General features: G+C 37.8%; 9 protein-coding genes across 20 annotated transcripts; 4 read left to right on the top strand and 5 right to left on the bottom strand.

Moving 5' to 3' along the window:
• Positions 1-496: 496 nt before the first annotated feature.
• On the top strand, positions 497-2,247 carry LOC104600753 (1-aminocyclopropane-1-carboxylate oxidase 1-like). Its single transcript, XM_010263876.2, has 3 exons — positions 497-793; positions 888-1,111; positions 1,646-2,247. Exons 1-3 carry the CDS (start codon positions 692-694, stop codon positions 2,226-2,228), a joined length of 909 nt encoding a protein of 302 aa, XP_010262178.1. The 5' UTR covers positions 497-691; the 3' UTR covers positions 2,229-2,247.
• Positions 2,248-2,269: 22 nt separating this feature from the next.
• On the bottom strand, positions 2,270-4,523 carry LOC104600751 (fanconi anemia group E protein FANCE protein). Of its 3 annotated transcripts, XM_088893455.1 has the most exons (3): positions 4,158-4,523; positions 3,058-4,063; positions 2,270-2,460 (listed from the first exon to the last, which is right to left on the bottom strand). In XM_088893455.1, exons 1-3 carry the CDS (start codon positions 4,355-4,357, stop codon positions 2,416-2,418), a joined length of 1,251 nt encoding a protein of 416 aa, XP_088749581.1. In that variant the 5' UTR covers positions 4,358-4,523; the 3' UTR covers positions 2,270-2,415. The 3 variants fall into 3 exon arrangements, with proteins under 3 accessions (XP_088749581.1, XP_010262174.1, XP_010262175.1); XM_010263872.3 differs by lacking the exon at positions 2,270-2,460 and having other exon boundaries at positions 2,580-4,063; XM_010263873.3 differs by lacking the exon at positions 2,270-2,460 and having other exon boundaries at positions 2,580-4,037; positions 4,158-4,344.
• A 197-nt stretch (positions 4,524-4,720) lies between these two features.
• LOC104600752 (tetraspanin-2-like) lies at positions 4,721-6,634 on the top strand. The gene is made up of 2 exons (XM_010263874.3): positions 4,721-5,577; positions 6,042-6,634. The coding sequence occupies exons 1-2, from the start codon at positions 5,080-5,082 to the stop codon at positions 6,351-6,353; spliced, it is 810 nt and encodes a 269-aa protein (XP_010262176.1). The 5' UTR covers positions 4,721-5,079; the 3' UTR covers positions 6,354-6,634.
• On the bottom strand, positions 4,737-12,714 carry LOC104600813 (S-adenosyl-L-methionine-dependent methyltransferases superfamily protein). 2 transcript variants are annotated; one of them, XR_016079588.1, is made up of 6 exons: positions 11,781-12,714; positions 11,616-11,696; positions 10,635-10,721; positions 9,220-9,305; positions 8,551-8,672; positions 4,737-7,419 (listed from the first exon to the last, which is right to left on the bottom strand). XR_016079588.1 is itself a non-coding variant. In XM_088893456.1 (5 exons), exons 1-5 carry the CDS (start codon positions 11,886-11,888, stop codon positions 8,615-8,617), a joined length of 420 nt encoding a protein of 139 aa, XP_088749582.1. In that variant the 5' UTR covers positions 11,889-12,714; the 3' UTR covers positions 8,347-8,614. The 2 variants fall into 2 exon arrangements, 1 of the variants encoding a protein (XP_088749582.1); XM_088893456.1 differs by lacking the exon at positions 4,737-7,419 and having other exon boundaries at positions 8,347-8,672.
• A 1,924-nt stretch (positions 12,715-14,638) lies between these two features.
• Positions 14,639-17,003, top strand: LOC104600750 (cytidine deaminase 1-like). Its single transcript, XM_010263871.3, has 2 exons — positions 14,639-16,086; positions 16,736-17,003. The coding sequence occupies exons 1-2, from the start codon at positions 15,156-15,158 to the stop codon at positions 16,762-16,764; spliced, it is 960 nt and encodes a 319-aa protein (XP_010262173.2). The 5' UTR covers positions 14,639-15,155; the 3' UTR covers positions 16,765-17,003.
• A 4,877-nt stretch (positions 17,004-21,880) lies between these two features.
• Positions 21,881-39,346, bottom strand: HDA2 (histone deacetylase 2). 9 transcript variants are annotated; one of them, XR_016079808.1, is made up of 17 exons: positions 38,844-39,344; positions 38,695-38,750; positions 37,346-37,463; positions 35,389-35,443; positions 35,242-35,291; positions 35,057-35,119; positions 34,733-34,801; positions 33,800-33,966; positions 33,590-33,654; positions 33,269-33,315; positions 33,006-33,050; positions 32,852-32,902; positions 30,799-30,885; positions 23,881-23,968; positions 22,912-23,015; positions 22,729-22,832; positions 21,881-22,345 (listed from the first exon to the last, which is right to left on the bottom strand). XR_016079808.1 is itself a non-coding variant. In XM_088893932.1 (16 exons), exons 1-15 carry the CDS (start codon positions 38,964-38,966, stop codon positions 22,915-22,917), a joined length of 1,185 nt encoding a protein of 394 aa, XP_088750058.1. In that variant the 5' UTR covers positions 38,967-39,344; the 3' UTR covers positions 21,881-22,832; positions 22,912-22,914. The 9 variants fall into 9 exon arrangements, 7 of the variants coding, with proteins under 7 accessions (XP_088750058.1, XP_088750060.1, XP_088750057.1 ...); XR_016079807.1 differs by having other exon boundaries at positions 22,729-23,015; positions 38,844-39,343; XM_088893932.1 differs by having other exon boundaries at positions 21,881-22,832.
• Positions 39,347-43,812: 4,466 nt separating this feature from the next.
• On the top strand, positions 43,813-46,868 carry PLDEPSILON (phospholipase D alpha 4). The gene is made up of 4 exons (XM_010263866.3): positions 43,813-44,032; positions 44,153-44,713; positions 44,798-46,049; positions 46,165-46,868. The coding sequence occupies exons 1-4, from the start codon at positions 43,943-43,945 to the stop codon at positions 46,593-46,595; spliced, it is 2,334 nt and encodes a 777-aa protein (XP_010262168.1). The 5' UTR covers positions 43,813-43,942; the 3' UTR covers positions 46,596-46,868.
• Positions 46,869-47,361: 493 nt separating this feature from the next.
• On the bottom strand, positions 47,362-50,627 carry EMB2752 (embryo defective 2752). Its single transcript, XM_088892551.1, has 3 exons — positions 50,490-50,627; positions 50,254-50,450; positions 47,362-47,680 (listed from the first exon to the last, which is right to left on the bottom strand). Exons 2-3 carry the CDS (start codon positions 50,434-50,436, stop codon positions 47,570-47,572), a joined length of 294 nt encoding a protein of 97 aa, XP_088748677.1. The 5' UTR covers positions 50,437-50,450; positions 50,490-50,627; the 3' UTR covers positions 47,362-47,569.
• Positions 50,628-60,204: 9,577 nt separating this feature from the next.
• On the bottom strand, positions 60,205-65,821 carry LOC104600745 (thioredoxin-like 2, chloroplastic). Its single transcript, XM_010263864.3, has 4 exons — positions 65,427-65,821; positions 64,285-64,467; positions 63,258-63,422; positions 60,205-60,563 (listed from the first exon to the last, which is right to left on the bottom strand). The coding sequence occupies exons 1-4, from the start codon at positions 65,643-65,645 to the stop codon at positions 60,441-60,443; spliced, it is 690 nt and encodes a 229-aa protein (XP_010262166.1). The 5' UTR covers positions 65,646-65,821; the 3' UTR covers positions 60,205-60,440.
• Between the last annotated feature and the right edge of the window lie 3,108 nt (positions 65,822-68,929).

The raw sequence follows: 68,929 nt of genomic DNA, 5'->3' as shown, positions 1-68,929 counted from the left end.
AAGGATTCACTCAAATTAAGGCAGTTTCATCATAAACAATAGCAAGGTCTGTTTGGATTTAGCACTCCAGCACGGTGTAATGTACATTCACATTCAGTGCAATATATTTTGTGTCGAATTACAACCCAAAGCGCCCATTGGTTGTATGGAGAAGTCCATTACCCTTTACTTTTGCTGGGTTGTCTGGGAACAACACATTAAATGCAGAATAAAGCTAGTTGATTTAAAAGATGACACAAGACAAGAATCAACCAATTAGGGAAATGCACCAAAAATATATAATTAAAAAATGGAGTTTTTACTTGAATCAATGTGGAGAGAGAGAGAGAGAGAGAGATTAACATGATGAGAATTGCAAGGCAAGATTCAAGCGATCAAGAGAAATTTTCTACAATATAACAAATAAAAGAAATCCTAGTTGACATCTGAAAGAAGAGAACATGGTGCAATGGTGAAGCGAACGTGGACAGTGGACCCATTTGATTATGCTCACTATTCTCAAGGGGCACAACAGTCCTCCTTCCGAGGAAGGTCTATCCTTCCTTCCATTGTTCGCTACCCTATTATTATTATAACTCAAAATCCATTCCCAGCTTTGCTCAAATGCTTATATATATACTTCGATAAGTTACTATTTTTTTTCAGTCCGTAAGTTACTGTTTTTTCTTAGTCTCTGAGCAAGAGGAGAGAGATGGATATCCCTGTGGTAGACTTTAATGGTCTCAATGGTGAGAAAAGGAGTGAGACAATGGCGTTACTGCACCAGGCTTGTGAGAAGTGGGGTTTCTTTCAGGTTGCGAGAATTGACAGCTGATTACTTGTTTCTTATTTGATTGCTTTACTTTGACCTGATTTGATTCAGTGTGATCATGCATGGATATGTGCAGGTTGTGAACCATGGAGTTGATGGAGAGCTGATGGAGAAAGTGAAGCAATTAGTGAACAAGCATTATGACAAGTGCACGAAGGAGAGCTTCTACGAATCTGAGATAGCTAAAGGATTAGAGAGCAGAGGTGTTACCTCAGATGTTGACTGGGAAACCACTTTCTTCATTTGGCATAGGCCAACCTCAAACATTGATGAGTTCAAGGACCTCTCAAAGGAGTTTCGGTGAGCCTTAACTCATATATCTTATTTCCTCTGTCTTGGTTCTAAAGTCACAGAGGATAATGCTATAGCTATACGTTCTGCTCTTTTTTGTGCAGAAAATGGAATTTGCAGAGCCATCGACACATTTTCAGAATAGTTGGCTGATTTATAAATTAAATACTAGAATTCCATCTGTAACTATCCTCTAATACCTACCAATGGGTGCATATGTTGTCCATTGATTGATTCTAAGTGATCACTGTGTCATCTCTGATGCACCATGGCACAAAATAAACATGCTTCGTAAGCTTTGAATGCTTTAATAATACAAGGTAGAGCATATGGCTGATACATACTGTGGGGTTGAACTTGACCAAGTGGCCAATCTAGTGGATCCCCCATCTGATGTAGGATGTAGAATGTCCAAAAGATCCCAACACAAGGGATAAATTGGTGGGTTCATATAGATATAGGGAAGCTCTCCAATTAACCTTACTGTACCTTTCTCATATATGTATTTATGTATACTGATCGATGACAAATGCACATTTTCAGAGAAGCAATGGATGAATATATTAAACAGGTGATTAAGCTTGCAGAGAAGCTTTCAGAGCTCATGTGTGAGAATTTGGGCTTGGAGAAAAGTTACTTGATGAATGCATTCTCAGGAACTGCAGGTCCCTCCGTGGGAACGAAGCTGGCAAAGTATCCTCAGTGTCCTCGACCTGAACTTATAAGGGGGCTACGAGAGCACACAGATGCAGGTGGGATCATTCTCTTGCTCCAGGATGATCAAGTCCCAGGTCTTGAGTTCTTCAAGGATGGAAAATGGGTGCAGATACCACCTTCTAAGGACAATACTATATTTGTAAACACTGGTGATCAGGTGGAGGTCTTGAGTAATGGCATGTATAAGAGCGCATTACACCGTGTCATGGCTGACAAAGATGGAAGCAGACTCTCCATTGCTACCTTTTACAATCCTACTGGTGATGCCATCATTTCTCCGGCTCCAAAGCTCCTATATCCAAGTCACTACTGCTACCAAGACTACCTCAAACTTTATTCAGCAACCAAGTTTACAGATAAAGGATCCAGATTTGAGTCCATGAAGAAAATGGCAAATGGAGTTGCTTAAAAGGACCAGTTTCTTGCTATTACTGTGTGTTATTTGTCAGATTTCTTCTAGGTCCTGTTGGTGCTGTAGATCTTAATTACATAAGAGGAGCATTGCATGTTCCTGTGTTTTTAGGTCTTTTGTTTGTTCTGCTGTACGAGTCTGTTAAAGTATATTTGTAATTGATGCTGTTTGGTTCGAGCAGTTTTTAGTCATCCAATCTGTTGAGACATTCCAGAGTAACAAACACTAGCTGCAGTTTAAAAAGAAAAAACAGTTAAGCCATATGGATATCTGCCCAAATGTAAAAGTAAAACCCAATGTTGTCAGACTCTGACCTATCTGGATAGTCAAAACATGCAGGGGAAACGGTTTTTGGCAATGTCCTCTTCTTACAAAAGTTGACTTGGCCAAAATTACATCAAATACATGAATATTTATTGATTTAAAATGGGTAATTGATTTAAAAGATAAGAACCCAACATTTTTTGAACTACATATCAACTGATTCACCAAATCACAAAACAAAGTTCTTCAGAAAATAATATTAAATGAAGATTGAACAAATTTCACAGTGAAATTACAGGGAGGACAATTTTGCAAGTATGGACTTGGTCATGAAGGTGTTAGTCTGCCCAACCGCTTCAGACAAGGAAACCCTGTGGGACTTGAGTAATGGGGCACATTTGGTGATCAAACATAACAAAAAGTTTGCGAACTTCAGAGACTTTGAAAACCTCTTAGCCAATTCACCAATACCAGAAACAAGATAATCAACCGAGTCCTGAGTTAGATAAACATTCTGATTCAAGATGTTCTGAAACAGGGTAAACAATGGTTCTGTCCATACCAACTCATTGGATACTAGACACTGGTGGCAAGGGAGGCACATAAATTTCTTTGGCTCTTCTTCTCCACAGAGCAGCTTCTGACAGAATGCAGATACATGAGCAGGATGCAAACATTCCTTGATGATCCTCGTGAGCACCTCGCAGATATGGATGCTGATCCCTTCTTTGCAGAGGATCAGTGGAAACAATAGACCATCCACAGCAGCCTTCTGGTGGAGCTTACAGTACTCAACAGTGGCAGTCACTAGCACCCGAGAAGCCGGTTCCCTTAGAACCAACAACTTGGGAAGGATGACAGAACACAAGACATGGCTTGGCCAAGTAATTTTTTCCTCACTCCCACAAGAAAGATGAGTGATCAGAATAGAAGCTATCTCGTCATCTGTTTGCCAGGGTTCAATCAAACCCAAAAGTGGAAGATAATCTCCTCCTCCGCTTTCAAAGCAGAGTTGGCGAATTTCATTTGCCAAGCCTACAATTTTGGAAGTGGATTCAAAGGTTAATAGCTGAGTTTTGATGCAAGTTGCTTTGTTTTGAATTTCAGGGTGAAGAGGCATATCCACGAGATCAACAGTCTTGATTTCTGCAGCAACTTGGTTCAATTCTTCCATTTCCACTTCGTTGGTGTCAATAATTGAATCCTCATCTGCCTTGCGATCCGCAAAACTACAGACAGGAGATTTTGAGTTCAACATGTCCGGAGAGAGCGGGAACCAAGGAAGAATTGAATTGGTTTTACTGGTCATATTCTGGAGCCAATGGGGCAAAGCCTCAAACTCATCTTCCACTTCGTCTGTTACTTTAATGGAAGAAGTCGAGCTAGAGACTGCATCAAGCAGGTTGTGAGCGGCTTTCTTGACCCAAAAGTCAAGCCGTTGATTCGATTTCAAGATGTTGGTGGCGAGAGTAGCCAGGTCTCGTTTACAGAATCTTGAGCTCTCGACAGTGAGAAAAGAGAGAATCCGGGATTGAACCACATCTGGAAGTGTTTGAATCCACATAATTCTGTTGAGCGACAACGGAAACCGGCAGAATAAACCCAATAACATTTGAAAAGAGAAAAAGAAAAAGGTGTATGAGTTAGCCAATGGTTATTTACCTGTTTTGGGGAGAGGGAGTAGAAGAGGAATCGGGTACAACAACATCGGAAGGCTTTAAGAGCAAGGAGAGGAAAGAATTGGTGGTGATGGTGGTGGCGGGTCCAGAGGCGTCGAACGCCTGTTGCATCCAAAGAGATGCTTCCCCTTCGGAGGATGGGGAGTTCAGGAAGATATCAAACAGCGGCACCCATGCCTCCATTTTCCCAATTTCACTCCTACAGCTTTCCCCTTCATTTCATCATCTCAATCTCATCTGCCTTCCAAACTTGAAAGTAGGAGAAAGCGGGAGTTATGGCACCTTGTTACCTGTTGGATAGTAGTACTAGTTGGACTGCACTGCACCACCCTTTGCACACGTGTCTACGTGATGAACATTTCAGCACCACGTGGCAAATTAATGTCGAAGCCAAGTATCCTGTCACGTACTTAAAGTGAGAAATACGATGTTCTTGTAAGGAGTACAGTAGTATACTACAGAGATGGTGATATGGTCATTGATTTCCACGTGGCTACACTTGAGATCGCTGGTTTGCTTTTATATATTAGCGAAGAAGCGAATGGATCAGACTAGACATTAGAATTCAGAGGGCTGAACAATTATCAGGGGTTTTCTTCATCCATCGACCATCGTTGAAAGTCCAACGAAGGAGACTTCTGCTTCCTTTTTTACTTTTTCTGATTTTCAATTTCACACGGACCTCTCAAATTTTCTTACTTGTGTAAACTGTAAAGTAGGAAATAGAAAGCAAAAGCACCCTCCCAAATCCCACCCACCACCAAACAAATCCATCAACAATCAAAACCACTCTCGCTCTCCCTCTCCGGCTCCCCCCAATTCTCCTCCCTCCCCCCTCAATTACAGTCTTACAATATTACAGATAGCGTTAAACCGAAGTAAAAGAAAGAAAGATCATCATCACCATGGGGGTCAGCAACAACATCACAGCCCTCCTAAACTTTCTGGCACTCCTTTGTTCAATCCCCATCATCGGCGCCGGAATCTGGCTGGCATCGAAAGCGGACAATGAGTGCGTACACTACTTCCGATGGCCGGTGGTCGTAATCGGCGTGCTCATCCTTCTGGTATCCCTTGCCGGCTTCGTGGGCGCCTACTGGAACCGGCAGGGCCTCCTGGCCTTTTACCTCTTTTGCATGGCCGTGCTCATCGTCATCCTGCTGGTCCTCCTGGTGTTTGCTTTCGTCGTGACAAGGCCGGACGGCAGTTACGACGTAGCTGGGCGGGGCTACAAGGAGTACAGGCTGGACGGATTCTCGTCGTGGCTCCGAAATCAAGTCACCAATTCCGCCAATTGGAATAAGATCCGAACTTGCCTTGCCAACTCCAATGTCTGCTCCAAGCTCACCCAAGACTACAGCACCGCTGATCAGTTCTTTGCGGCTCACATCTCTCCCCTACAGGTACAGCCAATTTCCTCTTCTCCCATTCCTCATCCTTTTTCACTTTTACTCCGTTGACTGAATCCTTTTTCACTTTTACTCCGTTGACTGACTCTACTGTGTGTAGTTATTAGTATATACACCATTTACTCTTCTCAATTGTTAGTTTGTTACTGTTATTCCTGTATCATTAGAGACCGGATTCAGTAGGCACACCCTTGTGAGCACTCTCATTGTGCTCTCCGTGACCGTGTGTGCCCAGCCGATCCTGAGACCTATCAACCTATGTTATGTGGCTTCTTTTGATGGTTGATTGATTGAATATTGTGGTTTGTATAATTGGTTCTGTTTTTTGTTATGGGTGGTGGGTGTGAAATGGATTGTGGGTGCCAGCTGGTTAGGGAATTCGGATGTCGGCTTTGATGTTGAGGTGAGGTGGTTGAAACGTTCCTTTTTTTTCCTGTGGTTGTGTTGACATTTGACAGTCAGGATGCTGTAAGCCTCCGACGCTATGCCAGTACGGGTACGTGAGCCCAACGATGTGGATAAACCCGGTGACACCAGCAACTGACCCGGATTGCTATATGTGGAGCAACGACCAGTCCCAGCTGTGCTACGGATGCAACTCCTGCAAGGCCGGACTCCTGGGGAATCTGAGACAGGAATGGAGGAAGGCTAACGTCATTCTGATCGTCGCCGTGGTGGCTCTCGTCTGGGTCTATCTTATTGCCTGCAGTGCCTTCAAGAATGCACAGACCGAAGACCTTTTCCAACGTTATAAGCAGGGCTGGGCTTAAAATTTAGAAGTTACACACAGAGTCACCATCCATGATCCACCACGGCCATGATCACCCTTTCGTTTTCTTTTAGAAATAGAATCTACAAGGCCCACTGGTATATATCAGTGTATGCATTCTTCTCTTGTTTCATATTTCCATTGTGCAGAAAAGTTTGTCTAGTTGAGAGAATGATGTTTCCAAATTCCTTGAGAGAATGAGATCAGAATCCCAAATACCCAATTTACCAGATACCCTTGTACACGGTCGGCAATAATGGAATTAGTTTTAGATTCTGTGGCTGTTCTTTCTTATTGGGGCTGCATCCACCATGCTATATTACTGGTACCGAGACGTCTCCACTCTCTTGGAGGTGTCAAAAGTGCATTGGGTGTACTAAGTACTATTATCTTAAAATATACATAGAACCTGATGCACCGACACCACCGGTTGTCGGAAATAAGGCTTCGTCGCTCGTCGGTCATCACCCACCGACTATCAGAAATGAGCGTGGTTCAAGGTCACACGGTCTTCCGTAGATTAATAAATTTAGATTCTTAGTGGTTAAGTTTATCATTACTTTACAATTAATCATTTCGAAAAGAAGACAAGCTGATGCTCTGTGTTTAGTTGGGCATCTGCTCTGCTGTCTGGAACCAATTCTCGAAATCCTTCATCGACGCCCCATGTCCCTTATTATGTAATTTGTATTGCAATAAAATGGATCGATGGAGTTAACCATCCATTAACGTAATAACAATGTCCAGTCGATAGCAAATTTTTTACCAGACTTGGTATTTACACAACATAATCACTCCTAAATGATGGCTGATGCATTGAATTGAACGGAATATACAATTGGTAGTGTTCGAATGATGAAGATTGATAGATTGCAAAATTCAGAGATTGGTTGCATTATTTTACTTTCTGCAAAATCGTCTGAGTATTTTTGCTAAACACTTCTAGTCTGAACACACGGAAATCAACCTAAAAATCTAAGCTTAGGTGATTAAGCAGTAGGCACCTTTCTAGAGTATACAATGTACATTGGATCTGAACGACCTGGACTGGGGGATATATCCACAGCCTGAGACAGAGCATGAAAACATGTTGATCAAATGCAACCCAATTAAATTGATAAAGAAAATACTAACCAGGTCCCCAATTGCATCATTCTAATTACTTATTCACTGAGCTATGGTGAACCATAATTGCCATTCGAAGTTAGAAGGGAAGTCACAAGATGGATATACAGATACTGTCAGTTGCACAATGATACAAAGTTTCCAATCCTCATCTCATTCTGAATGATCAGGCTAAGTGGATCATCCTCAAGATCCGCAATGGCAACTCTTATTTATTAAAATTTAAGTTTGTTCCTGAGTAGACAAGTTCAAGTTACAAGCTACAAAGAATTAACTGGCTTGGGAACATGAGAAACAAATCTCACTGTACAGACTACAGACTAAAGGGGTCGGTTTCAGCCTTCAAGGTTTCTTCAAACATATACAAGATTAAGAAAAAACTACTAGGATGCTTTCAAACAAGTAATCTGTAACTAACAAAAGACATTTGTCACAATTATTACCATGAATACCCAAATTCTAGCAAAAAGTTTGACCATGTTATAGCAGGCGGGGCACCAAGCACAGCCAAAAATAATGAGAAACATCTCCACAGAATAAAGACTAGAAGAGTTCTGTCAATTTGTGAAGGTGGACTTTTAAAATAAAGAATTGTTGATGTTTTTCCATTGTTTTTTATTTTTATTTTTTATTTGGTAAAAATGTTTTGCCATTGTTCTACCATATAAAGTGGCTGGTACTGCAACTAATTTTCTAAATGGTTCAACAAAAGCTAATCTTCTTATAGATAGCGGTGACAATGAAAGATACTAAAACAATGCAATAGTAAATGGAGAGGGCCACATATGATTCCTCTCCTCTGAAGGTGAATGAAAAACAAAACATCTCAAAATCAGGTTATCAGTCTACATTGATATGTAAGCTATATAATCACAAGGCATCAGAAAGATGTAGAATGAATATCTGAAGGGGCCATAAATCTTCTCCATGCAGATAAACCAAACACAATACACAACACTAGGTTAACTTTTAGGAAGTTTTATGCCTATGGTTACTCAAAACCTGAATTAGATTTTCAGAATGAATGCAAATAAAAATTTAATTTACCAAAAGAAAAATTATAATTAAAATACCTGAGGAGGTTCAAAGCCTCCAGCATAATGGAAATACGACCCAACAATCAAAGCATGATCATCATCACCTGTTGAAGTCCATATGGAGATTGCTTTCGTCCAAAAACAACGGTTTGAAAAAGCTGATTTAATAAACAAAGCTGAGGAATTAGTAATTGTCTTCCCACAAAGGAGGACAAGCACAACCACTAGCAGTCTTTAACAGTTTGCCATAATCTTAAGTCACCATTCTATAATGTTGAAAAATCATTTTCTCTAATTATATCATGGCTGAAATTAAATTAAATACTTCAAAAAAAGTAATCCCACATAAGTGTGAACATGTTTTGCATCACAGATCATATTGGTCTTCTTGAGTAAAATGATATGTTATACGTCACATAAATTTAAACTTGGAGTCAACAAAATTATCTTTCATCCACATAACAAAATTTTCTAATTACATACTAGTTCATGGCTGAGAGAATAATTACTAACAAGGCAGAATTCTTTAGGGTTATGGATGCACTTAAAATGATTTTAGATTGCATAAAAGGAAGCACAAGAAGTTTATCTTGCATATTAGGGAGTACATGAAGTTCTCACCACTTTTTTTTCAAAGAAGTATCAGTTGTCTTACTTTGAAAATGTTCTGTTGGCAAGATGTACAAAGACAAGTTCTGTTCTCACCTCATTATTGCTAGACCTCCTGGCTTAAGAATCCGACACATCTCTTTGAAAACATCAATAGGCCTTGTCAAATAATCAACACTAACCTGAAAGGTTGACAAATTTATATGGGAAAGGATCAGAAAGTATATCTTTTAAAGCACTGTTTTCACAAAGTAAGCAATAATATTTGTCCACTGCATAGGTGCCACACACACACACACACTCATATATAACAGGCCAAAAAGTTGGAGCAATGCTAGTATCGTGCAACATCTAAATCACAAAATGAAAAAGTTAAGTTTCTAGATGTGTTATGGGGTACTACATCTTGTCCTTTGTGATTTAAAGGCTCCAATGATAGCCACTCTCTATGTAAGGGTCAAAAGTTATCATAAAGATATAATGAATGATTCCCAGCAATAACTTAACTATAAATGAACCCAACAATTTAACCAACCTGCTAATAGAAATTAAAGATAAGATCTTGAAAAATGCCCAACTGCTTGTCTATTATAGTCCTTTAAGTGCACTAAGAAAATGGGTAGATGGTTCGTAATGGCTACTACAAAGTCTTGGGAGGGGCAGCAGATACTGTTTATGTTAATTACTTCATCTAATATGATTCATCCTAGTGATCTTAGGACTTGTATATCTTCATAGTTGGGATGAGGTGTGGTTGATCTGATTTGAGTATCCTTGATTAGTCACCATTATACAAGTTAACAGTGAAATTGCAGCTATACTAGGGCCAAATGCCACCATGAACATTACCATAGAAAGCTCCACATGATCTGTTAGAACAACCTTACTGCCATGAAGGGACTGAGCTGGGCTGGGGGGATGCACCCCCCACCCCCAGAAAAAAACACTAAAATAAAATAAAATACAGGAGCTCATTTGTAGGTCCTAAGAATCCCCAACCAATAGCTAAGCAACTTCTTTTCACCTTTCTTAGTTGCACAGTAACTTGGCCAGTAAAGACAACTACTATACCGTCAGAATTAATATTGGCCTTCTAACCTTTCCTTTTGCACTGTATAACCTGACTTCAACATATCTTCATAATTTTTAGTAATAAAATATCAGTTGTCTTACCAATATGCAATGTTTGATCACCCACAATCATTTCTTGTTCTTTCTCCAGTCTCTACATATCAAAGGGCTGAATCTCATGCCCATCTATACCAACAAGAAGAACAAGAAAAAAGGGCCCTCTCTTTATTTGTCTCTTATCAACCCCATTTCTATTAATCAAAAGGTAAGAATCAGTTAATACATTCTCAATTCTTAGTTATTTTATGGATCGTTTGATAACAGTTGAAGTGGCTGAACTGAATGACTTTGTGATTTGTTCAGTTATATGTGAAATGTGATTCAAAACCACCTTTCTTACATCAAAGGAACCAGAGAATACTAGGGAGAGAGACACGTACCACATTAGTAATAACATCAAAAGATTTATCTTCAAATGGAAGTTTGGGATTCACATTTAAATCTTGTACAAAATACTCAGTTAGAACCTGCAAATGAAGATACATATTAGAACTTCTTTGGTTATTTTCCTGACTTGTGAGTGAAAAGATCATGATTGAATGTACTTTACAACAAGACTGAATTGGGTTTAAGTGAATGACATAGAAAGTGCTTTAAAATGAGAAGCGCAACTAAAGCACAAGGGATTCATAGAGCTTGAGGAATGAGGTACAAGACAAGGTTCATGTCTATACAAAGTGAGGTGCCACTTTTGGAAAAGAAAACCCAAAAAAAATCATAATAAGCATATGCAAATTTAATTTTTAAAAGAGATAAAATATTCCAAAAAGCCTATCAGCTTAGTTGGCAAGGGTATTCTGTTGTTAAAACAAAAGTTATAGCCTTATACCTTCTAGAAGCATAATAATAAGCCAGGTCAAGTGCACTTGAGGTTAGGCAAAGTGTACCACACAAAATGAGAATTGCCTATAAGTGTGCCTTGAAATCTCCTTTTAACATATGCATTCAAGGAATTTTAGCAGGCAATATGCTAAAAGACATGTTCAGAAGAGTCCCTTTTTTTTGCCTAATAAGCTTCACTTGAAATAATGAAACCATTTAAATATAAATAACTAGGGAAAAATAAAACAATTAGAATTCTAACAAGAGGAAGCAAACTTAATTGTGAACATATATGTGATGAGTTGAATGTCTGCAACTTTCACAAATCAACTATTTCATTTAGATATGTGCAAGACAAATTTTAACCTTTTAAGAACATAAAACAACAATGATCAGAATATGAATAATATATTACTTATGGAAACTCCAAGTCAAATGTGCATTGACAGTTAATAGATCTTATGGATTTATTTACCAAGTTATTGAAACTTTACCCAGAATAGAAAGAAAAAAGATTGTGAGCATCAAGATTAACATACAGGGTTGCGATTAAGCTCTTCTTCATTCATACCTAAACCTACTACCCTTTCTTGCTTGTATCCTGCTGGAAAATGACTCACCTAGAACATAAAAACAACAATGATCAGAATATGAATAATATAAGCATAAAGCTTTCAAAGAAAATAAAGTCAGAACTGTCTTACCCAACTGCTACATAAATCCAGTAGACTCACACCTGGTGTGCTACTAGGTGGGAAAACTTTTGAATAGTACTTTGTAAGTGCACAAATTGCTGGATCATCAATGTGCATCACAAAGCGTGGAATTTTATAGAATAAAGAATCTGGTGACTTACCAAAATGAACTATTGTGCTTTAAAAGATATACACGTTAAACTCAAACTTAGGTTAAAGCTAATGCCTTAATTAATCGCATACAAAATGTCCTGTCTAAAGTTCATGCTTGCTGGAAAGGATAGGAAAGAAAACTCTCAGAAATCAAACTATCCGTTCACTTGACAAATCACTCACAAAGTATAGCTTTATTCTCTTGCTATTAGCATCTGATGTTACTCGAACCTCAAAGTTATGTCATTATATAATTGATAGAGTATAAAATTAGTAATAACTAAGATGTTTCATACATACCAAGAGAAGAGATAAAAATAAAATACACAAAGGAGGAGTTTCCATTAGTTTGGAACCACAAGTTACTGAGGCTAAAAATAAACAGATATCTAGAGAAATAGCTCAAGTATCTAATTCAAGAACTTCATGTATGCATGTAATATTTTAATTTAACATTGAACACTAACAAACTATTCAGTCTCAGACTTGGGTGGGTTGGAAACTAGTCACTCCTTTAGATCTACCTAGCAAGAAGCAGCTTCTTGCTCTGGTATGTTTTTGTATAAGCAGAGACAGCTTGTCCATCTGTACATCCTCTGATGTGCTCATGTCCAAAACCTTCCCCTTTTGATTTTTAATACTTCATACACTTGCCTCCTTTTCTAAAGGGGAAAAACAATAATGTGGTGACTGTAAGCATATTCTAGAAATAAAGTTATTAGATTAGCTTGCACTCAAGAAATCATGCACAAAATGAATGCAAAATTAGACAATAAGATTATATAACAGAACCATATATCTCATTGTTTGGTTCAGCCGATTATTAACTGGGCATGCCTTGAAAAAACCGCCCATATCTCATTGTTTGGCGTGTTTCATGCATCGGTGACCCATTTTCCCCAACGGTTGGCTGATGTATATCCTATGTGGTGCTTACCTGTCAGCACATACATGAAAAATGGTGATGAAAATCACCTTACCAAACAGCATAGTGTTGCTCACTACCTACGTGTCAAAAGCGGTTTTTTTTTTTTTTTTTTTTTTTGTAAAAAATGGGTCTTGGAAGCATAAATGTTTTTTCTTAAAAATCGGTCTCAAAAAGCAATCACACTTCCAAACACCATATTAGTCATCTTTAGGTCGCCCCATTATGTCTATAACAGATTAGTGTAAAAAATCATTGTAGTATAGCACTTATTTGTAGAAATTCATTTCCAACTACCACTTTAGAAAAAGGATTTCTTCAAATAACAATCTTATCCTTTGTTTTATTCGACAATATGAAAGCAACAAAAGAGAACAAAAAAGTAGAAAAAAGCTAGAGATTTTTTTCCTTTTACTTTTTTTCTCCCATTCGTCATATTTCAATTGAAGTGCTTCAGTGTGAAGGAAGGTTTCCTTACAAGGGCAAATCAAATTAAATTATTCCCTTAGAAGCATTCTTATAGTTGTTTGGATAACATAAGATGCTATTTTTCTTTGTTTTTTTAGCATTCAAACAACAAACTAACAAATATAAAAATTTCATGTCTTTTCATTATTGTTTATTCTTTTAATTAAATATCTGTGAATCCTGTGCTATTTAACCATTTTAGTAATAAGACAAACACAAAAGCTAAGTCTATGAGCTTATAAAACAGGCAAAGCACGCATATTAATATTAGGCAATAAGGTAAGGTCAGATTCATTTGATTTGAATATGGGATATAGATTCGAGTTCAATTAATTCAAATTTATATATAATATAATCAAGGGTGTTTTCACTTTTCATCAACACATTTGATTTTGATTTTAATTTATTTTTAAAAACAATTGCCATATCAGCAAAATCAAACGAAACAGAGTAAGATGGGTAACAATAATAAAAAAAAAAGCAGATTATGAGATGGTTGGTCAGATCCGATGCAAGTGTGCATCCTCAAATTTATTAGTTTGAAGAAAACAATATATATTTTGACAGTTTAACAACACGTAATAACCATATCCAATTGCTAGGAACGTTCACTACATTAATGGGCTTATTATAGATAGAGATCATCACAAATCTGCATAAAACACTTAAAATAATTAAGAATTAATACATTAATTAAGAAACAGTTGTGTCGACCATTCTAATTAATTACAGGGGTAGGTGGGTAGAGGTTGGACGACACTATTTAGGTGAGTTTCTAGGATGGAGGGAGGGAAGCTGAGTTCCGAATTTGGTAATTAGGTAGAGAAGAAAGGAAGTCATCCCTTCCAAACAATTACAGTAGTAGGAAGAAAGAAGAAAGAAAAAAAAAAAAAAAAAACTAAAAAAGCAATAAGGGGTTGCAAGCTTAGCTTGCACCAACTATATAAAAAAAAGTGGGAATCCCATGTCATCAAGTGATGTGTTTGGACCAGCCAAAGCACTTATACTTGTGTTTTATGTATTTATTCGATTCCATTCCATGTGGGAAAGTCTCACCTTTTCTATCCAAATAGTCAATTATCATCTTCTTCATATAAAAGTAATACTATTCAAAGAGGAATCCAAGATGTCCTACGCAACAGAAGCCCACTAGCTAGCAAGCAACGAATGGCACATCATTTCATTTGCTTGCTAATGATAAACCACTTGTTGGGTCTGACCTGATACTGCCGATAAACCCCACAGCGCACATCCTGCTAATTTGACAATGGATCTCTCTCTCTCGTCTTCTCAAATTGTAGAGACAAATGTCTGAGTGGGTGTTCTTCATTCTGCACTGGAGAGAGAGAGAGAGAGAGAGAGAGGAAAAAGCCTAATTTTGCATGAGTTACTTATTCAATTTAGATTGGTGTTACTTATTTGAGATAATGATGCTGACAAATCTATTAATTGAATGTAGGCATATATAACAAGGAGAAAAGATCAAACTGACAAACGAGAGGAGTTTGGTAAAGCAAAAGATCGATAATCCCAAAGCAAAAAAGCAAAAAGACTTGAGTCGCTTCGTTGCATCTTGCATTGCATCTCCACATGCAACAACAAGACCTGTCTGTCCCACTCCTCCTTATAGTTTAACTTAATTCATTAATCTATAGTTGAATCCATCCATGATCCAACCAAACATGTTTTTGTTTTTCAATTTTAGCGAGGAGTTCTCATGCAAACCCATATAAAATGCAGCCCAATTGCCCTCCTCTTCCCATCCTCAATTGAGGGAACACACGCTCTCTCTCTGATTCGACATTTAATCTCTGATCGACGATACAACAAATAAAAAAATGAAGCAAAACCGATTCGTGATAGAATCCGTCGACGTCGAATCCATGGCAAAAGAATCGGGCCTCTCTGTCCTGCAACTCCTGGCTTCACTAGCCGATTCCGCTAAAATACTAGCCAGACCTCCCATTTCGAATTACTCTGTTGGAGTCGCCGGATTAGGATCCGATGGCCGTATCTTCCTCGGCGTCAACCTCGAGTTCCCTGGCCTCCCCCTCCACCACTCCGTCCATGCTGAGCAATTCATGATCATCAACGCCGCCATCAACGGTGAGACTCAACTCCTTTACATGGCCGGATCCTCCGCGCCCTGCGGCCATTGCCGCCAATTCATGCAAGAGATGCGCAACGCCCCCGATATTAAGATTTTGATCACATCCACCACCGATAACCCAAGTGACAGCCGAGAGTCAGAAGCTGCGTTTCGGCCATTATCTGAATTCCTGCCCCAGCGTTTCGGTCCGGAGGACCTCCTCCACAAGGACCTGCCGTTGCTTTTAGAGCCTCATCATAATGGTTTGACTTTCAACGAAGACGCCCACCACGGCGCCGTCAAGGCCAACGGTGACGGCAACCAATCCTTTAACCGCGACGTTGTATACTCCGACGACGACAAGCTAAAGTGGGCAGCACTTGAAGCGGCCAACGAGTCGCACGCGCCTTACAGCGGATGCCCATCGGGTGTTGCACTCATGGACACAGAAGGGAAGGTTTATAAGGGGTCGTACACAGAGTCTGCCGCGTATAATCCGAGCTTGGGGCCGGTTCAGGCGGCATTGGTGGCGTACGTGGCGACCGGCGGTGGAGGCGGGTACGATAAGATCGTGGCGGGGGCGTTGGTGGAGAAAGAAGAAGCGGTGGTGAGCCAAGAAGGCACGGCTCGGCTATTGTTGCAGTTGGTGTCACCGCGATGTCCATTGAAAGTGTTTCATTGTAAGTAGTAGTAGTTAGGCTGCTTCTGCTTCTTGGGATTTTAATTTCCTAATGAATTTCTCTGTTTCTTGAGATTGTAATTGTATAAATGAAAACCACAGTCTGATGGATGAATGGTTTGTTTATGAACAAAATGGAATTCTAATCTTCTTACAAAAAAATTAAGTTTCAAGCGGCTAGTAGTTCTTCATCCATGGCTGCCACTAGATTTACAGGGAACCGTAAATTAATCAATTCTTCTGTTTATCAAGACAAAGCATATAAAATATTGCTGAATCGTATAGGATTTACAGCAAACATGTTCAATGGACATAGCAGCATTGCTCCAGCTCTAGGATTTAATGAATTGAACAACAACAACAAAGAGTTTGTCTCTGGTCACAGCAGAGTCTGCATGAAAGCTGTGGCTGGTTTGTCCTGTCCATGATTTCCAGCACAGCCACCCCAATAAATTATAGGAGATATGGATATATTAGGCGTACTTAGTTCATCTTTCTAATTAATTTAATTTTGTGGGTATATGCTCCTACATCTTAATTTCTTTTGTGTGAACTCCCTAAAAAATTCTACATATATAATTGCAAGAACTGTTTTTCGTTTTCATTGGGTACAGATTTTCTATTTTCTTATTTATTTATTTATTTGTTAGGTAAATCGTTTATAAAAGGAGGAGGATGATGAAAGACTAATTTGTGGGTTCCCATTTGCACTAGGGTCCACCCAGATAAAACTACATATGGATATGGATGATAACAGATGGGTGACCATTTCCGAATACCCATTGTTTTGTGTATGTCCAGCCCAGCCCACTTCAGGGAAGGAAGAAGGAACTTACACAAAATTTTCCGCTAAAAATAAAAAAGAAATCCTTGTCTTCGAAATAAATAGACATGATGACAAAAACCACCATCATTAACACAAAAGTTTAGTATAACTCGCAACCTTGCTTATTTGGGGTGGTGTCTACTTGTTATTGACCAATAAGGGTTAAAGACAAAATTCTCTTAGTTTATATTTTGGATATTTGAAAATTGAGAAAATCTATAATGTCGGAAATACATTATACCGGAAAAACTTTGACTAATTAAAATCCCATGAATTATTATTAAAACCGAGTTAATTGATTATCACTTTTATCATACCAGTTGATTGATTACAAGTCTTTCCGGCATCATTAACATCACCGATAAAATTCAGTCTCAGTAGTCTCAGTAGTCAGTTCTAAGCTAATATACTGGGAACTCTGCTCTGCATTTATGCCCGGGGTTTTCTGGTTCTGCATGATATATATATATAGAGAGAGAGAGAGGTCTCGACGGCTCCTCTTCTTGCTGATATTTCTTCCATGACTATTCCCTTAATTAAATTTAATAATAAAAACCAATTCTTTTCAACCCATCGTTAACCCCGCTGATTGGGATGGTGAATCGGTCACCAATCACCATCCCATTTTGGGTTAACCTCTAACTCGCTATATTAGAATAAACTGTTGATTTGGTCCACAGCTCATCTATCCGGATGGGGGTGGTTGAACCATTGATCCATCTGACATGTCCTATTAACCCAGGAAAAAAAAGCGGTTCAACCAGAGTCCCTATTTGCTATTCACTCCTCATAGCATTTACAGCTGCACATTGAGAATATATCCGGTAATTGTATATTATCATTCATGAGATATGAACAAATTCGAATTGGTTCAGCCTCTGGGTCATGCATGTTTTGCAACACTGACAAAAACCTATTAAGAGGGATGAAATGACAAAGTCTGGAATAGACAATCTATCAACTAGAGTACTAAACGACTTTGTATTCACTTTTCTGCTCTAAATCATCTTCACATATAACCCCACCACCACCGGATATTGGATCATCTTTCCCAGGTGATGAAGTTTAATGCAATACATGCTTTCCCAAAATAGGTTGACAAGATTGATTGATTGGTTTGTTTAAGCTCCAAGGCTGAAGAGCAAGAATAGCCCAAGATATGTTTGCTGAAGTGGTAAGCTAGTAACTAGTAAAATGAGTCTTGACAACCATCTCATACGGGTGCTCACAGTTATTGAATCCGAATTGGTTTGATCGGTTTTTGGAAAACCAGTAATTGAAATCAAACCAAAGCCAATCGGTTAATTGATTGATTGGTTCGGTTTGTCAGTTTTTTAGTTTGTTTAAATTTATAATATATATTTATATATAATGTATATTTATTAATTTATAATATATATAAAATATAAAATATAATATATATACATAAAATATATAAAAATATATATAGACCGATTGGTTTGATTAACCGCAAATTTTATATATTTATTAACTGAAATCGAATCGATACCTTTGATTTTTAAAAATACTAAACTAAAACTGAACCAACCAATTTGGTTAATTAGATTTTCGGTTTGGTTCGGTTTTTTGATTTTGCTTGCTCACCAAATACTATCTCAAGCCAATTGATCTCAAATTGGACCCATCGTGTTCAATCTTTAGGTGGGCTTGGGCTTAGATCTGTAGGATATGAATTTGGGCTTGGGGTAAGATATCCCATACTAAGTTTTAAGCAACCTCAATGTAAACCACCACTCACTTCAATGTTTCTTCGTTAGAAACTACAAACCCTTATATTTTCTCGTAAATACTTGTACTTTCCCTTGTCCCAATCCTTATATTGTCTATTTTGAGAGGTTTGAAATGTACAGATTGGAATCTTAACATTGAGTTTCGGAGAAAAGAGCAAAGATGTATGGCTATAGAGAGATATAGAATTAGTTGTGGACCTTGTGGTAGACTAGAACTAGGGGTAGGCCAAAAAGGACATAGGTCTAATGAGTAAAAAATGATTTAAACACTAATAATTTAACAGTCTATATGACTTTAAATAGAACCGGTTAGTCGACCACATATTAGGTATGATAAGCCATGGATGATGATAATGATGACCTTGTAGGCTAGGGCTAGTAGGTGGAGGGATGGATAGAACCAGCAAAAACATTTTTACAGTGTTAACAAAATATATGCCTCTCTTCTTCTATTACTAATTCTTCTGTTAAAATTAGAATCAAAATCCTTCGGAATCAAAATTCGAATGGTCTATTCCTATAGCCTGTTTTGTTCAGATAAGAATGAAGATGAAACTTGAAATCAACAGGAATGATATTTTATTCCGAAGGAAAGGAGAGGAAATGGCCATTTTGCCCTCAAATAGAAAATGCCATTCCACAAGGAATGGAAATAGGATTCTGATCAATCCCAACCAAACAGTTGGAATCCAAATAGTCCATTTGTTTAGAATCCCATTGATTCAGTAAATTGAATAATGGGTAACTACTAGTGTAAATTCAGAATCCAAACAGTTGGGTTGTTTCATGGGTTCTGAATTGTCTGTCGCCCCCCCCCCCCCCCCAAAAAAAAAAAGACTATCATGTAAATGCCTACTTTTTGTCTGTCGCCTAAAATATTTCTTTCCTAACCTCAGCTCTCGTTGCTTGTTCGAAATGCAATATGTTAACAAAAGACTAAAACCTTCAACTAAATTATACAAACAAATAAAGAATCAATCATTGAAAATTTACAATCAATGGTAAAAATAACTGCTAAATCTATGAGAAGAAATGGAAAATAAGAAACATCCTTCCTTTCTTATCCAAAAATAGAAAATGCCTCAAATCACAATCCTTATTATTAAGAAAAAGAAGAGGAAGACTCACGGAATTGTAGTCTGGTTTCATTTACAGTGGCTAAAAAAACCCAGGCGACCCCCCTAACTCTTCATCCTCGAACAAATCATCTGTATTCTTCAACACCGCATGAACCAAGACCACCACCACCCCAATCAAAAGCGACACTAGGATGTTAAGTGTTGCATGAGTCAACGATAACAGCCCGATCATCACAATTGATGACACGATCAACACACGATAGAGAATAGCACATATTATCATTTTCCGCCAAGTAGATTGATGGATTGATTGGGGTTGAAATCCGACAACAATAACTATTCTTCTTCATTTTCCAGTTAGTCCGGTCTCCAAAGATGAAATATTCGTGGGGACAGTGATGTTAATCTATATATACTAAAACACAAAATTTTCTCCTTTTTTTATTTTTATTTTTATTTTTATTCCATGTCATTTTTTAAACAACCAATGAGATGTTCTTTTTCCCCATAAACTACCTCCACCACTTTCTCCTAAATTATCTCTAATTCCTATTTATCCTCTCCCCCACTTTTTATCTATATCTATATAAAGGAAGTTTGAATTAAAAAAAATAAAAAAATATATATATTTAAATATTCTAAAAAACTATATAATAACTTTAAAATATTTATAAAAATAAAAAATAATTATAATAGATTTAATAATATTCATATTATTAATAATTTTATATTTTTACAAAATTCATCACAAAATTATATGCTAAAAATATAAATTATGGTTTTCTAGATTATTCAATTAAAATGTTATTCAAATAATAAAAAAATAACACTAAAAATAAAATATTATTTAAATATTTCAATAACTAAATATCTTAAATAAAATATTAAAAATAGCTAAATACTTAATTTTTAATATTATGTAATAACTTTAAAATAAATAAAATTCAAATAAAAAAATTAAATATTTAAGTAACTAAATATTTTAACTAACAAAATATTTAACATAACTAAATTTTAAAGAGTCAAAATAATGAAATTATATATTAAATTTAAAAAATTCTTAGAACTATAAAAATAATTATAATATAATATTCAATAAATAATTAATATTTTAAAATTTAAATATTGATATTATTTAAATAACTAACTAATGTTGTAAATAACTAATTTCACTTATATCAATTAATAATTCTAGAAAATAAATTTTAAAAAAATAATATTTATTAATAATGATTTTAAAATCTTAATCTACATTTATTATATATTTATATATATACTAAAACTAATATTTATTGTATTTTAAATAATTACTTATTGTTTTTTGTGATAAATATATTTTCAATAATGTGTATAAAATCTATTTTTGTTTTGTTATTTAACAAAAAAATTTCAATAATTATTGAAAATTAAACTACTGCTATTTAACTTTTTAAGTTTAATTTATTGTACTTATTGTATTTATTGTACTTTTGTTATAATTTATTGGTTAATATTAATTAGAGATTAAACTATTATTTGAGATTACATTTGGCAACCATTAGTGAAAACCAGCCAACTCAGGTTGTATCAGTTTGTATCGATTTTTAGTTTAGTCGATCGGTTCAAAAGATTTAAATTAAAAAAAAATTAAATTTAAATTTTAAGAATTACAATGACATTATTAAAAATTAAATTTATGATATAAAATATTTTAGATTAAGAAATATGGAAATTTTATCACTTTCCCATATTTAAAAATTATATTAAAAATATAAAATATTAATACAAATGACCAAAGTGAAACTAATCCAACCTGGTCAAGTTAAAAAATTGTTGAACCAAAACTGACTGAAAATACTAAAAAACCAACCAACTTGGTTGGGTTGGTCAATCTCATCAGTTCAATGAACAACCCTAGTTGAAATTAATTATTGTTAGTATATAAAATATAAAGGAAGATCTATGATGTGGGAAATATATGTTACCGGAAGAGTTTTGACCAATCAAAATCAACCCATGAATTTTGATAAATAACACCTGATTGACTACCACATTTATGATACCATGAATTTTGGTAAATACCACCTGATTGACTACCACGTTTATGATACCAATTGGTTGGTCAAAAAATTTTCAAATATCATAGTTGAACCCTAAATATAAATAATTATTAATTATTTAAAAAGTTAAGAATATAAAACAATTCTATACTCTTTTGTGTTTCTATTATTTAGCTTTCGCTTGACAAATAAAAATATAAATACATCACATGGATCCCACTAATAAAAACTAAAAGCATAAAGAAGACACCACACCCACACTGGCCACCAAGAAAGACGGTTGGCATGGTCATGGCCCATGTGGAGAGCTCTGATAGCGAACCCTCCCCCCTCTTCCAACGGCACCATTTAAGGCCGAATTGGTAGGAGGTAGTCTTTGGCATCGGCAATCAACATGGCCACGGGTCGACCGTAATTGGCAAAGCATCAGCCCAACTGAATGAAAAAGAATGGTCCAGGTGGATCGTGGATGAGTTGCGGGGTGTAGAATCACACTGCACCTTCTCTACCTCCTTTTCCCCGCCTCAAACCATGTTGATGCAGTCCCAGAGATCCAACCAAGAAGCTGTCGATGACATTTTTTTTTTTAGCATCATCATTAGACCCAGTTAGTAAATTGTAATGCTCTGGTCATATCATGTCATCTTGGTGTGTGGAGTGTGGACGGTCTCCCAATTCTTTTTTTTTTTTTTTTACACTACAAACTGAAGCACTAGCTAGAATATCATGTATATACAGCCTTATGGTTATAGTATTGCTAGTCTGCTATAATTTGACACTTCCTTGCTACATTGTTCAACTCGTGTTTGCCAATGCCAACTCACTAGCAAATACAAACACTCTTGTTTAATAGTACTAGCAGCAGTAGCAGAGTTCATAACCCCAGCCTTTAACCTATATGCACTTAAAACAACACCACAAAAGCCATGGGCAAGGCCCTTGTAGCACCTTTTATATTTTCACTGGAGCCTTTTCCAAATCTATCAAGGATTTCTTGGAGAGGTTCACTATCGAATCTGCTATCACCCTCGCACTAGATTTCATATATCCACCTGGAACATTACATGTTGATGTTTCATTTAAGCCAAGAAAAGAAAAAACTCAGAGCAGTGGGCAAGGCCCTTGTAGCACCTTTTATATTTTCACTGGAGCCTTTTCCAAATCTATCAAGGATTTCTTGGAGAGGTTCACTATCGAATCTGCTATCACCCTCGCACTAGATTTCATATATCCACCTGGAACATTACATGTTGATGTTTCATTTAAGCCAAGAAAAGAAAAAACTCAGAGCAGTGCCAAATTAAAATAAATACCAACATGTTTTAAGAGTAAAGACCCTTTACCCACACCCACTTTCACTTTATTTGCTCATTGATTTGGAGTAAACCATTTGTTTCAACTTTCAACAATGCATATGTGTGACAGCAAAGTTGCCATCAATAAGTACTTGATCCAAGTCAACCAAACCTGGTTTACCCCATTAACAGGGTATGTGAAAGATGTTGCAGGCTAAGAGGTAAGTCCAGGTGGAGCAAGGCAGGGAAGGGATAGGTTTATAACACACACACACACACACTTTAAAAGAAGATGAAATACGTGGAGATAATTTTCAAAAAAAAAAGTACGTGGAGATAGATAGGATATACACTGTAGACTGTACCCAATAGGGGTGCATACTAAATAAACTGAACCCAATAGAACCTGTCCTAGTAGGGCCTAGGAAGTGTAGTTCACTCATCTAACCTGGTTCCTTGCCATTCCTTTTAATACTTATCTTAACGTGCTGCGCAGGGGCTGGGAATGTTGGATTACCCATATCCATTGCTATTCCTCTCCATTGGGTCCATCATCCTGCCCAAGTAGAGGTCAGGAAGAGCATATTTCACCCATTTAACCTGGTCAATTGCCACTCCTCTCAGTTGCTGTCATATCAAAGATGCCCCACCGGGGGATGAGGCAGAGCAAGTCCATTGCCATACCTCCAAATTGCACTATTTGAATCCAATCTTTTCAAACATGCCCACCAGGGCTGGGCTACATTTTGAATGATTGTTCGCCAAAATACATTGATTTCCCAACTAGATGTTGAATTCACCATACCTGATGTAAGCATAACAATGGGGATGCTCTTTTCCTTTGCAAACCTGAATACCTTCTCATCTCGACTGGTTATACCATCAGGACTGACCTGCAGTAGTGAATAAAGGCAGGAATGATATTTTCATAAAGCATCTTATGCATTACAGATAATTTTTCCCATAAGATATGGTTAATCATATAGTTGTATTGAATAGATGATATTGCACAAAGTCCACTTTATGTGCTTAACTTTAATTTAGCAATTAATCAGAAAAATGCTGTATGTTCTACATATTGAAGAAGGAAGAGTCTAATCTCAAGCAATAACAGTAACATGAAGTCAGGAGAACATTTTGGCAATTCTCACTGCAAATTATGACAGAAATAAAAGATTGGATTACCTAATTTTGATGATTGCAACTATATGTAAAATGGTTCAACAAAGTTGCCTTTTTTCTGCATCATCTGCAGTTCTGAGAAATATAGGTAATATTGTAAGATTATGTTATCTAGTTTATGGTCTGACCATAGGGTTTTGAGTCTACTTTTTTTGTTAAGATAGGGTTTTGATTCTTTAGTACTCTCTTATCAGCCTTATGGTTGTTTCAAGTCAATGCTCCAGCTTGAAAGGTATTTAAGTGATAATAACACATAAAAGTTTCAACTTTCTAATATGAAAATGGTTACTTTGACCATGTGGTAAGGTCCTTTCTGGCCAAAAGTGCCCATAAATTGAGGTGGATACAGTAAAAGTACTTGACCCAGGATATGCTTCCACCTATGATTCATGCATTGTAGATTTAGAGACATCCATGTTCCATGTCCATCCCATTAAAGTGGTGCCAATATATCCAGCCCAAATTACCACATATCAATACCTAATTAAGAAGGTAGGGAGTCCAATTTGGTTCCAAGGATTAAAAGATAATTAGGAGTGTGTAAAGAGACTGGGCCGAATGGACCCTAACAGCCTCTCATGTGATATCCTTTATTTTATCTTTTATTTTATGTTGATGGGCCTCACTTAATGGGCCTGTTATTTGTTCTTATTTTACTTTCTTTATGTAACTGCCATGCTGGCCGCCCACTTAAGGGTATACTTGTCATCATCAATTTTTTTAGAGATTAATAAAAAATAGGGTTAGAGGAGAAGGGTGATTAATTCGACTTCCTCTTCTCTTACCTCTTCCCTTCGCCATCTTCCTCTCTTATACAATTATTCAGATCTGTTCTATTCTGCTAATCACTAAATTTAATCTTGATATTAGAGGACTGATTTACATCTTGGTATCAGAGCGGGTTCAGTTCCTCTTTCTTCTTTTTCCTCTGTTCCTATACACTATAAAATCAAGAGAGTGTATGGAGAGATAGGTTCTCTATAGTATTGAGAATCACTTGCCTAGTTGGTAGAAGGGTTTGGAGAGTTTAGTTCTGGCCAGATTTTGCCAATAAGTGATGCTGTTTTGTTGCTGCCCAAAACCCTAGCCGACTGGAGATTTTCGAGTTACCAATAAAGGTGAAGCTTGGGTGTGGCGCTCTGTGCTTGGAAGGTGTCTTGTGACTGCTAAAGGAGGGCGGTTCAGGTTTGGAAGAGTTTGGGTTACTCTGGTAGGTGCAGCAGTGTCTTCTCTCTCCCGCCCATCTACTGGACGGAGCAAAACCCTAGTTTTTCAAGCACCCAAGTTCTGGTTTGACTTCTAGTAAGTTTACATAGTCAAAATTTTTTGTTCTTTGATTTTCGTTTGATTAATGGAGACATACGGAAGTGAGTTCAAGCAGGTGCCAGCTTCTGGACCTGCTCTAGTAGATTCCGTTTTGATGGGTGTTACCACAATTAAGCTAGATGGAACGAATTATCTTGCTTGGGCCCAGTCTATAAAATCTATGTTTATAGTAGAGGAAAACTCGGGTATCTCACAGGCAGCAAGGTGAAACCCGAAGAGACAGACCCTGAATTTGAAAGATGGATGCAAGAGAACTATACTGTTATAGGATGGTTAGTCAACTCTATGCAACCTCATATAAGCCAGCACTATCTCTGGATGTCTTCGGCTAAGGAGATATGGGACAGTGTGACTAAGACCTATTCATAGAAACTGAATGTAGCCAGAGCATACAAATTGAAAAGTGATGTGAAGAACCTGAGACAGGGGGAGAAGAGTGTGGCAATCTACTACTCTATACTAAAGTCCCTATGGCAGGAAATTGATGTTATGGAAACAGTGGTATGGGAGAGTAAAAAGGATGCTGAAATGTATAGAAAGCTAGTAGAGAGAAATAGGGTGTTTGAGTTTCTCACTGGACTCAACCCTGAGTTTGATATTATCAAACAGAACATTTTGGCTAGGGATGAGGTTACTCTTTCACAGGCATATGCTATGATAAGTAGTGAGGAGAGTAGGTGGCAGGTGCAGTTGCAGAGTCCATCTACAAAACATTTTGCACATGTGGGAATGAAACCGAAGGGCCCTACTGAGAAAAGAGAGCAGTTGTGTGAATATTACAAGAAACCACGACATACAAAGGACACTTGCTGGAAGCTTCATCCTGAACTTCTTCTTGATAGATTTAAGAACAATAATAACCCTAAGAAGGGCAGTCAGGTGGGAAAATCCAAGACTACTAATGCTGCTACACTACCTGAAGGGGGAAGTAAGGAAAGCGAAGAAAAATCAACTATTGAGCAGTTGGCTGCAATGAAGCTGGATTTTGAGAAGTATGGGAGGCTCCTAAATCATCTGGAAGCTACGGTTTCTTCAACTCACCCTTCCAACAGTACATCATCTTCATCGGCTTTTGCTCACTCAGGTACGCGTGCTTCTGCGAATCATGCTTCAGCTTCAGGTAATCATAAAATCCCTTGGATTATTGATTCCGGTGCATCAGACCATATGACCAGCCTATCTAACTTGTTTTGCTCATATCACCTCCTCTCTGGGAAAGAGAAAATATCCCTTGCCGATGGGTCCCTTGCCCCCATCTCTGGTAAAGGTGATATAAAGACCTATGACACCCTATTCTTATCTTCTGTTCTTCATGTCCCTAAGCTTAACACAAATCTCTTATCTGTTAGTAGCTTAACAAAGTCAATGAATTGCAGCATAACTTTCTTTCCCACTCATTGTGTTTTTCAGGATCTGCAGTCTCTGAGGATGATTGGGAGTGGCCATGAGGCGAACGGAATATACTTGCTAGACACACCGGATCAAGCTTTGGGACCACCTCATGGAGTTGCCTTAGAGTCAGTTGTGTCAGAGTCTGTTAATAAAATTTTATTATGTCATTTTCGGTTTGGTCACTTGTCCTTCTCTGCTTTGAGTCATCTGTTCTCAGATATGTTTAAAGGAGTGTCTTTATCGAGTCTTCATTATGAATCATGTGAGTTGGCAAAGCATTGTAAACATTCCTATTCAATTAGCAATAAAAGATCTTTTTCTCCTTTCCATATTGTTCACTCTGATGTGTGGGGGCCATATCACATGCCAACCATGGGGGGTTACAGGTACTTTATCCTTTTCATTGATGATTACTCACGTTACACTTGGATTTATCTCATGAAATCCAGGGATGAAGTACCAGCTATTGTGAAAAATTTTCATGAACTCATCCTCACCCAGTTTAATACCCGTATCAAAATATTCCGCCCTGACAATGCTAAGGAGTATTTTGAGAGAACCCTCTCCACCTATCTTGAAACTTTTGGGGTTATTCATCAAAGTTCTTGTTCCTACACTCCACAACAAAACGGGGTGGCGGAAAGAAAGAACAGGCATGTGGTTGAGGTTGCCAGATCCCTTTTATTTGCATCCCATGTTCCTATAAAGTTTTGGGGAGATGCTGTTCTTACTGCTACCTTTCTGATCAACCGTATGCCCTTCCGGGTCCTTGGCTTTAAAACCCCTTTTAGTCTTCTCTTCCCAGATGAGGATCTCTTTTCTCTTCCTCTCCGTGTGTTTGGGTGTACTTGCTATGTGCATATTCATAGTCACCAAAGGCACAAGTTTGAACCCAAGGCTCATAAGTGCGTGTTTCTGGGATATGCTTCCACACAGAAGGGTTATTGTTGTTTTGATCCGGTTCGTGGCACCCGCTTTGTATCTCGGGATGTCACCTTTGCAGAGTTGACTCCCTTCTTCAGTATTCCTCCTGAGGGGGAGAAATCTGATGAGTACTTTGCTATGTCTCCAGCTGTTCCGCTTCCCATTCCTTGTGAGTCCGATCATGGGGTGTCCACCTCTTCCACTGGACCTACCCCTGATGTCCCTGCTCCCCCTCCTGCTTCTGCTCCTGCTCTCCAGAGGTGGTACCAAAGGTGGAGATTCAGACATGTGCAGGTTGTTTCCACTCCTTCAGAAGAGCATCTTGCCACTCCCATCATTCCTGAGGAAACAGGTCAGCCCTCTACTGACCCATCTCTGACTGTTCCAGACCTTGACCTTCCTATTGCTCTTCGCAAGGGCAAGCGGAAGTATACAACCCATTGTATATCCAAACACTTATCTTACAACCTTCTCTCCCCTTTCAATACTCTTTTCTTGCCTCTGTTTCTTCCCATGTGATACCCAGGTCTGTTCCGGAAGCTTTATCTCAAGCTGAATGGAGGGATGCTATGATGACCGAACTTGATGCACTGCATAAGAATCATACCTGGGACATTGTGGACTTGCCAGAAGGAAAGGAACCAGTGGGTTGTAAATGGGTGTTTACTATTAAATATCACTCTGATGGCTCTGTTGAGAGGTTTAAGGCTCGGTTGGTTGCTAAGGGTTACACCCAAATGTGGCATTGACTATCTGGAGACATTTGCTCCTGTAGCTAAGATGACTTCAGTCAGGGTTTTACTTTCTCTAGCAGCTACTTTTGACTGGCCCCTACACCAGTTTGATGTTAAGAATGCCTTCTTGAATAGAGAACTGCATGAAAAGGTCTATATGTCTCTACCTCCAGGAGTGTATGAGAAAGAAATGAAAGGCAAGGTGTGTAAACTACACAAATCCCTTTATGGTCTCAAACAATCTCCTCGGGCTTGGTTTGAGAGATTTCGGGCTGCTTTTGTCTCCTTCGGCTACATTCAAACACAATCTGATCATACACTGTTCTTGAAGAGAAATGACTCTCTGGTGACCTTCTTGATTGTTTATGTTGATGATATTGTGGTCATGGGTAATGACATTGAAGAGGCCAGTAAACTAAAAGCATTTCTCAACTCTGAATTTGACATCAAAGATTTGGGAGATCTTCGGTATTTCTTGGGCATTGAAGTTGCTCGATCTAAGGATGGTATATTCATATCTCAGCGCAAATATGTCCTTGATCTTCTTGCTGAAACTGGTAAACTTGGAGCTAAACCCATCTCCACTCCCATTGATCCTAATCATAAGCTTTCTGCCATAGATGGTGCACCTTTGTCTGATAAAGGAGTGTTTCAGAAATTGCTTGGGAAGTTGTTATACATTTGCATGACTCGGCCAGATATTTCCTATGCAGTAAGTGTTCTCAGTCAGTTTATGCATTCTCCCAGAGATACTCATCTAGCTGTTGTAGAAAGGGTTCTGTGCTACTTGAAAGGTACTCCAGGGAAAGGTATTCTATTTGCTAAGCATGGTCACATGAAGCTGGAAGCCTTTACTAATGCAGATTGGGCATGATGTATTGATGATAGAAGGTCCACCTCTGGTTATTGTGCTCTGGTTGCTGGGAATATTGTTTCTTGGAGGAGTAAGAAACAATCAGTAGTTGCTAGATCTTCAGCTGAAGCAGAATACAGGGCAATGGCTCATGGTGTGTTAGAATTACTATGGCTACGATCCCTTCTAGAGGAGTTGGGGGTGGACTACGAAAAACCAATGATGTTCTATTGTGACAACCAAGCTGCTATCAACATTGCACACAATCCTGTTCAGCATGACAGAACTAAGCACATTGAGGTTGATAGGCATTTCATAAGGAAAAGAGTCTCTTCAGGAGAAGTTTGTTTACCATTTATCACATCAGAAGAGCAACTGGCTGACATCTTGACCAAGGGAGTTCCCAAGGAAAAATTGACACACTATATAAGCAAGCTGGGCATGATTGACATCTATGCTCAGCTTGAAGGGGAGTGTAAAGAGACTGGGCCGAATGGGCCCTAACAGCCTCTCATGTGATATCCTTTATTTTATCTTTTATTTTATGTTGATGGGCCTCACTTAATGGGCCTGTTATTTGTTCTTATTTTACTTTCTTTATGTAACTGTCATGCTGGCCGCCCACTTAAGGGTATACTTGTCATCATCAATTTTGTAGAGATTAATAAAAAATAGGGTTAGAGGAGAAGGGTGATTAATTCGACTTCTTCTTCTCTTACCTCTTCTCTTCGCCATCTTCCTCTCTTATACAGTTATTCAGATCTGTTCTATTCTGCTAATCACTAAATTTAATCTTGATATTAGAGGACTGATTTACATCTGAGTGGGTTCCAAATTTTCATCCAATTAATAGGGTATGGAACGTACTTGTATAAATACATTTATGTTGTTGAATTGTATATAAGGGTAAATAAGTCCCTTGTCCCCTGTTACTTTTAATTGTATGTGTAAAATGAATTTTACATTTTAGTGTTTTTTCTATAAGAAATAGTCAATTTCCATAAAAGCTTCCAGTACCGGTTATTTGTGAGCTTGGAGTTCCCATTATCCTTTGTGCATGTACTAATGTTCAGATCTGAATACATGTACATTCGACCCCCTGACACCTCTAGAGTGGCTACAGTACATAAATCCTGCTTTTAAGTTTAGAAGAAACTCTTAACCAATATAATTGAAAGCAAAAGCAAAAAAAATCCATGTCATGCACGATCAGGATGAGGACTTATTTCTCATGTAAGCAGTGACAAGGACAGGGCAAATATAGGTAGGCATATATACTCAATGAACAAATCAAACCCAAAGGCAGAATTACCTTCAACAGGCCTAAAGGATCTCCATCTAGGATATCTGTGCCAGCATTGTATACCACCAACTCAGGGTCAAACATATGCCCAGCAACCTAGGGTTGACATTAAAAGTTGTGTAAGTTCACACTATATAACAACAATTTTGAGCAAAGTAATTTGTAAACAAAGAAAATTTCTCCAAGTGCAGTTCCCAATTTCACAAATGTTTTTTTTTTTCCAGTTAGTTAAGGACAAAAAGAGCATAACCTTCAATGAGAACTCACAACAAGATTCTTTTTTATGGAATGATAAGAGAACTTGAGGAAAAAATAAGTAATGCTCAACATGATTACTTTTGATGCTAAGCTAGATAAAATCCTCAACCATGAATCACATTCATGCATTAATTATGCAAACCTTCTAGAAGGAAATTGGTTTTGTCAAACCATTCCATATAATGCATATGATGTGACTGTGTTACTAAATGAAACTAGTTTTGATGATCTTAAAGCAATTTAAGTGAGCCGGCACAAATAGAACTTGAAAATGTTTATAAGAATAGAACGCAAACGACAACATAAAGATGAATAGGATCAAATACAGAAAATAGAATAAGGGAGACACTTGAGCAGTTGAATAGAGGAAACAATACATTACCTAGGCACCTAAATATCATTACGCTGTTGATAAAAAATTTATCTAACAAATCAAGATTCACCATGCCACAGAATGACTGGAAATGTAAAAAATCAGTATCTCATTATATGCACACAATATTGTATCAGAAAAAAATATATATATTTTTTGTTTTTCTGGTGGGATTATACATGTTTTTTTTTTCGTTTTCTTGTTCACCCAGCCCTAATTCTATGGGTGCCTTACTCTTAAAGCAACTATCAAAGTTGAACCTTTCCTTATTCTACAAAAAATAACCATGGCAAAAAGTACTTAGAGATGAAGGGTAGAGAAAGAACATGCCTAAAATTTTCCCCAAATGCTAAGCGTAAAGTCAGATATCCAGTTCTTTGAAATGATAATTATGGGAAATGAAAGCGCTTGGACAACTAAGTCCGCATAGCATCTTTAGACACCACATAGGCAGTAGGCATGCATCTAATGGGCTGAGCAAGTGCCTTTTCTAAAATCATTGAGGTGATGCAATTAGGTAATCCCCCAAAACCACCTACTTGCCTATGTGCTCACCTAGGTATTTCCATGACAACTATGACTGAAATCTATTCTTCCAGAATCTTCTCTTAAAAGGGATTACATATAATGCAAGTTAGAGTTTTTTCCTTGAAAGGACTCTTGAATAACTCTATAATAAGCGTGTCAAGTTTTTTCTTCAATTCCTCTTAATGGAAGTTTGAAATTCTCCTAAACCTGTTTGCTGTTTCATGAAACGAGAAACTATTGTCTTTGGTGATTGAATACCATTGTTTTCTTGGGTTTGGTGAGACTCCAAACCATGGACATGGATTTAGCTATAATACTTCACCCACTGTCCTGCTATTTCCTATTTCTTTGCTCTCTTTTCTTTTCAATTTTCCTTTTTTATCTTTTATTTTTTTTTTAAATCACCACCAAATCTTCTTAGATAGTGTTTGGTGAAAAAAAAAGAAAGAAAGAAGCTATGACAAACAACTTTGTCAGGTAGAGTCTACTGAGATAACAAGACATCAAAATCATAAAGCAAAAACCTATGCTATCTCAACAATTGCAGAGAGTATAAAATGAACTTTGTGCTAATACTTGATTTAGAAACTGTTGAATCTTAATGCAGAAACTCTCCAATCAGAAAAAGGCAGGCAACTAGCAGATAAATGATGCACAGGCCATGAATAATGACCACTTTGTAGATGCATCAACATTAATTGACAAAGATGATGTTCAACAGGTTTGGGTTTTCTGAATGAAAAAGGGAGAAAGCACAAGTAGAGAATGATGTAGAAACTAATCAGGTAAACACATTACGTTGGTTCCCCCATTTTGCCTTGCAAGGCATTTGTTGAAAAAAAGTGACAAGGAAAGGATTTATAGTAAGATAAATTTTTCATAAGTATGGTATCAAATATATACCTCAAGGGCCTTGTCTAATTGTTTTAAGTATTCATCTGTTCTGGTCCCACTCTGAAAAAAAAAAGAGAGAATTTGAAAAATTAAAGAAAAGAGCAAGGGAAAAACATTGTAACCTCATTGGTTCAATAAGAGAAGGATGAGGCAAGTTATATACCACTATCTCAACCCTCTGATTAATGTGTCTCCTTGCCACAAAATCCTGAGAAAAGGAAAATGAAAAAAATGAAAAAAAAGAGTTACATGTACGATTTTGATCACCATGTTCATCACTTATTCTAATTCCATGGTTGGAGAATGGACATCAAAGGAAGCATGGAAAGGGTGAAGTTTACAATTATGAACAGCAACTAAACAACAAGAAATATTTCAGTTTCATTAGTTGCAAGAAATCGAACTTTCATGAGAAGCATCTCTTACACGAGGATATATTTCAGGGTTGTACATATCCAGAATATAAACCCGACCTGTTGGAAAAATTCTATTAGTATTTTCTTTTCTTTTTTTTTTTTGGTTGGGGGGGGGGAGGTTGAGGAGTAAATAACTACAAATTTACAAATTTATTAAAGATAAAAGTGAAGTATAAGCACAAGGCCCGTTATCCACAGGAAGGTGGAGAGAACAATCCTATAAGGGGAAGGTAATAAATAATCTAGAAGAAAAAATACGAGAGGCCTTTAGTCAAATCCTTTAAAACAAGATATGTTAGTTCCAATACAAATGAAGGCAAAGAAACCATACTGTCATTGGCAAAGTCCATTTCATGTCCATTCCCTTGATGTGCATCAAGATCAATGATCATCACCCTAAAAATATGTGTAAACAAAAAAAAAAAAAGAAAATAAAGCAATGCTTGGAAGACAAACAATGAAACTCATTTTTTACAGCCTAATATATAAATGGACTAGGCTATGTATTTTTCCACAGCAATACAGCATCAATTATGAGTACCTTGAAATATTCAATCGGACAAAAGCATAATGAATGCAAAGAGAAATATCTGCATATACACAGAATCCACCTCCGCTTTCTGCAGAGCAGTGATGAAATCCTCCACCAAGATTTATGGCCCATCCTCGTTCTTTTGCAAGCTTTGCTGCCAAAACAGTCCCTCCGACCTGCATTAAACCATGTTCAGCATCTTTTTTTTATTGGTAACTGTTAAGTTTTATTACATTTACATCAGAAAAAGAATGGATTATATACAAGTTGGTCTAGGCTGGAAAACAGCCATCTAACCCATTCTTCCTATTCACATTAAAGTTGAGCCCAAAACAATTGGTCCCTGTTCATCCCTTGTTTGGCCAATGCATCATCCAAACTATTTGCTGATCTTTGAATCCAAGAGAATATGGAATCTAGATCCTGTTCTGAGTATTTTATCTCCTTCATATTGTCTTGATGTTGCCATAGTCTTTGCTTGTTGTCTCTCAACCAGCCAACTAATACCTTTGAATCCCCTTCCACCAATACATTTTTGAAATTAAATAATCTGCACACTCTCCTTGTAAGAGTTCTAGCCTTTCATCTCTTATGTTCTCCCTATAGCCAACGGAACCCAAATATATTGCTAATATGGTCAAATCCAATTCCTAAAACCAGTTTATACCTGAAGGCCCCAGGTTAGAAAGGAGCACTTGGTGGATTTCATTGTACTAAAGCCACACCCCTTCCAGTTCAAGAAGATGTCAACCATTTCCATCCTTCAAGGATGCCATCCATAGAGAAAGGAGCAAATATACCTAAAGTTTTTAACCAATGCACAACTTTTACTACAATGTTTTTGATATTACAGTATCTAACGTTCACTGCAATGTTTTCATGCTCAGTATCTTAAGCACCAAATAGAATATATGAAGAAATTAATGTGAACAAGGATTCCACCTGCATGCGGAATGGATAAAGAACTTTTTTCTGTACAAGACAATTAGGCAGCAGTGCAACAGGAGGGACCTGAAAAATGCAGCAAAATTGATTAATGGTTATGCATCTGAACAACATCATAGGCCTAACTAATCCCCTGTTGAAAATATGGAAGCATACAATATAAATAAAATATCACCCATTGAAGTGATATTGTGAGATTGTGAGCTCAGTCTATGGTATAGGTGTCATCTTCGATCAATACAGATTATAATTAACTACAGTGGAACTAGAACACAATTACAAAATCTCAAAACGAAGCAACTGTATCTGCTTTCAAATTACCTCCACTATAATGGAAACGTTCAAGCTACTCTTTAGGCTATTTAAATATGATTCTGAGTGAACCTGTCAAAAAATAAATTTACCATATTGATATTGATATACATGCAAAGAAACTGAGGAAGTCTATTCACTCTTAAACAAGAAAAGTAGAAAGGTGAGACTAACAAAACAGTAATGCTACATACATTATCGCATGTGCACACAAGCATGTATTTCTGTATGGATGTAAGAATTCCTGTGGACTAAATCAATTTCACATGAATCCAGTGGACCAAAGAGAATCTGGTCAGAAGCAACACACTCAAAAAAGTTCCTGCTGTTTAGCACCATACCATCACTAAATCTATGAAGTAATCTGGACAATGATTGGGACTGATACATCAACACCTAAATACATGAAGCCGTCAAACAATGCACCCCATACATTGAAATACAATTTTAAGAGTCACAAATGAGATAATTGGAATATTAAATAGGTAGAAACTCTGAATATGGTTCATCAATTAACGAGCTTATTGTATTCATATCCATAAACTCTCCAAGCACATTTATGCAAACAGTGCTTACAAGGGAAGTGAGGAAGAAGTGGGGATGCAGGTCGGGTTGCTCGGCTTGAAGAATTTCAACTACATTGGGCTTGGAAGGGTTCGGGTCCATTGAAATTTTAACAAATTCCCAACCCAACCTGACCCAATTTGCAACCCTAGGATGAAGGGTCATGGAGATTAGAGATAGAATCCGAGGCATTGGTCAAGACCTTTTTGACAAGGACATGTGTCCATCACAAGCCAAGGCTTCTAGACAAAACCTATCATATATACCTTTCTTTGGACTCTTTTTGTTTTTTTCTATTGATATAACTCTTCATGTATATCAGCATATTCTAAGGACATTTTTTACTGTAAAGCACACTGAAATGAATGAAATCATGTATAAGTAGGTATAGTATAATAAATATACTTTGTGAACACATTCCTACACAGGTTTTTGGAGGTCACCACATGAGACTAACAGGTGGTGTTTGAAAGGAGCCACATGGGAAAAGAAAAGATTTGTTGTCAAGAAATTTTTACTTTGTTTCACTGTAAAAAGATAAATGATTTTAGGACTTAGATGGACAGATGTTTTAGAGGAAAGCTCATTACATTCTGCTTCTCCCTGAAAAAAAAAAGCCATTTTTGCTAGAAGTAGCACATAGTTATAAACTAGTCTGATTTGTATTTCACTGGTGGAATTTCTTTCAGTGGAGTTATTTTACTAGGATATGAGGACATAATATTTGTTATCAAAAAAGGATATAATACAACGTCTTTTCAATATTCTATCTATTTACAGGTTATATATATAGACCAATCCCAACAATATTTATTCGATTATTTATTTAACATTTGTTTATTTTTCCTTCTATGAATTGACAGAAATCTAGCAACAAAACCAACAACATCAATATACATTTTCTTGGAGATCTGGGTCTAGGGTTCCTTTTTAATTGAAATAGATGCCACAATCTAAAGTTAACTGACACTTTCTGAAAATAAATAATCATTTGCAATTCCAAAATTGTCATTTCTTTTGGCCAATCAATAAACTAGTGTCCAAAATAAATAGCATAGTTAAGTTTGAAAAGAAAAAAAAAATGTAAGTTCTTTTTTCCTATATCTGCCACATACCATTTATGTTAAAGCTTATGGAGCCATCCCAATGCTTAGGAGTGAAAAAGTTGTACTGAGTTTACAATTATACTCATAGATAAAAAAGGATATTGGTGAGGCTCATAGAAACTTGCTCACCATCTGAGCAAAAGAAGGGAGATTCTTTAAATTCTGGTTCAGATTAGGTGGATTCAAATGGAACTTAACTCATTTATGAATAATTTATCTAGCTTGGGCTTGAACATTGTCTTCTTTGTGTAGCAGAGTTCTCTGCATATTCTACATTACTATATATACTTCAAGTGTTTTTTTACTCAATGCAACTCAGTTTCCTTTTCCAGAAAAAGAAAAGAATATCAGATGAATAAAAAAGAATTGGACATCAAAGAATCTTTCCCAAGACATGCAAGTAGGCAAGTTTTTGTGAAATAGTTATAGCAAGAAGTATTATTTCTAGAGTGGAATTAGTAAGAAGAAAGCAGGTCATTGAAATTTGTCATAAATGCAAATATTAGACATTGGTTATAAATAATGCATTCCAGAAAAAAAAAAGTGCATCTTTTAATATTTTGGGAGAACAAAAATGGAAAGGATGCAAACAGTAGAGACCCTAGAAAATGCAGTTTCTAGTTTCTACCACTAGCAGATCGTCTTTTGAAGCTTCTACAGGCTCAACTGTTCGTTTTTTGTCCAGAACACCATCTCTTATGAGAAATCCACGTACTCGACCCCATTTTGAAGAATCAAAAGGGTGCCTACAAAAATAGTGGTAAGAATCCTAAGACATAAATGAGCAATGAAAGCAGATACAATTTAACAGCCTAAAGAGATATTTTTATTGCCAATTATTGGAAAATACAACAAATGGGTAAATGAATCAGTTGACATTGTAGTTCTGCTGAAAAAACATTACATGGGGTAAACAGCCAGGTATTAAAAAACTTAGGAGTTAGGAGCCCAAATAAAAGATGCTTTCTTTCAAAAAAATAATCTGTTCAGTGCATATGATCTTGAAGCATATTAATAAGATTCTGAAGTTGAAATAGAACTATTAAGATTGCACAAATTGCAAGCATGAGTTAAGCAACAAAAAAAATAGTAAGAGAGTGACATCTTGACCATGTGCCAGTGTATTCTACTTTCCTTTCCTACTTTTGTATATATATTATAGTTAAACATGATGATGGTAACAATTTTATCATGAGACATGATTTTACTCAACCAAGCATCAAGAATTCAAGATCAATTCATGCATTCATCTTGTGTTCTTATAGCATTATTGTTAAATTGGATTGAGTCACTTTATCCATGTATTTGTCCAGTATACAACATAGAGGTTTATAGCCATATGTATGTGTGCAACCCATAACACCACTATTCAAACAACCTCTATAACTCATTAGGGAAAATTGTACGGGAATTTTTTCTTACAGAGAGTGGACGAAAGGTAGTTGGGGAGGTCCATGACCAATTCGACATGAACTCCACAAGTTCCTTCTCATTTTGTTTTCAATTCACTATGTTAGCTTGTTTTCTATATTATTTTGTCTTTATTTTTGTTTTTGCTACGCAAATTTGGGGGTAGGGTCAGGAGGGTGACGTTGGAATTCCATCACATGTCGGTAGGAACTACATCAACTGACTTTACCAGCTGAGCAAGTCAGGACCTTCTTTGTACTTTTTATTTGACAACAGGGTTAGTATTAGTAAGTAATTAAGTTTAGTGGGAGAAAACAGGCCAAAGGCCAAGGATAAAGTCATAAAACCGCAACATCAACAGCAAGAGACATGGACTAGGGCTGTCGTCTTTAGCTAACCTATAATTTCTAAGCGAACATTCCTCTATTTAGTAAAACACTACTTGAGAACACCTAGTTAATTTAAGAATAGACAGACAAATATCAATCAGAAACGTATACAGAGCAATAGAAAAGCAATTTCAACATTTAAAGTTAAAACAAAGAAAGAAACAAAAATCCTGCTTACAGCTTCTCGATTCCAAGAAATGCGATGTCATAGGAGGACGAGTAAATAACAGGAACCTGACCAATTACAAAGAAATTAAAAAAAAAAAGAAATCAGATAGTCGTAGATGTAAATCAAATAAAATAATGTTTTCTCCAGAACGGAATTACCTTAGTGAGGGGCACATCAAAGTAGAGCTTGCTCGAAAGAATTTGATTTTTGCGTAGGGTTTCAGAATCAGTAGCAGCCGAACCACCTGAGACCGCAGGGGGAGAGGAAGACGCAGTGGCCATTCGCCGAACACGAATTGCAGAACCGAAGGAAACGGAGCGCAAGACAAGCTGAGAGGACCTCGTGATTGCAGATAATATGAGGAGGGAGAAAGGTATTTTGGGGTTTTCTTTATTCCGAGTTTGACTCGGCAAAATTCGAGTCACCGTCCTCAGTAGACTGTCAAGTTGTTGTGTTGTTGTGTCGAGAGAAAGAGAGAGAAAGAGAGTATTGGAGAAGGGAGAGAGACAGAAGGATTTTGGGTTATCCTTTGTGGCGGTTTTCCGCGGAGAAATTGAAAAAACAGTTTATACCGTTGAAATTGGAGGTGAACATGTGGTAGACATGCAACAGTGTACTGTTGAAGTTGGGGAACTCTGAACTCAACAGTTGTACGACTCGTAATGTTGATAGCACTCCCCCACGTAGACATGGATATGGTGAAATGTGAGAAAAATGAAAAATCTGATACGCCCGTTGGCGTAGCCTTGGGCTAATAAAACCGATTCGTGAATGGTAAATTCTCGATGCATTAGTATTACTGATGTGACGGTTTCGGGTCACGTATCATTTTTTTGGCTAATTACCTCGTCATCCCGTCTGTTTCCAGGTGGCCGATGATTCATGGGCTGAAGTGGAGCTCCCTAGTATAGTGCAACTCGGCTGCTCCCTGTAGGAGATGATCTACTCATCTTTGTAGACGGCGGGAACTGGTTGCTTGCAAGAACTGAATCAGAGAACCCGGGGTGGCTTACCCGGCAGGGACACTTCGATGGCTAAGTTAGCACACAGTAGAGAACTTGAAGATGATTTTAGAGAATGAGAGAGCTAGAGAGCTAAAGAGCACCCTTTTCTTTTTCTCATTTTTCCTCCTTTTTTCCTCCTTTCGCCCCTGGGGGGTGAAGCCTTTATATATTGGAGTCCTTGTGGGTTTGGTGGAACAGTTCCCGGATTCCCGCTGTGATGGGACCTATTTTCGTGTTAGGTGGGGATAAAGCCACCAACTGGTGAGGTTGCCCATTCCCGCCTGAATCGGGGAGTGGGTGAGCTAATATAGCCGTTACAAGTCATAATCCCATAAAATGTGGGGTACGGTAGTGAGCTCCTTGGAATTATCATGCGGTGGTCGAGCTGCCTGTGAGGAGCCAAGCTGCTTGGTGGCGAGCTGTCTGTAAGGTGCCAAGTTGCATGGTGGCGAGTTGCTTGTAAGTGTTGCATGGTGGCGAGCTGCCTGCGAGTGCTGCATGGTAGCGAGCTGCCTACTGCCTGCGAGTGCTGCATGGTGACGAGTTGCCTGTAAGTGCTAAGTTGTTTGGGTGGCGAGCTGTCTGGTGTAGTTAGCACTTAGTTGTCATGAGGTGTCAGGTGTCATAATGTCATTGGAGGACCAAATCCGCCCTCATCATTTGCTCCCCACTCCCGAGCTGAAGATAACTCGGCGAAGGGAGTAGATTTCTCCCTTTGGCTCGTAATTCAACGAGCTCGTAAGCGTCGATTCAGTTTCTTATGCTTTGGGAGCGACTCACAGTCCACTCCTGGATTTTGCCCACGCCGAAGAGGCGATTGTTTCTTAAGTGGTGTCGAGGTCTCTGCCAGTTCGGTACTTTAGCCCTTAGGTTCTAGGAGCAACTTATAGTCCACTGTTGTTGATTTTGTCCATGACGAAGAGGCGATTGTGTCTTAAGTGCCCATGCCAAGGAGGCAACTAGGACTTGTGAGGTGTCAAACTGCCTGTGAGGTGCCGGGCTGACCAGGTGCTGAGCTGCCTGTGAGGTGTTGAGCTGCCTGTGAGGTGTCGAGCTGACCAGGTGCCGAGCTGCCTGTGAGGTGCCGGGCTAACCAGGTGTCGAGCTGCCTGTGAGGTGCCTGGCTGACCAGGTGCCCGAGCTGCCTGTGAGGTGTCGAGCTGACCAGGTGTCGAGGTCTCTGCCAGTTCGGTACTTTAGCCCTCAGGCTCTGGGAGCGACTTGTAGTCCACTCTCCTTAATCTTGCCCATGCCGAAGAGGCAACTGGGTCTTATGTGGTGTCGAAATCTTTGCCAGTTTGGCACCCTAACCCTTAGGCTTTGGGAGCGACTCGTAGTCCACTCTCCTTGACCTTTGATTTTGCCCATGCCGAAGAGGCGACTGGGTCTTAAGTGATGAGGAAGTCTTTTATCAGTTCATCAGTTCGTGCTTGGGCCAGACCGCCAGGTCGCACTAAGTCAGCGCGTGCGCCAAGCTGCCAGGCCACCAGGCCGTGCCCAGGCCGCGCATAGGCCGCCAAACCGCGCACAGGCCGCCGGGTGGGCGCCTTAGAGCTACTTAGTTTGTTAGCTCCCTGCATAGTCTTTGAGTTCATAAAAAATGGAAACTATAAAGTGAGAGCTTCAGTTTCTAAAAAGTGAGGATTTAGCTTTATGGGAGAAGAGGACTTAGCTTTTTGTAGGATGAGAACTTAGCTTTTTGTAGCGTATTCCCACAGATAGTGCCAATTGATGTGATGGTTTCGGGTCACGTATCATTTTTTTGACTAAGTACCTCGTCATCCCGTCTTCTCCCAGGTGGCCGATGACTCAGGGGCTGAAGTGGAGCTCCCTAGTGTAGTGCAACCCGGCTGCTCCCTGTAGGAGATGATCTGCTCATCTTTGTAGACGGCAGGAACTGGTTGCCTCCAAGAACTGAATCAGAGAACCCGGGGGGGCTTACCCAGCGGGGACACAATGACTAAGTTAGCACACAATAGAGAGCTTGAAGATGATATTAGAGAATGAGAGAACTAGAGAGCTAGAGAGCACCCTTTTCTTTTTCTCATTTTTCCTCCTTTTTTCTCCTTTCGCCCCTGGGGGGTGAAGCCTTTATATACTAGAGTCCTTATGGGTTTGGTGGAGCAGTTTCCGGATTCCCGCTGTGATGGGACCTGTTTTCGTGTTAGGTGGGGATAAAGCCACCAACTGGTGAGGTTGCTCATTCCCACCTGAATCGGGGAGTGGGTGAGCTGGTATAGCCGTTACAAGTCATAATCCCGTAAAATGCGAGGTACGGTGGTGAGCTCCTTGGAATTATCATGTGGTGGTCGAGCTGCTTGGTGGTGAGCTGTCTGTAAGGTGCTAGGCTGCATGGTGGCGAGCTACCTGTAAGTGCTGCACGGTGGCGAGCTGCCTATGAGTGCTACATGGTGACGAGCTGCCTGTAAGTGGCGAGCCGCCTGGTGTAGTTAGCACTTAGTTGTCATGAGGTGCCAGGTGTCATAATGTCATTGGAGGGCCAAATCCACCCTCATCAATTACCGTGGTCACATCTTGAATTGGGTGAAGAAGGGGTGCTTATGATTCGGTTAATCAAATTGTGGACTTATTTTTTAAATCAAATTGATATTATCGGTTTCTGAAAAATCGGTAGTTGAAATCGAATCTAAGACATCGGTTAATTAATTGACCAATTTGGTTAATCATTAGTTCGATTCGTTGGTTTTTTTGGTTTTTATATTTATAATATATATTATAAAAAATATATAAATACATAATAAAAAGTTAGAAATATATATAATATTATATTTTAAATAATAAATAATATATTATATATTATAAATATATATTTATAATGCATATTTATTAATTTGTAACATATAGAAAATATAAAATATACATAAAATATATAGAAATATATGTATACCGGTCAGCTTGATTAATCACTATTTTGTTATATTGGTTAATTGAAACCAAACCGATCAATTTCGTTAATCAGATTTTTAGTTCGGTTTCAATCGATTTTTTAGTTCGATTCGGTTTTTCAGTTTTTCTTATTCACCCCTAGATGAGGTGACGTTAAAGTGGAGTTATAACTAAAGCCGTGATGTCATTGTTGTAACCTAGGCTACAACAGTTTGTGTAGTGGATTTCACGTTAAGGCCCTGTTCACTTTTTGGTAAGTTGTTTACTAGGTAAGTGCATCTACTTATTTTCTTTTATTTCCCAATAAGTCAATGAACATTTCATTCATAAAAATCCATTATTAAAAAGAGCATTTTTGTCCAGTTAAAATGTTGATAACTTTCCCCCACGTAAGTGATATCCATTGACCAACTTTCCTGTCTCAAAATCCAAAAATCGAATGCCTTGGACGGTTTAGAGAAATATTAAAGGAAAAGTTAGATGATTGAGATTTATGGTTGTGTAACAGAGCTCGGATCTGCTACCCATAAGATGTTCCACGTCTCTACCCACGAGACACGATAACTGGTAATTGAGAATATTTCCCTTGTCATTTATGATAAGATGTTCCCAAAATACGGTGGTGGTGATCCCGAGTCTGTGTAATTTGTGGGTAGCAGATCCCGAGTCTGTGTAACGTGGCTCCGGATATGTTGGGAACTGGGATTTGCTACACCACTTTGGAGGAACCTTGAAGTTGGAGGCTGGAGCAGCACTTTCTTAGAACTCGCCTAGGGGTGGCGGACAAGACAATCAAAATCACAGATTCACATCTTTCTATTCCCAATTACGTGCTGTGGCCCTTCATCTTTGCGTACAGAGAGAATACTGCAAGATAATAGGTCCAATGGGCCGGGTCGTTGGTCCAACTTCACAACCAAAGCACGGGTCCGGTCCAAGAATGACTGGCGGGTGGCCGGGTACTACAAACAACTACAAAAATTCCGTTTGCCTGTACAAGTAATCGGAAATCGGAACTTGCCTTGTCAGAAAACCAGAGACTTCACACAGCATTTGTTTGTCATACCGACTTCAACTTGAAGAAATAACAAGCTCGTTTTAGCTTATGACGCACTTGAACGTTGCCCCTAAGACATAAACATCTCCAGGCATACCCAATTTTTCTTCCAACCGCTGACCTCTTCTTCTTCTTCTATTACATTCCAAGTTTCTGATAACAATGGCTGTTGCTTCTGTTTCTAATATAAAAACTAACATCTATCTGTAACACTCCCCAAACATTCATGCCTATCAGAAGAAACTGTTGCCCTCTTCAGACAAGAATTTGGAGCTAGCTACCATCTCCCATGGAGGGAAAGAAGAGCTGCAGGTTCCTCCATGGAACGCTTGAAGCTACCATCTTCCATGCAACTCCTTACAAACCTTCCTTACTCGATGTAAGTATTGCATTGCACCAACCATAATTAAGCTTTAACCAGTAAATAGTTCCTGACTTTCACTGAACTATTGCTTCTTTTCTTCTTCTTTTTTTTTTTTTTTAAATAATTCTGGGTCAGTGCATATTGGGAGGAGAAAAGCAAAGCTACGTGACCATTGAAATTGACAATAAGAAAGTAGCAGAGACAAGCCACCAATTTGACCGTGTGTGGAACCAAAGCTTCCAGATCCTCTGTGCTTATCCATCTGATTCGACCATCACCATTACACTGCATACAAAGCTCTCTGTCTTGGGAAAGATACACATCCCAACCAAGAGGATCTTAGATGACGAAACTCTGATAGATGGTTTCTTTCCTCTCCTCACAGAGAAGGGAAAGCCAAATCTGGAGCTCAAACTGCGTTTCATACTATGGTTTAAGCACGCAGAACATGTACCCAGTTGGCGCAGGGTTCTCAGTCACAATGAATTTCAGGGAGTTAAAAACGCTACATTTCCTCTACGCTCCAACTGCAGCGTCATGCTCTATCAAGATGCTCACCATTGCCCCACCTTTGAGCCTCCAGTCTGTCTTCCCGGGGGGCCAAGGAGGCTGTGGGAGGATGTATACAAGGCCATTGACGGAGCAAGGTACTTGATATACATCGCAGGCTGGTCCTTCAATCCTAAGATGGTGCTGGTAAGCTTTCGCTCATCATCACTCTGTGCTTCTTCAAGATTTTCTTCTCTTTCTCTCGATGATCTTGGACTTTCAATTAAGCAGGTCCGAGACCCCAGAACTGAACTCGTACACGCAAGGGGAGTACAGATTGGACAATTGTTGAAACGAAAATCAGAGGAAGGGGTAGCTGTGAGAATCATGATTTGGGACGACGAAACATCCCTACCAATTATCAAGAACAGGGGAGTGATGAATACCCATGATGAAGACGCCTTCGACTACTTCAAGCACTCCAAGGTGGTCTGCAGACTGTGTCCCAGGCTACACCATAACTTCCCTACGCTCTTTACCCACCATCAGAAAACCATCACTGTGGACACCGAAGCGCGTTTTCTGGACTCAGCTAGTGAGGAGGATGAGAGCAACGATGAAATCTATACCGGTTTCAATGGCGGAGACAGAGAAATCATGAGTTTTATTGGTGGGTTGGATCTTTGCGACGGGCGCTATGACACAGAGGAGCACTCCTTGTTTCGAACACTTAACAAAGAATCACATGCTCTTGATTTCTATCAAATAAACATTCCTGGAGCTAGTCTTCACAAAGGTGGGCCAAGAGAACCCTGGCATGATGCTCATGCTTGCATCGCCGGAGAAGCTGCTTGGGATGTATTGACAAACTTCGAGCAACGATGGACTAAACAGTGCGATCCATCTTTGCTCATTCTCATTAGCACCATTCCGAATATCGTTCATCGTCCTTCTCATAAGAACCTACCCTCTGCTGGAGACTGGAAAGTCCAGGTCTTCCGATCCATTGATCATGTATCAGCAACATCTTTGCCAATGGGTGTTTCACTGGAGCAGAGTATCCATGAAGCCTATGTAGAAGCAATTCGGCGTGCAGAGAAATTTATTTACATCGAGAACCAATATTTTATGGGCAGTTGCCATTTGTGGGATACAGATAGACACAGTGGTTGCGGTAACTTGATCCCTGTAGAGATTGCAGTCAAGGTGGTGAATAAAATCAAAGCAAAGGAGAGATTTGCCGTGTACATTGTGATACCCATGTGGCCCGAAGGAATACCAGAAAGTGAATCAGTTCAGGATATGCTGCATTGGACTAGACAGACAATGGCAATGATGTATAGGTTGATTGCAGAAGCCATTCAAGAGAGTGGTGAGTCTGCACATCCTAAGGACTACTTGAACTTCTTCTGCCTGGCCAATCGAGAGCAGAAGAGTTCAGGAGAGTTTGTGCCTCCATATTCTCCTCAGCCTTCAACTCACTACTGGCATTCCCAGAAGCAAAGGAGGTTTATGATTTATGTCCATTCCAAATTCATGATAGGTACAAGAATTAATCTTTAGCTGTAAATAACTTTAGTTTTCATTGTAGTTATATTTTGCAGTATATTTGCTAATCTGATGAGTTGCAAATGGTTGGTTGTTGTGTTCTTCCTCAGTGGACGATATGTATATGATAATAGGTTCTGCCAATGTGAACCAACGATCCATGGATGGAGGGCGAGACACAGAAATTGCAATGGGATGCTACCAGCCCAAACATGTTACTAATGGAACTCATGGAGATATACATGCATATCGCATGTCACTGTGGTATGAACACACCGGGCGCATCGAAGAATCATTCCTCGAAGCCCATAGTTTGGACTGTGTAAGGAGAATCAATGCAATAGGAGAGGAGATGTGGAATATATACAGTGGAAACGAGATAATAGACATGAAAGGTGTTCATCTGGTAAATTACCCTGTGACTGTGTTGAGTGATGGCTCTGTTTTGGATCTTGTTGAAGGTGGTGGTTTATTCCCCGACACCAACACCCCTGTCAAAGGAAAGAGGTCAATGGTTCTACCACCAACTTTCACCACATAGTCATAATCACCAGATAGCTAGAGTATACATATGCACTAACAGGATTAATCTGTTGTAACCATTCAATACAAATTTTAGGCATTCTATTGGCAAATAAAAGATCAAACACGAAAAGTATAACTATATTATTCATGTATATAGGTCACTGATTTATCATTGGTTTGATGTTGTACGGTTGTACCATAATAAAAGAATGAGTTGAATTCAGGGATGTATGAGAATAAAACAAAGAGTTGTATACAAGAAATACATATTTATGAAGGTCAACTACTCAAAGTATGTTCCTTTTTTTTTTTAATAAATTCGAATGCATCCTTAGCTGCATCAGCATTGCTTCCAGAGATGCAGCCCTGACATATTTTATTGGCAAGTTGGTTGGTATTTGGTTGCTCCTTGTTCCAAGGGGTACAATATTTTAAATGGCTAATAAGAGAACCATGTGCAGACGTTGGGATCTCGGAATATAATAAGTGCTGATTTGGGCACACCCAATTTCTGATAAATAATAGAGAACACGCTTTACCAATGAAAAGATAAATTAACCCCCCCCCCCCAACTTATGATAATAAAACTTCGAAATACAGGGGCATGTTTGACTATTTGTTTGTTCATAAAGACATTTGGACTATTAATTAGGGTTGTTGCTAGTATATATGAAACTGAATGTGATGAATCACGGTTTGATAAATCAAATGATGTCTACAAATTAAATAAGAGGAAAAGTTATAATTCAACATTACTAAAACCCATTACCCAAAAATGTTCTTATCAGTGCAAACATCATAAGACTGACTTTCTTCTCATTCTAAGGAAAGAGCAACAGGTGTTATCACGCTAATGTAACGTCCTGATTACTTAATTCCAAGGTGTTTCTCAGAAATTTTTTTTAGCTTGTACTAGAAAAGCTTGTTGCGTATGAACATGACATAAAGTGACAAAAACCAATGGTGCCATCCCGATGGAGTGGGTCTGATTTACTGGTTGGGTGGAAGGAAATCCCCTCTCAGTACTTTCCAGGGCCCATAGTAGAACTTCGGCTTCATGAGAGGCACTGCTTCTCCTGGGTGGTCCTCCCAATATTTTTCCTGCTCAATACAAGAAAGAAATCTTCAAGTTTCCAATACAAGTATATGTTAAGTTTGTATTCTATTTCAATGTATATACATTGATGCAAGCAACCTTCCATACAATTTGTCCCATTGTATTGTTTTTGTTGATAAGCAAAAACTTTAGATTAGCTGAAAAGAATAGAAATACAAGCTACAAGCTTTTCATGCAAAAGAGAATAAAAGAGCAGGCCTTGGATACACGATGCCTCAATGCAAAACAAGTTAAGATGAAAATCTCAAAAGCAATTAAAAGAACTAACCACACAAAAAAGGCCCTAAATATTAATCAGATCTCAAAACTCCTCGTGTGAGAAAATTGACCAAGGAATTGGCAGATCTTTGAGCCATCTGAAAAAGATATTCATTCTGAATGCTAAGCTTTAGCCTCTCTGATATATAGAACTTAAAATACAGTTGCTCTCCATTCCAATTTTTAATTTTGACCTTACAGAATCCCTCCTGTAAAAGGAGGAAATATTAGAAAACCATGGTTTAATTTACAGACAGCAGCACCATTCAGCTTTTGCTGCAATTGCACTTTGGAGGAGTAAGATGCATTAAAAGTGTTTTGTTCTCTGTTGTTCACACCAACAACAGTAGCATCAGAATCTAATGCAAGTAGTATCACCTTCTGCAAGTACATTTGAAAACCTTTCTGGAAAACATGGAGATAACAATGATATGTATTAAGCTACTGACATCTCAGAAAAGGGATATCAGTGTGACAGATGTCCATTATTAGATGCATCGAATCATTAGCCTATGTATCTTATTATATGTTGGGCCAATAAGTTTGATCTCTAAGATACATAGATTTCAATAATCTGCCCATGTGCCAAAACATTTACCATACTGAAAGGGTTTTCCCTTCTTGGAGAAGGAATTGTAGTACAAACAGTGGGATACTTGTTAAATTATTAACATGTCTTTAATTTAACTCACCTAGTTATCAAGACATGCAATTATCACTACAGAAGTATTTGGAGGCCAGCACTCCCAAACTACACCTCCCCACCCGGCCAAAGTCACATTGATATAACATTTTCTAGAAAAATCTTTGGCCATCTTATCAGCAAGGAATTAAATAAACTAGCAATATATATATTGGCTATGCCCCAAGAACTTTCATCTTCTGGCACATTCAATTGGTTCACACGAGGCCCTTCCCAAACTAATTTGGCATTTCCCATTATCATCATATTTCTTAATAGAACATCTTGATGCAATATTTTCTAGAAAACCCTTTAACCATCCTATCAGCAACGCTACCTTCTCTTGCATTGGCAATGCACAAAGAATGCTCATCTTCTGGCACACTCAATTGGTTCAGACAAGAACCTTTCAAAAATTGCACTTTGCTTTATGGATAAGAGAAAAACATACACCAAGAACGAAGATATTGATGAATAAATGCATTCCTTGCAAAGGAGATGGCAAAACTGTGAAAGCACCGCTACCTTATCTTGCATTTTAGATTTGCTGAAAGTGTGGGAGTGTGATTTCTAATTCTTTCTGGAGCTGCACAGATGAGTTGGAGAAGTTTGAAAATCAAAGGGTTGTAGATCCACATTTACACATCAAGGAGATGATTTTGCATAAGATGGATTCCCCCATTTTATATTATAATACCCAGAACAAATATCTAGCTGTAACTTTGAGGATAAGATCGGTTCTGTAGAAAGAGTGAGAAAAGAAAGCCAAGGCCTTGCTGTTGTATTGATGATCATTCATCATTTAAGAACCCAAGAGGCTTAAGAATGAAAACATTGTTGATAGTTGGAATGCCATACTTCATGGAAAGAAGAACACAACATATTTCCTAAGACATCGGAATTGTTTTCCTAAGGCTCAGTTTTGGAAGGAGTACAAATACAAATATGTACAGTGCAAAACCTTGTATTTTGTATGTATTTGTATTGTACATATTTGTGTTTGTATTCCTTCCAAATTGAGCCTAGGCTGTGTTTGGTTGCAATGCAAATAAATTTGCACTGATGCAAAACCATGGCAGTGCAAATGATTTGAGTGTAAATTCTGACCTATTTTTGTTTCAAATTTTAGCTTATTTTGTCACGAAGCAGAATAAAGTAAAATCCAAAACAAAATTAAACAAGAATTTGCATTTTTTACATTTGCACTCCCATGCATTGTACTAGTGCAAATAAATTTGCACTGCAACCAAACACAGCGTAAGGATCAAAGGTCATCAGTTTCCTATGATCAGCTATCAATCTATTACCTTGAAACCATCCTGGCAAATAAGTTTTATGATTTTATCCTCCCGAGAAGATCTTGGCACAATCTAACTTTCTGAGCTTTAATTTTAACTAGAATTCACAGAATTCACTAGGAAAACGCAGAATTCCATGTTAGCATCATAAAGAAATACAAATAATTGAACAGATACAGAACATACCAATGGTGTATCATGCATCAAGAAGTATAAAAGCTGATGGACATTTTAGTTCGAGGAATAATCATCAGGAATAAGATTCGATTTAACCCAAACATAACAAAGAGGGAAAAATAGAGAGAGGAAAAAAGTAAACCTTATAGAGTTGCTCTGTAATTGCAGCTCCAATGACCCCAGTATAGAACGCAGCGACATAGATGGTGACGAGTGGGGTGAAGGATTTGGGGCGTCTGTAAGGTTCAATCATGTCCCATAGGAACGTTTTCTCCCACTTTGAGTACAAGTGATCCGCATATTTCCTCCACAGATAACTCGCCATCTCCACCTACTACTCTCTATTCGGCCTATTTCTGCTCCCATGGAAGAAGAGCTTCTTCACCTTTCGTGTTAAAACCTAAAAGGTAAGCAGTGTTTCAAAACCAGAAACACGACAAACTCGGAAGTTGTCGTTCCGAGTTAACTCTGATTAGAGATCGGATATACTACTCACGTAGCTTCATTAAGGGATGATTCGAGCCGAGCCGAGCCGAGCCGAATAGTACGAGGCTCGAGACTGTTCTCCAAGGTTCGAATTCGATTCAAGGCAGAATCTTGAGTTCGATTTTGAGAAAAAATGTTTTATAAAATAAAAAATTATATATATATTTTTTATATTTAAAAATTAATAATTATAATATCTTTATTATATATATTATTTTCTATAATTTTATTATATATATTAAATATCAATATATATATATATAGTAGGCTCGAACTCTAGTAGGCTCGAGCTTGGCTCATTTAATAATTGAGTCAGTGAATTGGGCTCAAGTTCGGTTGAAACCGAGTCGACCAAACTCAAGCAGCTTGTGAAAAGTTCGGCTTGTTGCCACCTCTAGAGCCTTCCAACATCATCTACAGCCGCACATCTCAGACATGCTATGTCAATTTCATCCTCAAATCCCCATATCACTTGAGCCCGGATCTCCTGCCCACACAAACTCTGTTGACGGCTACGGTCTACCTACATAACATCACAGCCACACATGGAGAACATTTCATCCTCCAACATAGTATTAAGCAAGGAGAGATGTTCTCAATTCACGGGGTATTGTGTTGTGGGTAGATGTGGGCAGAGTTGTCGTGGGCAGGAGATCTAGAGTCATCGCTTTCTTCTGAGGAAGTTTTTAAGACTGTGTTTGGTTTGATAAAATATAAAAGAGAAACCAAAAAAAAAAAGAAGAAAAAAGGTTCAAACCAAGCATAGCTATAAGAGGCTGCATTTGGTTTGATCACCTTACTAATTTACTATACCTTGACAGAAAGAGTGATATTCTCAATCCCGAGTTCACATCTACGCCCCACAATGTCCCACAGTACATCCCCACTGTGTATTGGGAACATCTCCCGATGATAGTACCAGAAATGATGATATCATCATCGAGAGATGTTCCCAATACACGGCGGGGATGTGTTGTGGGACGTTGTGGGGTGCCCCCTTGTGGTCTGAACTTGATACTCCCTTGCAGTCTTGCATTGGGGATATCTTCCCATTAAAAAAAAAAACAAGGGGTTTTTATTGTTCAGTCCACCTCAACAAATTTGAGCCCCATCGTACAGGTGGGATGAATCCTGACCGTGAATCAATGCCAAATCCACAGGCAAGATGTGGTTTATAAGGGGACTACTAGTAGACTAGGAGGGGGTTGTAATTTCAGATTTCTAAGGTGGAGTGCAATCTACTTATCCCAAACAAAGTGTTGATCTCTTTTGCACTAAAGCCATGAAAGGGCAGTCCCTATGCCTATGGGAAAGACCAAATGAGTGAGAAATTCGACCCATGGTTTTTGAACTATCATTGGCCTGGGTGTTCGAATTGTTTAACCAATAATCGGTTGTTTAAATAGTTCTATTTTGCACCTAACTTAAACTTTTCTAAAAACTGTTGACTTGGTCAGCAAACCACTGACCCAGATGGTTAAGTAGGTGTGTGGCATCAATGTCGTTGCTTTAGAGACGTTTTCTGAGAAAATGGTGTTGTATGCATGAGGGTATGTTGCATTATTTTCTCAAAAAATGACTTTTCTTTTTGTTTGGCATCGGTGCAGCCACATAAGCTATTTTCTAGGAAAAGAGCAATGGTTTTGCTTGGTACTAGTGTTGTGTAACCATTTTCAGCATTGGTCTATATTATCCAATGTCCAAGATGATACTACATTGATGTCATGTCATTGCACCACTGGTAGCAATAGTTTTTTTTTTTTTTTTGAGAAAACATTGAATTTGGCATTTCTTCATACCATACTTTCTCGATTTCCAAGGAGTGGTTTGGAGCAATGTTTTTTTTGAAAACGATGCCAAATAAGAGGTCATTTTTTAAAGCACCACTTTTTCTAACGTGACACCGATGTAGTGTTGTTTTCATCAATGCCAAACATTGCCTAAGTCACTAAAATGTTCAGCCTAAACAATGGATTCTAAATCACTTTTATATTTTAATTAATTTTTATTTGTAATATTTAATATTGTAACAAGCCAATATATTTTGGCTGGATGATTGAACCACTGAGTTAGAAACTAGTGGTCGGTTGTTCTGTTTTTCGAGTCGATTTTTAAAACTTTCATTGGACCTTTCTCTCCTTTTTCTTTCTTTTTTTAAATTTAAATTTATTTAATAACTAATTATGATGATATTTCTTAATGGTGATGACATTAAGAAAATTTTATATTTTGGTAAAGACGTAGAAAAAAGTAGAAGTCACCGTTATCATTTTCCACAAACAAATTAAAGATAATATGGAAGTAATAGTGATTGATGGTTACTTGTATTTATATTATGGTTAGTAAAGATAAAATACAATTATGATGAGGGCGGATTTGGCCCTCCAATGACATTGTGACACATGGCATCTCAAAACAACTGGGTGACACCCATAACCACTTAAGCAACAACTTGCCTTAGCCAAGATGATGGTGTGTCAACTAGCGACCTCGACCACAACTCAAGTCGGCTAGAAGCACCTCGTCCAGGATCGACCTGCAACACCTCGTCACTGGCCGAAGTAACCTCAACGCAAGGAGTGACCTCCCTCGAGGGCGTGCTGGCCTGACTGAGGTCCAGGTGGCGACCTGCGAGACGTGCTCGCCGACAAATTCGGCATGCATATCCCAACACTCCCACGATCTGAAAGTTGGCCCACGTACTGAACGTTTCGGAGGATGGTCAACGTGCATGGCGGTTGCCTCCGAGGATCTCGGACTGGTTAGGCACGACCTCCCGGAAATCTCGGATGCGGTACATGAGGCCCACATCAAACAAGGCCTATATAAAGGCACCAACCCCAATGACGCAAGGGGGCAAGTAAGCACATTCTACCTCTCATACTTTATGATTTTTTAGCTCATGATTTACTACTAGTTTACTGACTTAAGCATCGGAGCAACCTTGCCAGGTTAGTCACCCCGGGTCCTCTGACATTGATTCCTTGCAGGTTTCAACTACATAGCTCAACAATCAATCCAGCTCGTCACCATTCAGAAAGGCATCAGAGTCACCTCTCCAGCTCGGCACCGGTCAGCTCAGCACCTAATCTGCCCCCAGCTCGGCACCTAATATGCTCCCAGCTCGGCACCTGATATGCCTCCAGCTCGGCATCTAGGTCCTCATCTTGCAAAAGTTCTCTACTTCGGCCTCTGAGTCATCAGCCACTTGGAAGCAGACCGAATGACGAGGTACTTAGCACAAAAAATTGATTCATCAATTGGCGTCATCTGTGGGAAACGCTACAAGAAGCTAAGTTCTCGTCTTCTAAAAGGCTAAGTCCTCTTCTTCCAGAAAGCTAAGTTCTCACCTTTTAGAAACTAAAGCTCTCCCTTTCTAATTTCCATCTTTTATGAACTCAAAGGCACCTTTGAGCAGCATCAACACCCAGCTCGACGTATTCATTTCGACGCAGAACAGGTAGCAACAGAATGACCTTGACAACTAGCAGTCCGGCGACAGGCACCTCGGTGTATGGCTGTCCTCTTAGGTTGAGCCAATCATGGTTCCCACAGGAAGTTGATGGCCAACAGACTAAGCACCTCTGCCGACTTTATTTCAACTCGGATAAAGCCTCATCAGTCCTCCTCGCGAGGTACCCTCTACAAGATGAGCTCTTCGTGGCTTCCGTGGGAGTTGGCGGCCAACGAACTGCATGGACGTCCTTGCTAGTCGAGCCTTCCAAAACTCCCGTGTGAGCTAGTGACCTAAAGTCAGTAGTGCTGCCCCCGTAGGTCGAGCTCCCAATAGCTTCTTGTAGGAGTGGGTGACCGACGTCGCTAACGATGCTGATGCAGCACAACCGTAGCTTTAAAGTGTCGAGCTGGTAAAAGACCTTGGCACCACATAAGACCCAGTCGCCTCTTCGGCATGGGCAAAATCAAGGGTAAGGAGAGTGGACTGCGAGCCACTCCCAGAGCCTAAGGGCTAAGGTGCCAAGCTGATAAAAGACCTCGACACCACGTGAGACCCAGTCACCTCTTTGGCATGGGCGAAATATAAAGTAGTTTGCATTCAGCACGAGAAAACAAAGGAAAGACTAGTTCGCTCTCAGCACCATGATGGATGCAAACTTGATTTCTTCATAGCCGACCTCCACCTCGGTTGCAGGCTCCGCATCAAACTCACTGGCCGGGACCAGCTCGAAGGACGCTGCATCGAAGTCTACCTAGGTGGAGCGACCAAATAAAGCAGTCATACAGAATCCCCTCTTAAGGATGGCATGATGAGCTTCACTCTTAAGGTACTTAGCAGGATCGCAGAACCTCTTGATGGTCACATCCCTAATAAGGTAGATGTCCTCGGGGTACCTGCTCCACCTCTCCTTTAGCAGATGAATTCTCTCTCGGGCCCTGAAAATAAAGATGGCGAGGTCCTGCACAAGGCTGCAAACACTTGGACTCTTCCGACCTGAGAAGCAAATTGAATCGACGCTTACGAGCTCATTGAATTAGTCGTTCCAGGCCGAAAGGAGCAATCTACTCTCTTCGCCGAGTTACTTTCAGCTCGGGAGTGGGGGACAATTGATGAGGGCGGATTTGGCCCTCCAATGACATTGTGACACATGGCATCTCGGAACAACTGGGTGACACCCGGAATCACTTAGGCAACAACTTGCCTTAGCCAAGATGATGGTGTCTCAGTTGGCGACTTGGCACTGACGCCGACCTAGCGACCTGGCGACCTGCCTTTATGCCGACCTAGCGACCTCGACCACAACTCAGGTCGGCTAGAAGCACCTCATCTAGGGCCGACCTGCAGCACCTCGTCACTAGCCGAAGTAACCTCAACACAAGGAGCGACCTCCCTCAAGGGCGTGCCGGCCTGACTGAGGTCCAAGTGGCGACCTGCGAGACGTGCTCGCCGACAAATTCGGCATGCATATCCCAACACTCCCACGATCTTTGGAAGTTGGCCCATGTACCGAACGTTTCAGAGGATGGTCAACGTGCATGGCGGTTGCCTCCGAGGATCTCAGATCGGTTAGGCACGTCCTCCCGGAAATCTCGGATGCGGTACATGAGGCCCACATCAAACAAGGCCTATATAAAGGCACCAACCCCAATAACGCAAGGGGGCAAGTAAGCACATTCTAGCTCTCACACTTTATGATTTTTTAGCTCGCGATTTACTACTAGTTTACTGACTTAAGCATTAGAGCGACCTCGTCGGGTTAGTCACCCCAGATCCTCTGACACTAATTCCTTGCAGGTTTCAACTACATAACTCAACAATCAATCCAGCTCGTCACCATTCAGGCAGGCATCAAAGTCACCTCTCCAGCTCGGCACCTAATCTGCCCCCAGCTCAACACCTAATTTGCCTCCAGCTTGGCACCTAATTTGCCTCCAGCTCAGCACCTAATCTACCCCCAGCTTGGCTTGGTTAGCTCGGCACCTAATCTGCCCCCAACTCGGCCTGGTCAGCTCAACACCTAATCTGCCTCTAGCTCGGCCTAGTTAGCTCAGCACCTAATCTGCCCCCAGCTCGGCACCTGATCTGCCTCCAGCTCGGCCTAGTTAGCTTGGCATCCAGGTCCTCATCCAGCAAAAGTTCTCTACTTCAGCTTCTGAGTCATTGGCCACTTGGAAGCAGACCGAATGACGAGGTACTTAGCACAAAAAATTGATTCATCAAGTTATGTATTCTGATGACATCCAGGTTCAAGACAAGTGCAAAGCTGAATGGAAAGAATTTAAAAACCAATAAAGATTCTTTTCATCATGTAGATGAGTGCAATGCTTTCGAATTTGAAGCACCATTCTAGTAAGTGTATACGTGTTTTGCATGTGACAATTTTAGATGATAATGATAGTAATAATGTATACAAAATTTTTTATAAACTTTATGTATTTTTACTTTTTTGTTTTTAATTATTAATCGGATGCAGATTGCTAACAAAATTTGATTACATAAACACCTCATCCAAATATGTGATAATTGGATTGAGTTGTGAAGTTTCAAGTATCATTGACAAGCCTACCTACTTGGCTAGACTCTTCTTTTTGTAATGTTTTATCTTTATTATGTATCTTTTTTTATTAATTTATCAAAAAAATGTAAGATTTAAATAGAGAGAATTGAATGAGATAAAAAGTAATAGTTCAATTTACAATTTAAACCTCGCAATTAAATAGGGACTAAATTAAAAAAAGAGTCTTGTAGTGAAAATAAAGTCCCACAATTTTATTCATATTTTTAATAGTAGTGTAAATACAGAATTATAGATGTGTTCAACTTTTTATATTTTTTTTGTATTTCTATGTATAAAAATAATTCTGATATGCCATGCACACTTGTTTTTTGTTTAATATGATAAATATATGATATTATATATGTGCCTGCATGTTTTTTTTTCATTTTTGTATTTTTATATTTTATTATTTATTTATGGCATTAAAGGTTAACACATTTGACCCAAAAATTGAACTATTGATCTTTGCCAAATAGTAAAGTAATTTCATTTTTGGTCAGTTCTAAATTATATATATCGTTTTCATCATCAATAAAAATAATTCTTGTTTATTATAGTTATTTTTTAATTTGATTAATAAAATATCATAAATGTATCTGCTTTTTTATACATTTTTATAATTTTATATATTTATTTTTATTTTAAAATTTTCATTACCCTAAATATGACTTCACAAATTGGTTAATTTGATTTTGATGGTTGAATTGCTTAGCCACCACTTGGATAAAGATTGGTTTTATTTTTGAGTCAGTTTTAAAATATATAGGTTTATATTTTTTAAAATATTGAGGTATATCTAATTAGTAGCATTTATTAGTAAATAAATAATTTAAATATAAGATTTGATAAGAGAACATGGGAATTAATGCCTTAAGTATAAGAGTTAATGAGTGGAAAGGGATTAAATGAGGTGGAAAGTAATAATTGAATTTATTTTCAACCCTTACAATTAGAGATGGACTAAATACACAAATATGAACATTTTAATAACCATTAAAGTGGCATTAAAATTATAATAAAATGACTTTTTTACCATTTCTTAGACAAAGAAATAAAGGATAATTTTAGTCTAAAAAACTTTCACTTTCATCCACACTTTATATATAGTGAAGATATAAATTCTTAAGTTCATCTTTAACAAACCAACCACGCATACTGACAAAACAAGTTTCCTATTAATAAGGAGCAGGTGTGCAATGTACATTTACATCCAAATTTCCATTTTAACTATAAAGCTAAAGGAGGGGCCCCTACGTTGTAGGGGCTTGCAAAAGCAAAATTATTGTATAAGAGAAAATGAATTTGCAAAAGGTAAATTTTTTAATTAATAGTTTTTAGGAAAAATGATTTACTTAAAATAAGTTGAAATTTATGGATAATAATATATTTAATTTAATAAAATAAAATAATAAATAAATAAAATTTTCAATTTTGAAGTCAATTTAATATAAATAAATCAATTTTGTTGTTAAATAAAGAATACAAATATTTTTTTCTCAAATTCTTGGCTGGGCTTTGGGCTTTATACCCCCCAATCCACTTAGATTTAGGCACCCCTCATAAAAAACTCCTAGCTCTACTCCTACCCAACCCAGACCTAACCTATTGATAGCCCTAAATTACCCCCCCCCCCCCCCCCCCAATCCACTTAGATTTTAGCCCCCTCATAAAAAATTCCTAGATCTACCATTGTCCAACACAGGCCTAATCTATTGATAACCTTAAATTATTAGGCTTGAGGAGAAAGAGAAATAATTTGTTAGTAGAATAAATTATTAACTAATTGAATAATTTAGTAAATTAAATAAATAGAAATCTATGGATAATAATTTACTTAATTTTGTAAAATAAATAAATCAATTATTTATTGTAATAAATAAATAAGTAACTATTCATTTATTATTGGGACATGACTGGTCCAAGTTATCTAGAACCAAACCCAACCCATTGACAACCCTAAATATTGAGTGCATATTGAATTAAATAAATAAAAATTATGGATAATAATATGTTTAATTTAATAAAATAAATCAATAAATAAATAATTAAAATTTTCACTTTTGAAGTCAATTTAATATAAATAAATCAATTTTATTGTCAAATAAAGAATATAAATCTTTTTTCTCAATTTCTTGGTTGAGCTTCGGGCTTGGGCTCAAGATCTAGGCTCGATGGTCCGATTATGCTCAAACTTGGACTTGAATATGTTCCATTGATATAAAGGCAAAGGTTGCATCTTGACATGACCTGTGAATAGGTTTAATCCCAACCCTAGGGGTGGAGCCAATGGGACCTAGGGAAGCCATGCCCCCCCCCCACCCCTTCCACTTACATTTTGGCTCCCCTCATAAATATTGGGCTCAAATCTACCTATTGATAACACTAAATATAGGACTATCAATGAGTCGGGTTTGGTTCAGAACCAATTAAAATCGGAACTGACCCAACATGAAATGTTGAGGACCCAAACCCGATAGGGTTTGTAATTTTTGGACTGAAATCGAATTAATCGATTCTTAAGACAATCGATTATAATAAATAAAAAATAAATATTTATGCATAATATATATTAAATATTCTATATAATTTATATGAATAGTATATATATAATTTATTTATTTAATATTATACATATATATTCTAAACCGATATTAATTGGAACCCTATACCAGGATCTAGAATCAACCCATTGGTTCCAATTCTCGGAACTAGAACCGACCCAATCGATTCGAGTCCATCGGGTCTGTTGGGTCAGATCCAACCCATCAACAACCCTACCTATATATTGGGCTCAAGAGAAGAGAATGATTTGTTAGTAAATTATTTCTAAATAAATGTCTACTAAAATCTGTCTCTCAATGTCAAATCTCTTTTATTTTACTGATTTATAAATAATTTATTTACTTTTATTAACTAAATAAATGCTTAGATAATAATAATAATAAGAAGAAGAAGAAGAAGAATAATAATAATAATAATAATAAATTAAACAAATAATTTATTAAAATAAATAAATAAATGTCTATTAAAATCCTTCTCTCAATGTCAATTTTTTATTTTATTGATTTAAAATAATTTATTTAATTTAATTAAATAAATAACTGCTTAAATAATAAATAAATAAATAAATGAATAAATAAATAAAAATTGAAATAAAGAATAGGAGGAAGAGAGAGAGAATTAAGCGAGAGAGAAAGAGAGAAGAGGGATGAAATTATATTTTATAGGATGACATAACCATAAATAATTATATATGGCATTGCTAGAATAGATATAAATTCTTAAGTTCATTTTTAACAAAGCAACCACGCAAAACAAGTTTCCTATTAATAAGGAGCAGGTGTGCAACGTACACTTACATCCAAATTTTCATTTTAACTGTAGAATATTGCGTTTGCTTTCTCAGTTTAGTTCTCAGATATCTTCTTTCAGACGTTCCTCTCTAAAAATGCCTACCAACAGAACCGAGTTATACTTGATGCATTGTCTATGTTATTCTTCCACGATTTAAGCAGCAGAAAATCAACAGGTTCGTTGCTTTAACCAAAGATTTGAAACCCAAAACTATAAAGCTGGCATCAAAGGCTGCACCATCACAAATAAATTCTCAGACCCTGAAATTTCCACTTCAACCAAGAGTTCAACATTATGGTAAATTACAAGCGAATAAAATTGATCAAATCACCACACGCCTTCCCATGAATTCTTGTATAATAAAATGCACCTATACAATTTAGAAGTAGAAATCTTTCCATCATAAGCAGCTTGGAGAGCACCAGCATCAGAGCAACAAGGATACACAGATACATCATTGTGCGAGTGGATAAGATTATGCCGGCTTGTTCTTGGGAGGAGAGTAGGCTTCAAGATTGAGATCCCCAACACCTTTGGGTGGACCAATGCTACATCGAGCAGTATTATGTGTTGCAATAGCATCCTTTATTTTCTGAAACTGTAAATTATTTAGAGAGCTTAGTCCAATAAATACGTCAACAGACAAAAATACCACGGTGTGTGCATGTAATGAAGATAAGGGGAGATCACTAGCTTGTCACTTTTACTAAATGCTCTTTAGACTTCAAACTTCCAACACTATGAATCGAGCAAGTGCTGGAAGCCTGCAAAATAAGCAACATGAAAGTGAATTTCTCTAGCTATCTTGGCACACAAGAGCACTTAGACTTCCAGTATCAATGGTCTTAAAATCTTTGAGAGAACAAAAATAAAGTTGCCACTTGCCACAAGCTATTATATAGCTCCACAATTCAGAGTAACCCTTCAAGATGCTCTGGCTATATCTCCTTCTAATAATACACCTCTAAATCCCCCATGATGTAGAACAAGGTAGAGGTCATACAAATTTTAGCTAATCTAGTGACTGAGTATTTGATTGGTAATGTCTGCTTAATACCCAGCTCATAACCACCATACACGCACACCATCTATAATGTAGAACAAGGTAGAGGTCATACAAATTTTAGCTAATCTAGTGACTGAGTATTTGACTGGTAATGTCTGCTTAATGCCCAGCTCATAACCACCATACACGCACACCATCTATAATGTAGAACAAGGTAGAGGTCATACAAATTTCAGATCTGATGGTGGGTTTTATGAGGTGTTAAAAAGGAGGTTTTGGTGATAAATGATAGGGTAGAGATGGAGAAGCTAGTAGCCAGCTTGCTGTCCACTAAAGAATGAGCAAGATATTTTCTATTACAGTAAAAAGCAATGAGATAGATCACTTAGAACAGGCAATAAGTGAGAAGGGAAAAAAGAGAAATTACTGGGGACAACCAGAATTCGTTAAACCAAACTTTATTGCATTATCAACTCTTCTGAATTGCAATGACTTTGTTCATAGACTCACCATGAGAACTCAGATGCCCTTTCGCAGACTCTAATTTGGACTAGGAAATTTACCAAAAACAACATCTAGTTGCTTAAGAACCAAGAAAAATTCATTCCATAAGGACACTCGAATAAGGATTCTAACTCCTAAAAAACTCCAATAACACTTTATTAACTAAAACCAACTTAATGTAGAAAATCAGAAATAACTACAAACAGTAAATCACACATTTAATATAAATAGCAATTGTAAATGTAAGGATTAATATAAAAAAGCCATGCCCAAAAGTTACCATAAATAGTGATTTCAATTTGCTAAAGAACTAATTTCTAGAAGACTTAAGACACCTATAACTAGAAAATAAATTTAAAAAGCCAAAAATACCAATATCCTTATCACCCAAAAATTCTGTAACTGGTGTAAGAAATGAATAACTAATATATTTCTCCATGGATTCCTTCCTTGCTTCTGTAATCTGTATCCACGATTCCACATCAACCTATCTCCATCCCTAAATATGCCATTTAGGGTAGTTATTTACAATTTTAAGGGTGGTGAATTAGGGACATAACTTCCAATAGATTGGGATTAATGGATTAGATTTAGCATAGACACCCTTAATGACTGCACAAAGTGAGGCAAGACAATGTTAAATAAAATATGAAAAAAAAAACTGTTAATAGAAAAAGAGAATAAGTAAATAGGAGAAAAGACAAATATACTTGAAATCTGCATGGAATAGCAATCTAAGAATAGCAAACATCATATATAACTTGAAGCTGACCCTAACCCAATTAGAGAGGGACACACCAAACCTTTCCCATTAGAGAAGGACAACTTAAATGATAAACCTGATTAATTAACATCCCTACTAATAAACAGGGAACCCTCCTAACTGATGGGAAAAAAAGGCGTTTTGAATAAACTGCTACATAATTTCTCTCTGTTACTATACATAGGGGTATCTTTTTTTGTCTTTCCACCAGAAGTTTACCCTATTACCAAAACAGGTTTCTTAAGTTATTCCCAATTTTCATTATAAAAAGAAAAATTTCCCATAAAACAGGGTTATCTTTTGCCTAATGGCAATGGTTCAATAGAGTTAATTATTGAAATTTGCCACACGAGGAGAAAGTTGGCAAACAGATGGAGCCCCTCCAGGCCACCACCTAGCCTCTATATGTAATATAATATTCTTCATCTCTATTCCTTAATTAGATATGCTAAAGATGAGATGCAGTAAGATCATTATACACTAAAACCAGCCGAGTGTTATAGGGGCCACAATATGGTCTTGTTCTATAGAGCAAAATATTTAGCAATCAATAAAATGAATGTATTGGAGATGATAAAGAAGTGGAGAAGGATTAGTGGAAGGTTTGAACGCACAAAAGTACAAATGATTCATGAATGTAGTGAAGTGAAACAGGAAGTAGCACCAAGTGGGGCAGGACAAGGGAAAGTAGACTATAAGCTTTGGTCATTTTAAGTAAAACCAGGAGACATGATGGTGAAAATTAATGGCTTGGGAAAATTCAAAAGAGAAGGCCAAAATGAACCTTGGATGAGGCAGTGAGAGAAATTTTGAAAGATATGACCTCAAATGAAGGTAAATGGAGGACAGTGGGAAAAAAAGGGGTGTGCATAGTTGTAAGCTATATGCATTATATCACATCTTTAATTGCATATTGCAGTCTATGTTGGCATAGCATCCTTGTAGAATATCTAGCACATGAATGAATTGCCACATTTAATATATATATATATACTAGCGAGCCCAGGTAAACTAAGTACCTTTGCAAGTGAACATGAAAATGATTCCAACTGCCCATCTGCACCACGATAGAAGTGGAAATAAGGAAGAACCTTCACATTCAAGCTTTTACACATAGGTTTGTTTTCATCAAAATTCACTTTTAGGAATAAAATGTCTGGATGTTCTTCAGCAGTCTTGCATAGCTGGAAAATAAAATCATAGTCAGGTAAAACAGATAAAATTACCCAACAGCACTATAAATAATTTTTCCCGAGAAAAACACCATAAAACAATTTTAGGAAGGACCAAAGAAATCAATTAGCAACAGCAGATAGAGACATGTGATGACCATTCAAAATGTACTATTAAGAAGTGCAAAAATAAATATGATCTGAAATAATTGGGATGAAGGTTAAATCAACTTATCTGGTGGGAGAATAACATTAACAAATCAAAAACTCTATAATCAGAACCTCATCAAGACCCAAGCTTCATTTATTTTGAGGTCACAACAAAGCTTAAATTATTAGTTATGAAGATCAGGACCTCCATTAAATAAATGAAACTGGTTCATTTACCTTTTGGAAGATAAGGGAACATGCATAAACAGGCTTACCTAATCAGTTAAAACCAACCCCCAAGTAAATTTCAAAGGCTAACCATTACAGATTTCATTCTAGTGTGCCCTGGATAGCAAAAGATTTGGTGTATACCAGAAAACCAATTATGTCATTGTGATTACTAGAAAGAACTTCCTAGATATTAAAACTTCCACAGCCACAAGAAACCAATTATCCTTTCTAGCTCTCTTCCAATATTCACTGTACCGTAAGTAACTTTTATGCAAGCAGCAAGCCATACACTCTGTTCGTTGTTAGGTTGCAAGTATAAAGCTAATATATGAAATGCTTATAGTGGATTCAGGGTTGTAAGATGCAGAGCCTATTTAGGATAACATTCACAGATTAATTATAATTATGCCTAGAAATAAAATATCAGTTAGTTTCTACTTTCTAGCATGAACTAACTATGGGTTGCTTTCAGAGAAAAAACAAAGTAAATAACCTTGGGAAACAATGCCCGGCAAGAAGCACACCAACTGCCATAAAATTCAACAATAACCAGTTTATCTCCAGCTTCACTTAAAGCACTCAAAAATTCTTGTGTAGAATGAATGTCAATCATATTTGGTCCTGCATTTTTTTCCCACCATTTTGGCTGATCAGTTTCAGTAACTGTTGCCTGTACCTGAAGCAAAACCCCAAGAATAGAAGCATCAGAAAAGCTTTGTTGTGAAGTTATAAGCTTATTCTCTGTTATATCAAAGAAATTAACAGAAGAAAGTTCCAAAAGAAATTGAAGAAAGCAACAGTAAGAACGAGACATAATGAAACTGAAGTGTGGAGAAGAAAAATCTTTAACTATCCTCAACAGGGAAAACAAGGCAGAAACCACGAGAATGACAAAACTTTAAAGTTTAGTTCTACAGAAGAAGACCCAAAATAAAACTTTAAGAACGAGAAGAAAGGACACCTGGCACCAATTGAGAAAACTTTAAGCAAATATTAAACTGTTTGGAATAAGATATACATACAAGTTAAAATATGATTACCATATAACAGGAACACAAAGTTCAGAAACACAAACACCTGATAAATTGGACTTAGTGGTGCTATGTAAGTTGCTGAATGAACAGAGACATAATGAACTAAAATAAATCACTTTTTTTCATGTAAAAACAAAACACCTATAAAAGAGATGGCGATCAAAAACAATTTCGTAAAATAACTTAAATGTACCAAACAATGAACGAAGCAGATACAAGTTACAGGAGAATTCCATGAAGAGAAATGATAGTTTTGACAGGTGACCATTCAAGAATCCAGTGAGGTTTCCGTTAGAGGAAAAACTAATGCACGAAGTCCATAAAACACCAAGAGATGGGTACGAAATATTCTCCTCAAATTAACGAGAAAGGGTAAATTCGAAAAACAAAAGGTAAGAAAACATAATTATAGCATCAAGTACATTAAAAATTGATTATTAGATATGGGTAATCAAGCGCCTACTCTAATTTCCAAACAAAGACGTCCAAATAACAGTAGAAACAGCAGAAGCAAGCAAATTAGTTAAGGTTACATTAAAACAGCAGAAGAAACGAAGAACAATTGCAGAACAGAGAAGGTTTGAAACAAAGAACAGGTTACCTTTGAAGAAATCAATCGTCTTGGATGCCTAAAGAAAAGGGGAGCGGCGGTACCAACAAAAGAATCTGCTACTGAACAAATCCTACTATCTAAATTTTGCTTTGGTTGGAACCCAAGTTGGAAAGAGGTGAAAGACGATGGAGAAGATAATATCAGGGGAAAAGGAGAAGGAGAAGGAAAGCGGTGTATATGATAAGGCAAACGAAGAACATCCGCCATTGGAGAGGAGGGAAAGAAAAGAGCCTTACCTCACCAGGCACAACTTAATCCTTCCCCTCCGATTCACAAGTGCAGTGCAGGACAGGCCCATGTGAATCGGGAAGCGCTCTTTCTCTCCCTCTCTCTCTCTCCTCCATTCCAAGAGTCCAAGTGTCTATGGTCTCTCGCGTGTGGACGATGTACGTCGTCTGATCCTGAATCTTGAATCCTGATCGTGGAAACTCAAGGATTTCCACAATCCACATTTTATTTCTATTTAATTTTATTTTTCCGCTTTTTCTTTTTTTTTTTTTTTCATGGTTTCACCGACCAAAAAGCTAAGTTGTGGAGGATCTGCCGGGATCGAACGTGTGACCTCCCTGAAATTTAGCTTTAGGGGAAGGTTTGGCCGTTAGAGGTTCGGCTCGGAGGACTCACGTCTCACGGTCACGGTCATGGTGACCACTGTCACCACCCAATTGGAGTCTGGAGGCGTAGACAGTTGGCCTAGCAAAAGCACTGGGACAGGCCAGATGGACCGGATCCATCGACCACAACGACGAATGCAATACTTTTGGGTGATTGAATCGAACGAGCCCGAGCCTGGGACCACTACATGAAACTGGGGTCTACAGCATATTAGATCAGGGATCAATACATAACTGAGTATGTGGCAAATAGCATTTAGCAATGCAAATATCCCATTTGAGTTCTTAAAATCTGAACCGATTCTTGAACCGGATTGCTCTATATTCTAATTCAACCCCTTGGACTTAGAATCATGAGATTGATTGGATTGGGCTTTGGGCCCGGATCACCGACGCTGATGATCTTTGATCCGGTGCCACATGTTTGGAAGATTTCCTGATTGTTCTGTAAATCATCATGGCTATGATCTATGGTCCAGACTCGAAACAGTTGGTCTCAACTCTGAAGGCACACCACCTATTGTCAACCTTCCCTGTTATAATCTAATGGGTTTCGTATAAAGTACGGTTTTGAGTATGGTTTTTAAAAATGACCCGGTGATCGAATCGGTGAGATCCGGAACAGTTCATTTTGATAAAAAAAATAAAAAATAAAAAAGTGGTTAAAACCGTTCAAACGGTTAATCGTTCGAGTCAATAGTTTGTTGATCAAGATCAACGGCAAATTTTCAGTTGGAAAAAACCGAAACTGATCACCTAATTGGCTCCTGGTTTTTCTGGTCTAACCGTCTTAGTCCAATCTCATTTTGAAAACAATGATTTTGAGTATTGGTTTTTGATCTGAGAGACCCTATATATCAATATGATTTTATATTAAACTTATATGCTTTTAATTTTAATTAAAAGGCTGCTATATTAAATTTATATGGGGTTATTTCATCTGGTTTTGGAGGAGCGGTTTATTAGTCATCTCTTTCGTCCCTTCCGTCAGATTTCGAGTTTACTGTTGTTGATTGCCACTGGATGGGTTTGAGTTTGGCAATCAATTCTCTCCTTTAACCCTTTGTTGGTTTAGGGTTGGGATGCTTTATTCAGGAGTTTCTTGTCAAGTTAATCTCTATTGGAGGTTTGGAATTGGGATTTGCATCCTCCCGTAAATAATAATACAGAACTACGGGAGATATTCTTAATACACGGTGAGATGTATCTGTAGCCCTGTGTGAAGAGCAGATTTGACCTCGGAAGTTTGACCCTTCTTTTTGGCATTTTATGGATTTGTGCTACAAAAGTACTCACAATTCTGAATTTATTTTTGTTTTCTTTTTGTCAAATTGATAATCTGATTTTTTTTTTCTTTTTTGTCAATTCATTGGACAATTCTGACTGATGCTGATTGTAATATCTTGTATTCTGAGCAATTTTTTAATTGAAATCTGTCACATGAGATCACATCTCCGGCCCACAGCACATCCCCATCTGATATTTTCATTGGGAGAGATTCCTGATACACGACGAGGATGTGCTGTGGGGCGAAGATGTGAACTCCTGTTACATGTGACTTCAAATAAAATAATTAAATTATAATACAAAAGTTAATATAATCTATGATACTGGAAAAACATGATATTAAAAGAGTTTTGACCAATCAAAACAATCTTATGAATTTTGATGAAGACAACCCCAAACCTAATTCATCACCTCTTTTTTGATAGTGATTGATTGACTGTAAATTTTTACTAGTATCATGTCTTTCTGATATCATAATCAAACCCTTTACAATAAAACATGCAGGAAATAAATATCTTGCAAGTTAGATTCATTTGATTTGTGTTTTCTTCCTCCTTCCCGGCTTTAATGTATAAATTATAAGTTTATATTAAGGAAATCTCCATTCGACATTAGAGACGGCAATGGGTGAGGTATCCGCAAAAATTGTTCTTAGGAATCCATTCCTAAGAGAACCCGTTAAACCCGTCATGAGTATAGCTTATTATTGATATATTTTTTCGATAAGATGTATTTATTTATACAAGAAATATCCTATTATTGATATCACTTTTTGAATTTGGATTTCAAATTCAATTACCTTAATTAAACTCATCATAATTGACTCTATAACAAACCTTCTTTAACATACCACTTATAACATTCATTAATTATTTATATCCCAAAATTAACTAAATTAATTATATCCAAATCTATTTAAAATCAATCTTATATATAACTAATATGTTGTTATAAGGATTTAAACCCAAGTTGGTTACTTGGAACACAAGTATTCTAACCATACCTTGCTAACTTGCTATACTAGTATTGATAAGCAACGTATTGAAGCACAAAAACAAAATTCATTCAGCTCTGAATGTTTTTGCCTCTATAATCACAATTATCCATTTAAAAAATATTTTTGTGATCAATTTCATAAGAGAATTTGGAAACAACCTTTGGTATGTGTTGGATAAGGCTGCGTACATATCTGTCCATACCTAAACCGCATATTGGCGGGAGCCTTGTACACTGGGATGCCCTTTTAGTTTATTTTAAATTTTATAACATTTTACGTGATCATTAATGAGATTATATATAAATCATATATTTAAATTTATATGGCATCTCCCATCACACAAGTAAAATGCGATGTCCCTCTTAAGTAGAAATTGTGGTAAGACATTGCTAAAGATGCCTATAATGGGATACAAGGGGCAAGGGTTTGAATCCTCTTTCAACCCTTTTTTACTATGTAAATAATTCCTTATAAAATATATTTAAACAGGTATCAAGAGAAGAGACCCACCTTAAATATAATTAGGTTTGGGTACCAAGTACCCTAAGGTCAAATCTCAAACCCTAGGGTTTTGAACAATGGATCATACTAGG

The sequence above is a fragment of the Nelumbo nucifera genome, chromosome 8 (assembly GCF_055504915.1).
Source record: "Nelumbo nucifera cultivar China Antique chromosome 8, China Antique-T2T, whole genome shotgun sequence".
Taxonomy (NCBI): domain Eukaryota; kingdom Viridiplantae; phylum Streptophyta; class Magnoliopsida; order Proteales; family Nelumbonaceae; genus Nelumbo; species Nelumbo nucifera.
The sequence above is the reverse complement of the archived record's forward strand: the minus strand, read 5'-3'. Positions and strand labels throughout refer to the sequence as shown.

Excerpts from the sequence above, each read along its gene's own strand:
- HDA2 (XM_088893930.1), bottom strand. The coding sequence starts at position 38,966 with ATGGCCACTGCGTCTTCCTCTCCCCCTGCGGTCTCAGGTGGTTCGGCT. Across the intron at positions 33,316-33,589 it reads AATGGACTTTGCCAATGACA|GTCGGGTTTATATTCTGGAT; the intron begins GTATGGTTTCTT and ends TTTTTCCAACAG. Across the intron at positions 30,886-32,851 it reads AATTAGACAAGGCCCTTGAG|GTTGCTGGGCATATGTTTGA; the intron begins GTATATATTTGA and ends TGTCAACCCTAG.
- PLDEPSILON (XM_010263866.3), top strand. The coding sequence starts at position 43,943 with ATGGAGGGAAAGAAGAGCTGCAGGTTCCTCCATGGAACGCTTGAAGCT. Across the intron at positions 44,714-44,797 it reads TCAATCCTAAGATGGTGCTG|GTCCGAGACCCCAGAACTGA; the intron begins GTAAGCTTTCGC and ends TCAATTAAGCAG. Across the intron at positions 46,050-46,164 it reads CCATTCCAAATTCATGATAG|TGGACGATATGTATATGATA; the intron begins GTACAAGAATTA and ends GTTCTTCCTCAG.
- LOC104600745 (XM_010263864.3), bottom strand. The coding sequence starts at position 65,645 with ATGGCGGATGTTCTTCGTTTGCCTTATCATATACACCGCTTTCCTTCT. Across the intron at positions 64,468-65,426 it reads GACGATTGATTTCTTCAAAG|GTACAGGCAACAGTTACTGA; the intron begins GTAACCTGTTCT and ends GTTTTGCTTCAG. Across the intron at positions 63,423-64,284 it reads GCCGGGCATTGTTTCCCAAG|CTATGCAAGACTGCTGAAGA; the intron begins GTTATTTACTTT and ends TTTATTTTCCAG.
- LOC104600751 (XM_010263872.3), bottom strand. The coding sequence starts at position 4,357 with ATGGAGGCATGGGTGCCGCTGTTTGATATCTTCCTGAACTCCCCATCC. Across the intron at positions 4,064-4,157 it reads ACTCCCTCTCCCCAAAACAG|AATTATGTGGATTCAAACAC; the intron begins GTAAATAACCAT and ends GTCGCTCAACAG.
- LOC104600813 (XM_088893456.1), bottom strand. The coding sequence starts at position 11,888 with ATGCACATTGATGATCCAGCAATTTGTGCACTTACAAAGTACTATTCA. Across the intron at positions 11,697-11,780 it reads TGGATTTATGTAGCAGTTGG|GTGAGTCATTTTCCAGCAGG; the intron begins GTAAGACAGTTC and ends TTTATGTTCTAG. Across the intron at positions 8,673-9,219 it reads GGAGGTCTAGCAATAATGAG|CTTTTTCAAACCGTTGTTTT; the intron begins GTGAGAACAGAA and ends TTATTAAATCAG.
- LOC104600752 (XM_010263874.3), top strand. The coding sequence starts at position 5,080 with ATGGGGGTCAGCAACAACATCACAGCCCTCCTAAACTTTCTGGCACTC. Across the intron at positions 5,578-6,041 it reads CTCACATCTCTCCCCTACAG|TCAGGATGCTGTAAGCCTCC; the intron begins GTACAGCCAATT and ends GACATTTGACAG.
- EMB2752 (XM_088892551.1), bottom strand. The coding sequence starts at position 50,436 with ATGGCGAGTTATCTGTGGAGGAAATATGCGGATCACTTGTACTCAAAG. Across the intron at positions 47,681-50,253 it reads TTACAGAGCAACTCTATAAG|GAAAAATATTGGGAGGACCA; the intron begins GTTTACTTTTTT and ends TGTATTGAGCAG.
- LOC104600750 (XM_010263871.3), top strand. The coding sequence starts at position 15,156 with ATGAAGCAAAACCGATTCGTGATAGAATCCGTCGACGTCGAATCCATG. Across the intron at positions 16,087-16,735 it reads TCCATTGAAAGTGTTTCATT|GTAAATCGTTTATAAAAGGA; the intron begins GTAAGTAGTAGT and ends TTTATTTGTTAG.
- LOC104600753 (XM_010263876.2), top strand. The coding sequence starts at position 692 with ATGGATATCCCTGTGGTAGACTTTAATGGTCTCAATGGTGAGAAAAGG. Across the intron at positions 794-887 it reads AGAAGTGGGGTTTCTTTCAG|GTTGTGAACCATGGAGTTGA; the intron begins GTTGCGAGAATT and ends GGATATGTGCAG. Across the intron at positions 1,112-1,645 it reads GACCTCTCAAAGGAGTTTCG|AGAAGCAATGGATGAATATA; the intron begins GTGAGCCTTAAC and ends GCACATTTTCAG.